This window comes from Telmatherina bonti, assembly GCF_933228915.1.
Source record: "Telmatherina bonti genome assembly, chromosome: 3".
NCBI lineage: Eukaryota > Metazoa > Chordata > Actinopteri > Atheriniformes > Telmatherinidae > Telmatherina > Telmatherina bonti.
In genome coordinates this window covers 9,960,779-10,032,867 of record NC_136621.1, presented here as the reverse complement: position 1 = coordinate 10,032,867, position 72,089 = coordinate 9,960,779, and the positions used below count along the sequence as shown (strand labels likewise).

At 40.0% G+C, this 72,089-nt stretch overlaps 1 protein-coding gene across 3 annotated transcripts; it reads right to left on the bottom strand.

Annotated features, from left to right (window-relative positions):
• Positions 1-34,133: 34,133 nt before the first annotated feature.
• On the bottom strand, positions 34,134-52,783 carry pcdh10a (protocadherin 10a; the record flags this gene model as incomplete). 3 transcript variants are annotated; one of them, XM_079238375.1, is made up of 5 exons in its annotated part: positions 34,134-34,981; positions 36,910-37,293; positions 48,404-48,510; positions 48,963-49,021; positions 50,237-52,783. In XM_079238375.1, the coding sequence occupies 5 exons, from the start codon at positions 52,781-52,783 to the stop codon at positions 34,962-34,964; spliced, it is 3,117 nt and encodes a 1,038-aa protein (XP_079094501.1). The 3 variants fall into 3 exon arrangements, with proteins under 3 accessions (XP_079094501.1, XP_079094502.1, XP_079094500.1); XM_079238376.1 differs by having other exon boundaries at positions 34,928-34,981; positions 37,133-37,293; XM_079238374.1 differs by lacking the exon at positions 34,134-34,981 and having other exon boundaries at positions 36,845-37,293.
• Between the last annotated feature and the right edge of the window lie 19,306 nt (positions 52,784-72,089).

Below are 72,089 nucleotides of genomic sequence, written 5' to 3'. Positions count from 1 at the left end.
CGAATCATGATGCTGAATAAAATAACTACAATCACGTTGATGTCAGATATATACATAAATGTTTATATTTCAGAAACCGAGCCGGTGAACCATCTTCAGAGGCCGTAGTAGAGCAAATGTTCAGTGATACAGCAGAATTCAGTGTTTTGGCCTTTCTAACATCAGACACCTTCTTTCTGGTGACCGAGCTGAAGCTGATCACATCTCATGGGCTCCAGCAGCCGTCTCTCCCAGGGGTCCCTCGCCTTCATTCAGAGTCACTCAGACGCTTTCGCTGCTGCTTATTCTCATGGTTGTGATGCAGAGTGTAGTGAAAGAGAGAGACTCCCATGCAAAGCCTCTTCACGTTGTCTCAACAAGCAAACGCCTTTCCATCTCTGCTGTGGTTGTCAGGGATGAGATCCTCATGTTTTACTGCTTCATAGCTCTCATCCATAGTTATTAACTTCAGCATAATGACATTTTTCATGGACTCTTGTCATGATGATGACGTGTTTAAGGGTGGTTTTGATGGTAAGTTTGGCTAAATGGAGCTGTCTGTCTATTCCCTGCTGTCAGTTGCTTATCCTGTGCACTATTCAGCATCCCTGATGTTGCCTTTAGGTGTTTTCAGCTCCAACTAAAACCAAGATGATGGTTTGCTTCTGGGCTTATTTTCTAAAGATGTTGGTAAAGGTGCTATCGATGAATGTCTCGAGCGCCTTGTGCTACCAATGGAAGTAGCCTATCAGCCTTTCCACAGAGCCTTTGGAAGGAGTTTGACAAGCCCGAGGGTCCCCGTTCTGGGGAGTGCCAGATAATAAAAGATATTTTCAATGACAGTGTTGACATGCTAATAATGTTGTCTAACTTGCAACCACATCATGACTGTTTAAGCACTTTATGAAAAACATGATCCCTAACTCAACCATTGTGTTGACTGTACAAGTCTTTTTTTTCTAGTTTTGTGATGAACAATGACTTTCTTTTCTTCTACCTGACCTGATAACCTGATGCATGTGATTGGCATTTTAAGCGTTTACCGACCACTTTAATGGAATAATAATTGGATGAACTGACTTGATTCTTTTGTATCATGTCAAAATAACTTTTAGTCAATAAAACAAATATACAAATACACAAAGTTTTGGAAACCATTAAATGGATTTTGGAGCAAATACTTCTGCAAAAACAAAATCTAAAACAACATTTTTCTTTTCAAACAATCAGATTAAGTCCTTCGAACAAACCCCGTTGTAGTTTTATCTGAAAAAGTCGTTGTCAAGGGAGACTGGGAAATTTGTAACAGAGAAAGCGACTTCCTTAGATATTCAATATTTTCATTAGAGTGAAAAAGTGCCAAGAGAAGTGAGCTGCAGAACTAAAGCAGCGAGGTGGAAGTGGCTGTAACAAATATGAAACTCAGCTGTGCTTGGTGTGAGAAAAGGCTCAGTCATTACTACCTCTTACTATTATGACTTTTGTAAAAGCTTTGATGTAATTTATTATCAGTTTAAAGCTGTACTATGAGAGTCCTTTGTCTTCATTTCTATTCAAAGAGTGCTTCAGCAAGGCAAACACAGCCGGGCTGAGAGAGTCTCTCCAGCCTCTCCTCATTTAGCTCCATATGACAGAGGGAGATGAGTTGCATTTTCGGGTGCATTCATTATTCCTCCTCTTTCTCACACACACATACTTCGTCCTTACTATTAAAGTCTGTGGGTATTTTTGTTCCCATTAAATGAATTATACCCATTACTCTCTCTGACAACTCTGCATTGAGTGTGTGAACCCCAATTTAACATTGTTCTAATTCCTCTCACTATTATTGCAATAAAACATTCATCATAATAATTAGCCGTTTTGACATCTAATTTAAGCTAATTAATTTGAGAGGACGAATGTTCGAGTTATGTGAGGAGGAAGGGATTACCGTGAACTTTCTGACAATCATGATGACAAAATAAGTCAAGTTTCCAATGCTTTAAAAGTGCAGTGAAACTCTGCATGGCAACACAAGTTGTGTTGTGATCTGTCTTGCTAATGACTGTAGTGGACGATGCAGGTGTGTATTTGTGAGTTTTCATTTTTCTTTGTGCAGTTTACAGGAATGATGGACACTGAGTAGTTTATTGAATCTTTGCGATCCAAACCAGTGGTTCTCACACCTTGTGAGTCACAATGACCGAGATAACATGCGTTACTGATCCTGACCCCCACCACTACGAGTGTCTGCGTGGATAATTGTGTGATATAAGGTCATCCTGCAGCCATCATCTTAATGTAAGGATGGGAAACTGTCAGAATCTTCATAAATTAGAAGGAATAATGTGTTTTTTGGTGGATCTCAAGCACCGACATGCATAAGATCAGCTGCTCTCAGAAATAATGTCAAATTCAGATTCCTAATATGCCACTTGTGTACTTTTTTCTTTTTTTATGTGTTAAAAATGAAGATGGTAATTTCACAAATTCATCTCTGCAGTAAAGGCTAAATTTTGACAACCATGATAAAAATCCCAAATTTATTTGATGAATGTAGCTCTGTAGTTTTTTTTTTACAATGATCTGGTGCGCCTGATATGATCCAGCCAACCCCCCATTGTTGTCCCAACCCCCAGTTTTACAACTATTGATCCAAACTACCTGGGCAGAGACAGCACAGCTGTTCAGCATAAATCCAGTGGTTTTCTAGTTATTCTTCTTCTGCTGCACATCCCTGCAGGCAGCAGATAGATGTGCAATAATTTGCGTGTCTTTATTTACTGCATTTGGCCAAAAGCTATTTTTGTTCAAAGAGCGTGCAGGCGCATACAACAGCAACAGACGCTGCTTTTGGTACTCTTTTGTGATGAGGCCGACTCTTTCTTGGGTGCTTTTTGATTTCATGTATTGATTGTGTTTTTGGAACTGAAGCCCAGAAATGTATTATTTTATTGTTATTTTTACATTTCATTTGCACGCCACAGCTTCCGTTTTTTCTATTTAAAATTCTGCTGCTTTATCTTCCATTTCAACTCTGTGAGCCAGTAAGTTCACAGATACGCTTTAGCTGCTGTAACATGGTCACACCCTGCAGCTTCCACCGCAGTGGCACTTTTGGTTTATGTTTAATACAAACTGTCTCCAGCAGCACAAGCAGGTATTTATCAGACATGCTAATAGAGTGTGGAAACACTCGTTTTGTCTTGCGTACTTCAAGACATTAATTAAACCCTCATCCAGTAATTTGTTAGCATAATCTACAGAAGGAAGCACAGAGTAATAAATAATTATGTCCTGTGAAGAATAGATTGGTCGACTGCAGATATAAATTCTTATTAAAAGTCGATGTGAGCGAGAGTTCGGGTAAGTGTTTTGTCACATCAGACTGTCATAGTTTGTTGCCGAGCATCCGAGGTGTAATAAATATTTGTAACCACACTTTTAAAATTGCTTGTCTCCAGCATGTTTTCATGAGTCTTAAAAAATAACTTTCTGCTGATACTTGACCAAAGATGACGGTAAAGTTTCGACATTCCCCTGCTTTTCATTCCAGTACCATGTGGTTCTCGTTTGCTGTTTGAGGAGATGAAGTAGCTCGCAGCAAGTAGTGGTGAGCAGCGTCACGGAGATGAATGTGCTCTTTTATCATCACTCTCTCTGGACAGCCTTTTTTTTTATAGATTACTTTTGAATATGTCGTCCACTTTGGTTTTGACTGTATATGCAGCCTATTTGTGTTTTGTATGTGACCTTTACATAAAAAAATGTTAGCTTGCTAGCATGCTAAGCTAAAATGGATGGCATGCTATTAGTTACTCAACTAACCATGTAGCCTTCTGAGTAACATGATATGTGCAAACAACTTATCACTTTATGCACATGTAATTCAAGTGCATTTTAAGTGTGTGATGTGTCATTTTGCATTGTTAAAATAATATGAATAGTGAAGGGTTAAGATAAAACTAGAGGGCAGTGTCGTCCTCTTATGACTAAATACTTTGAAAACCTAGAAACAGTCATGCTAGTAGTATGTAATATGACTTGCAGTACATTAATGACAGTTTTTAATGGGAACAGACTCACCTTACGTGTGCTTCCATCAAATTGTTAAAAAAAAAATCTTTATAGATTTTTTTTAATGATTCCATCACTTAGTGTGAAGGAAAAATGCTGAGTTGCAAATCATTCTGCACATTGCTTTTGTTCCTTTCTCCCATATGATCACTGTGAATGACATTAAATAGAAAGCTTTGTTATGTAATAATCGGGAATATATTGACCAAAACTACAAATGATAAAATAAACAACATCATTTCTTAACCAGTCGAATCTTGGTGTTCCAGATTAGTTCTAAATGTTGTAGGAAACCAGAACATATAAACTTGCAATATATATATATATATATATATATATATATATATATATATATATATATATATATATATATATATATATATATATGTATATATTTTTATATTGAGTAATTTTATTTTTCTGTGAATAATTTAAAAAAAAGTTTTGGTTGCAAGCTTGAACTCATGAGAAAAAAGCAAGTGGGTTGAAAATCATTTTTCTTACATTTTCCACCACAGTTAGCTAGAATAATAGTTTTTCCCTACAACACTTAAGAGCTTTTTGTACCCGTTAAATACAAATGTTACATAGTACAACATAAGATTTAGCGTGAGCAATGCAAAGCATGTTGTAAGTCAACAGATCCTTTTTTTTATTTTTAAATTAATACAACATGGGACAGTTGTTTCCCAGTGGTTTTCCCCAAGGCTTATATGAGTTATTATTTTTACTTAAACTTTGCCCTTCTAAGCAAATTAACCTGCGCTGCTGAAAATTCATCACATGATGAGATAAATCTGCTCTGCTTCTGTTCTTCAGAGCTGATGATGCTCTGAGAACAAACACAGTCTCCTGTTTGTTATCCGGTCCTAGAATATAACAAAAGAAAACCAGAGCAAATGTTCATCTTCCAGCATGCAGTCATGTTCTGTGGTTTTGTTTTCAGCAGTTTAATCACAGGAATCGTTACAAAGAGGGCTATGCAGTTTGGAAGCAGAAACAACTTTTGTTTCAATGACAAAATTTTGCCTTAAAAAAGAGAAAGCACTTTTCACAGCAACAGTCCACAACAACAAATAAAGAATATATAAATAAAAGCAACATAAACAGGGCTTTGGGCTTTTGTTTCCTGTCTGAGTGCCTTCCTCTTCTTGCTGAACTGGTCTTTTATTATCCAGGTTTCCTCATGGGTTGTTCTGACACCCTCCTCCCTTCCAGCTCCCACTTCTATTATTGGTTTTATCTTCTCCTGGGCATTGAAGTATTTGTAGAAACTTTTTCCTCCTGTGGTTTAATTTGATGCTGGTCTCCTTGGACCAAAACACTGGATTTTGAATATCGTTAAGTAAAGTGCTGATATTTTTTTCCTTCCTTTTCCTTTTTTTACTCAACTTTTCTTTTTTCTTACATTTTTTACATTTTTTAAAATATCTTTCAAGGGTTCAGATACAAAGGTCAGCTTCCTCCTCATCTGGAGCCTCATTTCCATGAAATCAGCTGAATGTTGTTGCTGTGGAAAAGGTCTCTAAAGTCAGTCAACCGGATGTCCAATTGTGTAAAAAAGTGTGTATGTAAATCTGTAACTAAATGCTCTGTGTGTATGAAGTTTCACTGATAGGGATGGAAAGTACAAGACAGATATGAGCAGAATCCAGACACCAGGAGCCAGTATGGCAGTATGGGTTGGTTTTGACCAGTACATGGTGTAAAAATTGTAAATCTTTCCCCAAAGGAGTGCTTTTCAACAGTCCACTTTAATTGCTATAAAAATAATTCTCTGTCCAGCAGGGGGTGGGGGTGGGGTGGTTGCCACTTTAAATTATGTTTTTTTTTGTTGTTTTTCCAAGAGCCAAATTGGTTTTCACCTAAAATGCTCATATATCAGAATGCGTATGTTCATTAAAGCTGTATTATTAGGTTACATTTGTGTTGATATCCCAGCAGATGGTGGAGGGGAACTTAGACGGGTCAGTATAACAGCTCTGAGGGGGCCCCTGTGATTGACCCAAATGCTCCTCCTGTTCAAGTGTGCTGACTGTGACTCATAGAGGTGAAGGGGGGGGGGGGGGGGGGGGGGGGGGGGCATAATCTTTCCCCAAGTCTTGCCCTGTCTCTGTGGATCTTCTTTTATTGAATTCTTTTCTCCAGGGTCTGTGCACATCTTTGCCCCCAAGCCAATGAGCTCTAATCATGCACATCCATGTTTGTTCAAAATCAACCATAAATATCTGCTGGGTTCTTGCAGTCGTGACCAAAGTAGAATTCACCACACATATCACAGGAAAAAATCTCTCATCATGTCATTTTCTATGTACTGTCCTGTTGCCATTTCCAGGCATGCTTATCCATTAGTGCCAAGGAAATTGATGGGATGCACGCAGAGTGTGTGTGTGTGTGTGTGTGTGTGTGTGTGTGGGGTGGGCACACACAGGTACAGCGCAGCGTTCATGAATCCGTCTGCCAGACTGCCATGGCTAACTGCATTAGTTCTGCTTCAGTCACTGTTGGAGACCCCACAGAGGAGGAGACTTAGTCGCATTGAGCCACCCAAGAGAATGTGAACGATCAACAATGTTTATTTCTGAGCAATGTTTGTGTGTTAGGAGAGGACTCCTGACACACTGAACACACATGTATGACTTGAAACATTGTTTACGAATGTGTTTCTGCTTTGATAAAACGCTTGTTAGTGTCTGTGTGTGTAACTGCGGGTGTATTCTTGGGAGGCATTTGCGATATGAAGGTAAGAGTGTGTCTGGACTAGTTTGCCATGGATACGCACTTCTTTCAGTGTCTCACTGTGAATGCTTTTCAAGCAGATGATTAAGGTTTATTAGAATGAGAGTGTAAAGCCCTTCTACCTGTTTGTCAGATGTTGCAGCGGCTGTTGCGTGAAATTCATTGACTTTATAAGGAGGACATGCTGGGGTTTGGCTGGCAGGGGGGCACTGACAGCTTTGCAAATGGTTGGTAGATAACAGCCTGTAAGCCTGTGTTTGTGTGTCTGTCTGTGTAAAAGAAATCTTTGCGTCTGGCTGGGGTATAAATAGTAGCTAAAGAAGTCCCGATAAAATGCCTCCAAAGCGTTTGACCTTGTTTGACAAATTAAGGAGCAAATAAATAAATCAGCTTGGATTGCATTACGGGGGGGGGGGTGTATAAGCACATACGTTCAGACACTCACACACACACACATACATACATAGAAGGAAGGAGGTAAGAACAAAGTAATCAAAGCATTAAACAATTTTAGGGTATTGTTTATCAGGCTTGGCTTAAACAGCCAGGTTGATAAAATACCTGGATTTGTGGCGCTTCCAGCCTGAAACTGTGTCTGCACAGGAGACGGAGTCCAGGGGCCTCAAAGCATCTGATCCAGCTTTAATCCTCAGTCTGTTTCTGCTCGCAACCTGTTCAGACAACACTCCTAATCGAAGCTTTTTGGCATTATTCTGAGAGCTGAAACAAACAAAAACAATTTGAATCATCTGATGAGACTGATGTTTAAGTGTAAATTATCAAGCTGCAAAATCCTTAACAGGCTTTGTTTTGCTGAAGGTCTAGTATTAATTATACCCATGTTGACAGCAGTTCCTCAAGCTCATCTGGACAGGTTTTAGAGGGAGAAGTGATGGTTTAGGTCAGTGTTCCTCATTGCACAGCTTGCGAGTTGCATGCGGCTCCCTGAGTCTTGACTTTGCGGCTCGTGAAGCAGCCACTGGCTGTCTGAAAATACTATCTAAACAAGTCATAATGATCCTAACGGTGCAGTACTTCCCACAAACAAGAGGTGCAGGTTGCTTACAGTAACTTTGCTGTCATAACGGCCCTAACTGACCCTGTCAGAGTTGCCTGTTTTGGCTGATTTCAGCTGCACCAAACTCCTCCAAAGAGCTGCTCCGACGGCAGCTCCATATATATATATGTTGAAAAAGAAACACCCACATTCCGGAGGCATTATTGTATTTTTCCATTATATACTATTGCATAAGAATGCCATTACCATATTTAGAATAATGATTACTTGCTAAAAAGATGAATGCTACTGATTTACATAGCAGGATACTTGGCAGGATATGTAGCATGCGAACGCTTTTTTTTTTTTTTTTTTGGGAAAAAGTGTCTCTCCTCTTGTCTTAGTACATTGAAATGTTGCTCTTGTTGAATGTAACAATGAGGATCACTGGTTTAGGTGTTCTTTTCTGACAACATGCACCGTTCTCATCTGGATTGTTGGCTTGACTCTCAAGGGGTTGCACGGAGCAACACACAAAGATGTGATTGGCAGATAAAAAGTAGAAATGTAAATAATAAATACCATTAAAAAAAAAATCTCAGAATTTACATGGACTGAATAGTTTTGCAGATGATTGTAATTAATCTTAGGCCCAAAGGGAAACGATGTTCAGAGAAAAGGTGTGAGACAATAACAATGACATGTTTGAGACACAAATTTACTCTAAAATTTCACATTTGAATATAACTTCAAAAATGACCAGTTGTTGGTTTTATAACTGTAAATTAATACATTTTAGTGACATGTGCGTTGTATTTCCTGTGTTTCCAGGAATAGGAATAAATCCATCTCCTGATCAGACCCACCAGTAAAATTTACCATGATGGTGAGGTTAGCAAAAAGAGACAGTGTGGAGACAAGGCGGAACCTGATTGGTCGAGCTGTCGGAAAACACTGAAAGGAACCTTTGTTCCTCTGGTTTTGTAAGAGGTGGCCAGTTCCAACCCTGGGTCATGCTGTTTCCTGTTTCTGAACATTTCTGAAAGAAAGAAAAAGGCTATGTTTTGCAGTTGAATTGTGCCAGTTTACACGCAGCTATAAGATCCTGTGAAATATCATTTCACCTTTTATGTGGCGTTGTGAGCCGACAGGTATACAATCTAGACATATTCTTTCTATTTTCTACTTGGTTGGCTGAGAGATTACTGTACATATTTAGCTTTCTTTACTCTATCTGGCATGTTGACAGCATGCTTTTATGTACTGATGTTCATTAGCCTGCGCTGTCCTAATAAAATGAGCAAACACATGTGAATAAATAAATAAATGAAAAAGAACGAATACATTTCAATGTGTAAACAGGTGGGTACACAGAAAAAAGCCGTGAGCAGCTGATGCGTTGGGAGAACTTGTAGACACAGATTCTGTTGCAGCATGCACGCTTTAGTTTAAATACAAAGTCTTCACATTGTGTCAGGACTCTCCAGGTAGCAGGTCACCTAATCACTGAGGCTTTTAAAAGGAAACTGCAATAATTTCTGAATTAATTCTCTTTGACTAAGTGAGGGCGCCCACTGGATTTGCACAACTGTAGAGAAAAATGTGACAAGTTAGACTGTGGTGACCCTGATTTGTGCTTTCATAGAGATTTAACTGTGATGAGTTCATTTTGTTTTTACCTCACACACTCTCATTCGCATGAATAAATGTGGGCTAATTGTAGTTTGCTCAGTTGTACAGATTATTTTAATGTGACATATTTCAACAAAGCTGCTTTCAACTGTCAAAAAAACAGCAGGTTTGAACTATGCTGCCATTCAGGACTGCTGGAAGCTGATGCTTCATTTATTTATCTAATCAAAAATATCCTTAACTCTCGTTAATGAGAACAGATGTGCTGTGATTTCTGAATTTTTTTTGGCCTGAAATGTGAATGAGACAAAGCTACAAAGATGTGTGAAGTTAAATGAACTATACCAGAGCTGAACAGTCAGTTAAAATCAAACAGTTTGGACCAATGTTTGCATGCTGGTACATCCTCCTCATCAGGTGGAATATCTTGTTGAAGTAGTTGATCCAGGAATCCAAAAAATAATAACAATTCCTTATCTTTGTTCCAGTTCTCAATCCTAGATGGAGTCATTTCTTGTCCCATGAGTGGAAGTTGGCCCGGAGGAGTGAAGGAAAAGCCAACCTGGTTGCATTAACCTTTAATGAAGTGAGCAGTCTGTCTTGCTTGCATGTTCATCTACTGTGCACTTATTTCTTCTTCTTCTCAGTCAAACTGAAGCTCGTTCTGCCAGTCCCGGTCTGCAAAGCTCTGCATCCTCAGTAGCTGTAATCTGCTGAGCTTTGCTCAGAGCATCCTTGGCAACCTGTCCTTGGCAATGCATTTCTCCAGGGAGATCGTACGCGCTCATCCAAGTTACATGCTGCCAGAGCATGCACTGGAGGGTGGGAAGGGGAATGAAAGGGATTTACACTATTACAGACCAGTGTGCCACTGAAGTATTTCTAAACCTGGACTTTTATCCCTTTAATAATCAGTATAATGATAGTTAATAAACATAATAGATTGGCGTTATTTAGCACATATAAGGGCATTTAAAGCACTTTGCATTGGATGTGTTATTTATTATTCATACTTAGTGATGGTAAGCTACACATGTAGCCACAGCTGCCCTGTGGCAGAATGGCAGAAACATGGCAGCCAATCCATACCATCAACCTCTCCAACTAACTTCAAACATTCATACATTTATACACCAGCAATCCAGACAATGGAGGCAAGCCTTTTGCATGCATGCTGCAGCAGATCTTTGAGTATTTGTGATGCAACTTTACATATTTAGTGAATTCCTTTTTATTTATTTATTTATTTGTGTGTGTGTGCCTATTTTCTATTCATGCTCATGAGGATAATTTGGTGGGAAGTTTGTAAGACTGGTTTAGGTTTGTCTTTATGGAAAAAAAGCGGTCTAATTTTATTTGTAGAATCTTATATATATGGACAGTCCAGATGCTGTTCAGTCCCATATGCCCAACTTGCTGTACAACATGAATCCATAACCAGGAAGAGAAAAAAGAAAAAAAAGAAAACAATTTTCCATCCAGCTTCCCTTCCTGGGGATTTACTGACTGTCAGTTTTAGCCTGTTGGCTGATGTAGTTTTAAAATGTACTTACAAAACTGTAAGCTTGTTACACATATTGGAACCAACGGGTTTTTATATAATATTTCATTTTAAAGTACAATCAAATTAATATTTATTTATAAAGATAAATTCAAACAGATATGATATTTTTCAGGGGGTGTGGGGCTAAATGTATCCAGCCAGACATGGGGAGTCCAAATGCAATCCTCAGCTGGGATTTGAACCAGCTTGAACTGAGGCACGTGAGGTAACACCACTGACTACTACACCACTCTGCAATATGTGGCATGAACTCAGTGTTTTTGGAGAACATGGATTTTCTCTGTCATTACAAACACTTGGGAATATTTAATCTTGATATTTTTGGTAGACAGCATGCTTTTATTTGGACAATTACAACACATAGACCATTCTGTGTGATGTTGCATTGTTACTCTGCCATGTTGAGTGGCAAAAAGGTAGCTGTCATTATCTAGCAACTCTTAACTTGCTATTAACTGATCTTACTCAAGGATGGTGCTAGCAGCCATAGTTTAAAAATAAATAAATAAATAAATAAACGTGTCCATGTTGGCGCTCAAGACTTGCATGATTTTCCAAAATGAAAACTGCTAAACTTGCAACTGATATATTCCTGCCTGATATATTTTACCATGACATTTACAACTAGTCGTGGCAGGTTTAGTATCAGACCACCAGCTGTTGAAAATGGCCTGAAGCAGTTCCAATTCATATCAAAGATGAAGACAAAAAGGAAAAAAAAGGAAAAACAGCAGACAAACAAAAACAATAACGCAATATAAAAATAAGCCATATATCAATGTTATATACACGAGTTAAAGTTACAATTATTGTGAAAAACATTGATATTGGCTGTTAATTACACTACGAAAAGACTTTTTTTTTTTTTTTTTTTTTTTTTTTTTTACATAAAGCGCTAGTAGCAGTACACCGATCTTTGTTTATCATTTTACCACCCACGAACATTGCCAACGTGCAAGTCACATGTTGAGCGATGAAGGCTGAGAACGGTTTACAATAAATATACTTATCAGCACAACAAAGTGGCTTGCATTCAATCCTACAAATGAAAATAACATGAAAGTGGCAGAAATGGCTATAGTCTAATCAGTTTTCTTTTCTCACATGAACAATAACAAGCTGCTCTCACAGACCTGAACATGTGAAACAAGCATTATATCCATAAATTGTGTACTCATACAAAGAATATCACATTAGTTCCTTTTCCTTTCCTATATCCAGTTTAAAAAGTGAGGTAAAGGAAATTAACTTTGGCTGCTTTGGGTTAGATGAATCGGAGTGATTACACACAGTTTCTATCCTGGTTTGAAGACACAGACATTTGAAAGAGAATGTCTAAAACTCAGTGTATACATTGATAGAATACTGTACGCTTTTGTGCACAGCCGTTCCTTTTAACCGTAAGGTTGGGGAATCAATTCTAGCTTCCCCTGACTACATCCTAAAGTATCATTGGGCAAAACACTGAACCCCAACCATAATAGCCTACAGCCTCTCATATCCAGTGCTGTCTACTTTGTGTTCCAGTAGTCCAGTTGTCATCACAGCACCATGGTTCCTCCATCACACAACTGGATGATGTTGCATTGGAGCTATGTAAAGACCTTGCACCATGCTACCTGCAGGATTTGAACTCATGTTCATCCACAGCTGTGGTAGATGCTCTACCAACTGAGCTGGAAATGGAACAATACTGGAAAGGCATATAGGAGAAGGAGGCATCACATAACAATGAAGCACAGTAGTCAAAAGACCTCAGAGCAGACCACAGCTCCCTCCATGAACAAGGTCCAGTTACCATCACGGTGGCAGACATCCAGTATAGACTCTCAGGTATGAAGAAACTGGTCAGCACCTGGCCCTGATATGATTCATGCCTACTGGCTAAAGTGGGAGACTTCACTCTATGAATGCCTAGCACCACAAATGAACCAACTCCTGAGGGATGGGACTCATCCTGAATGGTTGACCAAGGAACAAATGGTCCTGATACTGAAAGACCCCAACAAGGGATCTGTCCCATCCAACTCCTGGCCAATAACCTGCCTGTCCAAGACATGGAAGCTCTGTCAGGCATCATAGCGGATAAGGTAAGCAGGCACATGGATCAATACATGGCGGAGACACAGCGAGGCACTGGCAAAGGAACCAGAGGAGTCAAACACCAGCTGCTGGTTGACAGAACAGTCGCCTGAGAACAGTCGCCTGAGACTGCAAAACCAGACTGACAGACCAGAACGCCTACAACTCAATGTCACACACATGGATCATGGAATGTCTGAGGCGGTACAAGATCAACGGCAGCATAAGGACCTTCGTTGCAAACTCAATGAGGCTGTGGCAGACCACCCTGGAGGCCACCTTCAAGCCAATTGCACAAGTCTCCATCAAATGTGGCATATATCAAGGAGAGGTCATGTCCCTGCTGATGTTCTGTGTAGGCCTGAACCCCCTCAGCCAACTAATCAACAACAATGGCTATGGATACTCACTCCAGAATGGGGCCACCATCAGCCACCACCAGGGTGAAAACAACAGTAGTACCCATAGTTTTCTGAGTACTGGAGAAGTGGCTCCATCAGATTCTGGTGAAACATCAGACATTTCCGTTCAGAAGAGCGCAGTCCTAAGAACAGGTAAGATACTGCGTAGGACCCTCAAGCTCCCAGAACTTGGGTGGAGAACCCGAATTGAGAGATGAACAGCCACCACCTACCCTGGGGGAATGGGAGGGGTGGGTGAGGGAGGAGTTAATATATCCCTTGTACTATGTTGAAAAAAAATGATATTGATTATGTTGCGGGTCATTTTGACCCATTCTGTGTAAATCCACTCAAAACATTAAAAAAATCTAGTTCAACAAATAACAACTTTTTTCAGATTATGTAAACATTTAGAAATGAGACATTCAATCCAATCTTTTAACTCTTACTCCACATTTGGGAATTATTTTTGTTTTTCCCTCTTCACAAACAGTTTTAACTTGCCCCATTTTCTCTGATTTTCTCAGTTTGAACATTTTCAATGTCCTCCAGATGATGGACAGACAGTAACAGTGTTTTTTTGCAGATGTAATTCTTCTTTCTAACTGTTAGAAACATATAGCTTTCCCTTTAGAAGTTCATATCCAAGGCAGTAGGATGTAAAGAAGTCGTCACATGTGATAATATGCACCTCCAAGTGGCTTTCCAGTGTACACTTACATATTTTATGTATAGTTAGATTTTGAATCACAGGCTATCCATATTTTTAAGCCATACTTGACAGGATTGTTGGGCATGTACTGTCGGAAAGGACAGCACCTCCTTAATGAAATAAAGCTCTCATCGACAGTAACATGCAAACCAAGATTACACAACAAAGGTAGAATTTCAACCCATTTATCCCATACATCTGATCACAGCTAGGTTGTCTCTTTCATGTCAATGCACTCTGGTATCACGGTTGTCAAATCTGATGACTCAAGATTTTATGTCAAATGTCTCCAGAGACATTGTTGCTGGAAAAATCTTCATTCCACAGACTTACAGTAGAGGGTGGAGAAAGTTTATCCCCAAGACACACCTGAGTGTCTGTGTATGAATGTCTATTCTAAAGTAATAAAATATAAATAAGCAATCAAATTTAACTACATTAAAGAGACATTTTTTGACTCTAATCAGCGACTTACCCACACTAAAGTGCCTGGGTCAAAATGACCCCCAACATCATCTTTGTATACTTTACTTTATATATGTATATATATATATATATATATATATATATATATATATATATATATATATATATATATATATACATAAGGATTTTGGACATTAAAATTAATCTACATTCTGCATTCGTGGCTCAAGTCCTGCATTTATGTCCACACCAGCCCCTTATACTCAAGGCACTCTTAAAACACAAAAGCATCATGCTATAAACCATCTGGCAATAGACAAACTGAGTACAGCTTGTCTGCCTGAAGCATTTATCGATAAAGAAGGTTTAATTTTGTCTGCAGAAGGATTGACGTTGCAATATATCTCAATACATCTACCACAATGTGAAGGGAGATTTCCCATTAACTGTTTCTAATGTCATTTAAATTTATTATTGATATTTTGAGGAGTTTTTACTGTCATACCTACAGATTTAATACTGAGATACTTTGTAGAGTCCCAAATAAAAAGCACATAAGTTAAAAAAAAAAACTATTTTATGAAATTAAATATATATCCCCCTTATTATTTCAGAAAAGAGAAAATAAAAACATTGCATTGGTACAAACTGTCTAATATAACTGTGAACATTTTTCACCTTAGTGTTTGGTTTGTATAATTTAAATACAAATATTCATCACAAACCCCCTTAGCCATGTTCCCATATATACTGTCAAAGAATCTCTAAAATTATAGTGTTTTTTACCCCTAACCGCCTAAGTGCATTGGCAATTATATAAAAACAATGTAAATATGCCTAAGAAAATAAATAAATAAAAAAATACTCAACCAAAATAAAATACAATCAAACATTATATGATTTATTATCTACAGTTGAATTAAAAAAAAAAAAACACACAAAAGAAAACAAAGAAAGTGGATAAAATATCTAACTGAAGACCACATAAACTTCTGAGTGTGTGTGTAAACAGTAACTTCGTAAATTAACCTCCCTTTATTTAACAAAATGAAGCTAAAACAGTCAGAAGCCATCTCATTTATTTACATGACTCATTTTAAGACTATTTAAAGTGTGAATTAATGAAGAGTTTTTATCAAACATAATCAGTCATTTTCCAAACAGTCAGCTTAACTACACACACTACTACACACAATGGTGAGACCTTTTCGATTTTCTCCCTCCAGATTTTGTTGACTTAAAACAGTCTCAATTTAAACACATTATATAATGAAGGATTCTGTCAATCAAATAAAGGATTTACCAGCTATTATAAAGGTATTAGATGTAATGGCAGTCCCTTGTTGTTGCTCTTGAATAACAAGTTAAAATGTAGCTGAGCTGTTCTTTTTACCTGGATTCGCTGAGCAACAACAGCCGTATCTACATGTTCACTGTACTTTCATTTTTGTTCTTTCTTTCAACAAAGTAGGCTGCTGGCGTGTATTATCTACCCAGCTGCATAGTAATTCCTTCCCAAAAAAACGCCTCTGTCATGTTTTTGCAGTAAAATATCAAATATATGCAACATTTCTATCTACAAAGTCTATTGCTGAGCCTGCATCCCATCATTTGACCGAAAAGCTTTAACTTTTGACCATGATGCATTGTAAACCTGCAACATTCAGCAGGAAAATGTTCATCCAGGTCAAGTCTTCCTGCATCCTGCATGGATGTAAACAACCAATTTCACTTTCTAAGTTAAATAACTTACAAATAATTTACTGGCATCAAACAGGTAACCAACTGCCAAAACCTCAAATTAGTTTAAAATTGATTGGTTGCTGTAATTACTTCAGGTTGAGAACGTTAGGATGCTTGAGTGCAACTGAGCGGAAGAGCATAAGCACCGTTATTTCGACCATCTGTGGAGTAGCGGCCTCTTTGAAAACAACAGCGTGAATTATGCTCATCTTCTATCTTCTTCTCATCTTCCAAGTCCGTGATGAAATATGCTCAAATGCAGCTACTTTCACACAAATACACACTAACCCTCTCCTCCTTCCCAGAGCTTCTCTTCCTTTATCTAATCTGTGTTTTATTGAATATGGTAATTATAATGAAAGGCCTATCTTGCACTTGGTTTAATTTGTTTTTGTGCCTCTTTTTTTTTGTTCTTTTCTGCTCTCCTGCTCGTTCCCTCTGGTGTGTTTGTGTGTGCATGACGGAGACACAGCAGTGTGCTAATGAGAACGTGTGTGTTTGTGTAGGAGACTGTAGTCCCTGCTCTGACACACTGTGTTACAGTGGGACCTTTGTAATAGGGAAATAAGACATGGCTGCTCATGTCACTGGAGTTTAACTGTGGCTCGAGGGAAGAGAATACACGCACATACACACACAAAAACACACAATTTGAAGACAGCCAAAGACATCAACAAAATTCTTTTAAGATCAGGCCTATGGGGGGTTCAGGGGATTAAGTACAACATGTAACCTTGGAGGCCTGCGTCTGGTTGCCTGAAAGATTTTCACTCCGGTGCTCCTGTGGGGTTGTTTGCTGTTTGTTCTCCAGTTTTGTTGATAAAACCGAGAATGCTTGATTATGCTTAGCAAAGGGCTGAAGCATGCGGCTTCTATTCTGCCACCCAGGTATAGACAAATTTGACAGTCCCTTTTTGTTTCCATTTTTTCCTCCCTGTTATTCACTCATCAGGAACACAAAGGCAGAATGAAATTAAATAGCCTGAAACAGGGGGGAAAAGGGAAATTATTAGTATTTCTTTTCACTCTGGTACAAAACAGATTGTAGACTGGAGTACAAAGAAAGAAAAGAGGAAAAAACAGATTAAGTCAAAATGAATAAAATCCTCTATGAGGCCGTTTTCTCTTGGCTTTCATATGAATACAAGGAGAATCAATTCCTCCGTTCTGGCCCTTATTTTTGTTCCAAAACATGATTCCAATTAAAACAACCTCCTTTCAAAGAGTCTTATCAGGATCCAGACGCTGCCCGGACAGCCAAAAGGTTGTCTTCTTATCATACTCCCTGTTGCAAGATATTTTAAGTAGCAATTCACTGAGAAGAAACAGCAGGAGATGTATAGTGACTGTAATGGGGAGGCTTTTGATATACTGACTCCATTTGACTGGGGTCTAGGGAGCCTTGTTTGAAAGCACTACCTTTAATGTGGAGCTGCTTCCAGTCACTCCAATCATCTCTGATGCTAATAAGTGTTAATAAATATGAAGAAACCTCATCTTTTTTCATAGCATTTACACTTACTGCAAGTCACACTGAATATTTATGAATATGAAAGCTGTGAATTGTGTAACGGTGCATGTGTGAAAAAAGACTAACAACATGGTGAAGAAAATACAAGACAGCAATGGATTTTCTTCGAACCGTCAGGGTGCAATCAGCAGTTCGTTGCTGTATTTCCTTTGCAGATCCCTTTGAACTGAACCAAGCAGCTGAATTTGCACACATACCAACACATGCAAAGATTTTTAATTAATAAAAACTGTATTTAAGACTTCTATGTACAAGATGAGAGCTTGCAGATGAAATTTAGTCAGTGTATACTTGACTTAATGATAATAATAAAAATACATTTAATTTATAAGCACCATTCAGGTCATTCAGGTACACTGTACTCAGAGTAAACACAACAACACATAAATAAAGACACAGGAAACAAAATTCCGGCATAAAATATAGGATTGTGTAATTACAGAGAGGATACTATCTTGAACAATTGACCACAACAGAGGGAGAGATGATGTTATGAAATTCCACAGTTGAGGAGAAGAGCAGCTTAACGCTCCCCTCCCTGTGATCCTGAGACGGCTGGAAGGCACAGTGAGGTGGATGGAGGAGGCAGAGGGAGGCAGTGGGAGGAGGTGGCAACGTGCAGCACATCTGACAGATAAGGAGGAGCGAGGTTGTGAATGGCCCTTAATGTGTGCAGGAGAATTTTTTAATCCTTTTCATGATTTGACAGGAAGCCAGTGCAGCTGCTGTGTGATTGGAGGGGGGGGATGCGGTGGAAGGAGGGGGTCTAACCAACTGGATTCTGGACCATCTGAAAGCTTATGGGGGTATTTGTGAAGGAGACAAAGAGGAGATAGGTCGATGTGGGAGGTGATGAGGCTGTGAACAGGGACATGGGCAGTAGGGCGGTGCGGGAGGAGTGGACACGAAAAATGTTGCATAGATGGAAATACGAAGAGTGAGTGACATCACTGATGTGAACATGATGTAATAATGAGCTATCAAAGATGACACTCAGTCTCAACCAAGGAGAAAGATTTCAATTTTATCAACAAGTAAGTTTCCTTTGTGTACAAGTATACGAAACCTTTGTGCATGTTATATCTTCCAATGGATGGGGGGGGGGGGGGGGGGGGGGGGGGGGGGGGGTATGCTGAATATTAACTTACTAAAACAAGGCTGCTGTGTCAGCGTGAACTTGCCAGGTGCTTCTTATAAATGACCTCACAGGTCTTCCCAGGACAACTTTCTTCTTCTTATTCAGTTTCCATCCTGGTTTTATGCCAGATTATATCAGATACTGATCAGCCACATTAGAGCCACCTCCCTGATACGTTTGGGATCTGACTTACGTTACGAGCTCTGAATCGAGGAGGAATGAACTCAAAAGGGTGTGGTATAGCATCAGGTGCTACCCTGTTAACCCCTTGATGTTACAAATTTACCTGGATGGAAGCATAAATGTTCAATAAAGTAGAATAGAATAGAATCATGTCATTTGTGCTAAATTAGAATTATGAAATAATTCATTTTAGAGTATACCATGATCCTTCAATACTCCAAACCATGCAGTTTTGGGCCCCTAAATGAGTGTTTAAACCGAAAAGATAAATTATGTTGACATAATCAAGTGGTTTTTGCACCAACACCTAAATGTTAATGAAGTCAAAATTTACCAGCACAGAAAGGTAACTGGAAGGAAAAGCCAGTAAAACCATGCTTGTTCCAGTTGGACATTCCCTGCATTGGAAATTATATTTGTTACAGGGTGGGGACATTATGTCTTTGACTGTTTTCAGTCCTATGTATAATTTGATTTTGAAACAAGGGAAATTTGAGACAAGTGGACACATCTTTGCAAGAGGCGTTACATGCTGTGACAGTCTGGCGTCATGAGGAAATATGTCTGCCATGAAATAGAACGTGTTGATTGCAACAATGCTTTTGGGGAGCAGGATTCTTATTAATGTCTACCCAAATGCTATATTTGTAGGTTTCCAAGCAAAACTTTTGTCTAGGATATAATATCAGCTACACACACTTTCTTTTTTATGTAACCTTTGCAGTTTAGATATAAAAGATTTAAAAAAAAAAAAAAAAAATTCCTCAACTGCGGCGCTCAAGGACCACTGGTCTGTAAGATTTAGATGCTTTCCTCCGAAACACACATGATTCAGATTAAATTAATTAAATTAAAGGGAGTTCTGGGAAACTTGACAACATGATTGACTAATAAGTCTCTGTCAGATGTGAAGTATCAAAGAAACTTCTGAAACCTGGAGGACAGCGGCCCTCCTCTCTGTGTTTGGGTTTAGGTTTTCCTCCCTTCACACATCTCTGAAGATTTTATTTTTTTACCTTTCTGGATATCAACTAGTAAGTGCAGGTAGGTAGGTAGGTGCTGATGCTAATGTGACAACCTTCTTTTGCAGCCATCACAGTTCAATAGCTGTCAAAGTTGCTCAGGTCTGCTCGCCTACCGATTCACCGGCTTTTAACACACCAACTAAACAACTCACCGTCCACTTACTGCCCAATCTCAGATTCAAACAGGGATGTCAGTGGCTTTAATTTTGTCTCTGTTTGAGGAATAATATTCTAGCTTCAAATAGAAATGCGTTTAAGGTTTAAGTTAACAACATTTTATTTCTTTTGTTCTGTCATGTGTTGCCTGCTTCCAGTGTCATTTTGTGTTCACACATGCACATCACTTCAGTAACTAACCCTGCCAGCCTTGCTTATTTTCTATGGACGGATGTGACTCGTTTCCTCTTGTTGTCTCTTGCAGTGTGGGAGTGAAGTGCCACAGTGGTGTCACACAAGGGATTTTCCATCATGACTGGCAGTGTTAGGTTTCAATTTCTCTCTCCACTGCTACTGCCTCTTTCTTTTTATTCAGGAACGCCGTTTCAGAGGATGCATCTTTCCCCAATTTTCAAATATGCCACTTTTCGTCGGATACAGTTGTCAAGTTTATCTTCTTCACAACATAATTGCTAAGTAAACAAGACCTGAACAAATGTTTCGGAAGACAAAGAAACACAATGATCTCCTTGTGGCTTTTGTCCGAGTGACAATACTCGGTGGAAATGAAATCACAAATGCTCATTTGCTCCATTTCTATTATCCCACAATGTTTCTCCATCGAAATCCTTCTGACAGCACCTCGGGAACGACAGAAAGAAGCCAAAGCTAAAGGCCTAAAAGCACAAGAGAATACGTATTACTGTGGCATTCTGTGGCAGCTTTGTTGCTGGATGGTTCAGTCGGACTGGAAGCCTTTCAGAGCCACGGATGCATTACAGCCTGCTTCACAATGGAGCTTCTTTCTTAGCATAGGTGTAAGACTTTAAAGAAAGTATCTCACAGAAGAAGATGTCATGACAAGATTTGTGAAATGTAAAAGGTCCATACTGTCAAAATATGAACCTTTAAATATTACACTACACATGAAAATGTCAGCTTTTTAAGAATCTACTTAGTTATTAAGGATAAAAATACTGACATTTTCTTGATGGCAGCATGCAATTTAACATCCTTTTTTTGCCAACAAGAAAGACCAGTGTCAATATTCTGATGAAAAGAAAATGAAGTGTAACAGCAGTAATCATCAAAACAACACGTGGGACAAAAAAGAAGGTCCATCAAGCATGTGTCGGACAGCTTTTTTATACTTTGTCTATTTAAAAACCAATAGTCTGATATGACAATACCCCAAATATGTTATGATTAATGGAAAGTTACACATCGTGACAGTCAAATCAACAGCTTATACATAAAAGTGAGTATAAAATAACTTTCACTTTTAATTCTTTTGATCAGTTCACTCAGTATGTTGTGTTTGCGGTGCGCATGAAGACTTTGATCAGCCTTGATGCATATATTTTGGGCTTGGGGTTGCATCAGTTTTGACAGGGCCACGTTATCAGTAGCTCAGGCCCTGTGTGGTGATGATTGAGCAACAGTGAAGTAGTCTGGCTAACACATTGACTCTGAACTTTGACAACAAGGAGTCTGAAAACAGTTCAAAGTCAGTGTGTATGTTTTCTTTGATCTAGTCAGCATGTCAGGCTGTTAATGAAAGAGCTGTGGACTTATGGGTTAGGTTTTCCCATGTGATCTGATGAATCTGAGTCGATCACTTGGAATTCATAGGAAAAAAAACAGCCGCATGGTTTGTGGACAGGTTTAACATGCTTTTAGAAAGCTCCTATATGAGGCATTTCTTCAGACAGCTGAAGAAATGCAGTTAGATTGAAACTTCTTTGTTTTGATGTGCTAAATATGAAGCGCGTAATTAGCATAGCAACTAGAAGTAGGAACATCTGAAAAATGACAAGAAAAATATAACTTGTTTGCCAGCTGCCAAATGTAAAGAAAATGAATTAAAAAAAAAAGATTGCTTTTTCTTACAGGGTTTTCTGGTTTTTGCCACAAGAGGCAGTGGAGTTATTTTTCCTTTCAAGGCTTCTGAGGAAATGATTAACCTGTCTAGAGTAAAAGAGGTTTGTTAGGCAACATACTGGAAGTCCAAACAGCAGCTGGGTGTGCAGGTCTCTTCCTGTGATGGATGTGACGGTATATGATACAGTTACATTAGAAAAGAAGTGATACTACTTTGTTCATGCCAGTATTGTTACCCAGTTAGCTTTGGCCGAGTTAAGTCCCAAGTATGCTTTATGCAAAAGGTGGACATGGAGCATCTCATCATTCTTCTCCATCATTTACATGTGATTTGTTCGGTTTTCAGGATCTCTTCAGATGCGTTTTGCAGTGGAACAAAAAGAGCGGTATCACCACAAACTCTGGGGGGCAGTGTGGAAAGGTATAGCTGATTTGTGACACCCCCAAATGCAAGAAAGAAGTTATGATTCATTCCCCACACAGACCACCACTGCCTACATCATAACACCGAAGTGAATGCAGAATTCTCCACTGCTCTCTGGCTGATGTATTGGCTTACGACCGTGTCAAGGTAACAAATGGAAGGATGAGCGCAGTGAAAGGGACACACCTAATTACGCACATAAGAGAACATTAATACGTCTCAAGGCTAAACAACTGGTCGAAATGGTCAATTTTGTAAAGGAGAGACAGTGATAGGTAAAAGGAGAATGAAAAAAAGTCACTGAGAGAAGTAAAATTAGTAAGTATTCAGATAAAAAACATAGATTCATATGCTGGATTGGATTTTCTGCATGTCGCATTAGAATATCACATACAAATCCCAGAATACTCACAAGCAATATTGTGGCAACTGCCTGGAAAAGCTACTGATTAACGAGTTGGTGTTACGACAAAAATTGGATCCCCTGCAAAATCTGATAATTTTTGGCCCATTTATTGAAGCAAACCAATTGTAATACTTACAAATACATTAAACCGAAAGTTTATGCAGGGTGTTTTATCAAATGCCATGTTATTATTAGATATCTAAAATACTTGTGTAAAATAATGTCTTCATAACTTGGATAATATTTGTTCAGATGAACTAAGGCCAAACTTCAGCACCCTGATATGAGAATGAGTATTTACATACATTTTAACATCATAGCCAGCAAGAAAACTGTCATTAAATCAACATTTAATCTAAGTTAAAATCTAATCTTCTAAATTTATCTTTGACTCTGGAAACAACAAAACCATGATTTTAGAGTAATTTCCTTCCAGATTGGCTTCATAAAGATGTCTGTGTGAGGCCACATCCAGCTGTAAAAGTGAAAGATGCCACTCATCTCGCCTGAAATCAAGTGTTGACTTAAAAAAATGCTCATGTCAAAATATGGTACAGTTACACAACACAAGCTTTATACAGGTTGGCAGGTGCACACTGCACTTTACATGTGCATGTGTGTGCCTGGGACAGAGCGTGTGTCTGGAGCCCGCCATCCTCTCTTCCCCGTGTCCCTAGGCAGAAGACCCCTGTCTTGCCTGCCATTTTTCAGCCTGACAGCTGAGAGTTAGACAGCAGAGCAGCAGAGGAAGCAGGGCCAGAGGAGAGACAGGGCCTGAATTTGTAGCGGGTGGAAAAGGACGGGAGAAATTGTCAAAGAGGAATAGATAGAGAGGGTTTCGCTATCAGTAAATCTCCCCTCCCCTTCCCGTCTCCCCCTCTGAGGGGACCAGGTGTTCTCCTCCTGTGGGGGCATGACTGGAAAGAGAGAAAAGCTTACCCTCATGTTCATTTGGCATCTCTGCACCTGCATCTGCGGGGCTGCTAGGTGGGGAAGAGGGCAGAGACAAGGCGTCAGATAAGGTTGGTCTCTAGAGGTTACTAGCTTTGTTGTTACACCACCCTACACCAGACCTCTGTGCCCTCACGAACACCCGCTCCCTCCGTCTGACGCATCTCATTGAAATGAATGCCAGGCTTTGAGTCAGCAACTCAAGCGTTTCTCTTATCCTCAAACCAGCCTCTCTCTGTATGATTTTTTTCCCCCTTTTTTCCAGAGGATCAGGTGTTTTTTTTTCTCCCCCAGCTTTAAGTGGCACTATTTTGAGCTGTTTTAGAAACAATGGGGAAAAACTCCCACATTCTCCGTGGTTTCTGTTGTTGCTCGGTGCACGTGCATGTTTCCTGTTGGTTTCTTTAGGCTTTTTTTGTTTGTTTTTTGTCTTTCTTTTCAGCTGTCAGATATTTACGCCATTTGTTTTTTTTTGTTTTTTTTGTCTCCCCTTCCCCCATATCCACAATATGTCCTGCCCTGCTAACGTACAAGCATCAAACCAGTCTTCTTTTATGCCTGACTGCCTTGGAGGCAGGCTGCCGTTGCTCTCAGTGCTGTTTGTTCTTTTATAGTAGTCATCCATGCTCTGTGGTCTGCCTGTTTGTTTCTGTCAGCCATGTTGTGTCAGAGCTGGAGGCTGAAGGCCGTCCTCCAATGGGTTGCTCCCCCCTTTAGGTTGAGGCGTGAGTCAGAGTCCTGATTCAGTCACCCCAGGTTACCAACTCACCACTTCCTGTCCGGAATATGGAATGAGAAGGTGGCTGAAGGCAAAACGTTTTAGGTCCTGGTAATGTGCATCTATGATGTTACCAGAAAAGCACAGCAACTGTGATTCAGGCTTAATTTGTTTACATGCAACGATATAATATAAAACAATAACTTTCTGCTGTGGCCACAACAATGAACTGACAGGCCAAATAAATGTATACATCTATACAATTTATTTTCCTTTCCCGCCTACAGGCTGTTAGGAAGTGTTCATTCCCTTTTAGCTCTGCTTTGGTTCCTGAGTGAGGGGCATTTTCCAAATGTTTCAGTCTGCTGTCTACTTTCGTGATGGTTTTATTGTTGGAATATCATTTTGTTCAGGGAGCTTTAGAAGTGTTATAAACTGTGTCAAAATTTCACACCAATAAAAACATAAAACAAATGACAATTAAAGCTATTGATATGTCTAAACCCCCCCCCCCCAAAAAAAAACCTTTAATCTTGCACATGTTTCTTCGTTGTATTTTGTCTTTGTTTGAACTGTTGTGTGCAGCACAAGCCGTAGGGCAGCAGGAATGTTGTAGGGACCAATTTAATCTGATGTAAGGTCATGGGCTCCACAGTGGAACAAAGACAACCATTTGATGTTGTAATAATTTTGAATATATCAAAGCAGTATTTTCAAAAAGCATGAAAAGGCCTCAGTAAAAAAGAAAAAAGTTTGCACATTTGAATGTTATGTCCATGTAAACACTACAGCAAGTATGACATTCATTCATTTTTCTAACTGCTTCATCCAATGAAGGGTCACAGAGAAGCTGGAGCCTATCCCAGCAGTCTTAGGGTGAAAGGCAGGGTACACCCTGGACAGCTCGCCAGGGCCACACAGAGACAAACAACCACTCACACTAACTCCTAGGGGCAATTTAGAGTAACCAATTAACCTAACATGCATGTCTTTGGATGGTGGGAGGAAGCTGGAGTACCTGGAGAGAACCCACACATACACGGGGAGAACACGCAAACTCCACACAGAGAGGCCACTGACCAAATTGACCCTAACACTCTTGGTTGTGGGGTTGGTTTGGACACTTTACCATGTCTGAAATACTTGGAAGAAGGAACTAGTTAACCATGATTCACAGGATGTCATGCAACAGACCCGAGCTTTAATGTCAACCGAACCAGTATTTCTAGTAGTTCTTTCACTTAAGCGTTTAGCTTTTTGTTTAGCATAGGTTTAGCAATATATGCGTGATTATCTGGTGAGCTAAAACTTTCCTTTGTTACACAATTTTACAGTTTTATTGTGACACTTTTGGCACTGTCAGAAAAGTTTTATTGAGGTAGTGTGAACTGCAGTTTTATACATAAAGTAAGATGTGATTCAGAGACAGAACATATTTAGAAACAACATTTATACAGTCAGTTTTTTCTACCTCTGTCCAATTCTGGTTTACATGGAAGCTGGAACCTATCCCTGCAATTAGCAGGCGAGAGGCGGTGTAGAGGTTGGCGGTACCTCGCAAGGCTTAACAGAACAGTATGATCCCATTCAGTGCTATCATATTTCTAATATTTGTTTCCCTCCACCTTCTTTGTAAATGAGTTGTTAAATCATTTAGTTGTGCTTGATGGAATTACAGCCACTGTACTCTGTGTATTCTGTGAATATTTAATTAAAGAACAGGGAAAAGCACTATTTTTAGTACGTCTTAGTGCCATAGAAAATGCACGTGGTATCTCTTGTTTGATTTAGTTCTTTGCTTGAACACTAAAAATGCTCCATTATGTTTATTTAACAATGCCTTTAATGTGCACTCTTTAACCAACAAAGCACTGACAGGCCCATTGTGAGAGAAAATAATCATGTAGCAATAAACTTAGCAATAGGTGCTTTACTTGCTCTTGACATTGCAGAGTTGTGGCTAAGTTGTGTGTGCTGTCACGGTGCAGCAGTTGCCTGGGTAATTTGTTTTAAACACAGGGATGCCCAGTAGCTTCGGAGCAGTCATGTGACACTACCAGCATTGATCGAAAATCCTTTTTTCATCTTAACCGGTGAAGTTTTTTTGTTTTTTTTTATGTCTAGAATACTTTGTCTTTATACTAAAAGTATGGTGAAAGGTAGAATATTGCTGATATGAGGTCCATATGTTTCGCTAAAAACTGTTTTTCTCACACGAGGAGCTTTGGAGGAAAATGTCAAGGATGACATGGGATGATGTTTTTCTCTCATTTATTTATTTATGTATTTATTTATATGGTATTATACCTAAATAATGCTTAATAAGGCGACATTTTAGCTTGGATGAACATAGACAATGGAGAATATCTCTGGTTTTATTTTACCCTTTTGGGAAATCAAATTAAAACTTTTTTGTCTTATTTGAATTTTCAACCAAAAACAATGAAATAAAAACAAACACAAATAACTTTCAAGAAGTGCTGGTTAGTTTAAACTGTTTTTGTAAAAGTGCAAGGTTTCACATGGTGAATTATCCTTAATTTGCTGTTAATAAAATTAAGCAGCATTGAGTGGGAACGCCACCGTCTCTTTTTTCTCTGTCCTCTTCTGGATTACATTGATTCAATTTTGCTACATTAATTAATCAAGCATCTAGCCCACCAAAGTGCTTATGACTGCTTTCAAAGTGGTATTACTAACATTTACATTTAAAATAAGTCACTCAATATATTGGAACTAGGGGTGGGATTTGATTAAAAATCCCACCCCTAGTAACAACTCCAGGCTTTGTAACAATATTTCCCTCCCAAAGCAACTTTTTTTTTAAATTTAAATGGAGTTTGATTGATGACTAAATAGTGCATCGATTGAATGTTTTAATGTTTTAAACGCATTATTAAAAAAAAAAAAAAAATCAGAATTAACGCGTTAAAGTTCCACCTGATTGTTTAGACACAGACCTACAAATGGTGTCATTTCTCAGCCAAGTCTGGTGAAAATTGAATGACTTTGTAACCAATACTATCAAGACAACGGTCATCTTTTCAGAAAAACAAACCATTATGTCGTCTGGAAATGGCTTTTAAATGACTGAAATCAATTTCTAGTTTTACGTGAGACTGCATAAAGAGAAAGAACAGATTGATCAGCCGTGTTATGTTTGCCATAAATAATTTATATGTTCTGGTTTCTCATTACCTTCTTTCTCTGGTGATTTAACAAAAATAAATTATAAATTTTAACTAACAACCAAAACTTTATGTAAACTTGTTTCATCCCACTTTGCTGCTGTTTGTTTTTGTCTTGTTACTTATTTTTCATTAGTTTAGTGTGAAACACCACAGTGATGTGAGGGAAATCGATTGGTTCTGAAAAGTCCCTGCTCTTCTGTAACTTCCTGACATAATGACATAATTCAGGCAGTTATTCGGCCCAGGTGGCAGACGCAATGTCAACCCTGTCTTACCTAAGGTGAAATGAATTAAATGAACACCTGCTGGATGGAGTTTTGCAGGTGAGAGATAGCAAGCGTTAAATGCTCACAGACTATGTCCAGGTCAGCGGGCGGTGAGGCTACATCTCAGGTCAATAGGTTGCTGCAGATAGGAAAAAAAATAAATAAAAAAGAGGAGAAATGGGCATCGGTGTGGAATCTGTAATAGCCGTCTGCTCTAGCCTGACGAGGTGGTTTGGAAATGATGCCCAAGGATGAATGTTGTGTTGTGTGAAAGTGCAGCAGGTTCATATTTACTGATGGGACAGGCAGCGATAAGAAGACAAAGGGGTGAGTCTGCCGGGGTGTGCAATGTATAGCACGTGTCAATAGGAGGATGTCTAACGAGGTGGCATTGGTGAAAGGTGATAGAGGCGACCCGTGTGGCTAATGGGGTCTCTTGAAAGTCTATTTAGCCAGAGTAATAAAGTGTGTGTCTAAGAGGAAGAATATGAAGGACGGGCTGAGAGGTGCAAACAGACAGCTAGGTCACCTCACTCAACCTGTGTGGAGGAAAGACATGGACAGGATGATTCAGTTTTAATGACTCATTCTCTTTTTCTTTGTGCTGCGAAGAAACCTTCAAGAATAACCAGATCAGGTCAACTCAGTGCCATCGATCAAATGTCAATATCCACCTGCACGTTGTCCTACTTTCTTTCTGAGATAAAAGTGTCTGTTATTTTTTAACTGCAATCTCTTGTTGATCTCAAATGAAGTTAATTCAGGAAGTGTTTATAATGTTGAACCGGAGTGCATTTTAGTTGGCAAAGAACATTAGCAGTGAGAATACTAACGTTCCTTAAGAGGAACTTAACTTAGAACAAAACCAAACATTTAAAGTGTAAGCATACACTCAGAAGTGGCAAAAAAGCAATGAACTCAAAACTGGACGATAATTATCTCCTGAATTTTTCAGATTAGCAAGCATACATGGTGTCCATTCCAAGGCACAACGTTTCATCTTCTTGCATCTTGTTTCATTTCATGTTGCCTTTATCAGCATTTTAGCCAGCTGATAAACTGACTGAAATGCAGCCTGTTAAGGCTACCTCTAAAATTAAGGTCTAAAGTGTTTTCTGATGGTTTTGTTGCTCAAAAAAGTTAAAATTCTGAGCTTATCTATCCCCTCACATAATTTTCTTATTATTTTTTTCTTTATCTTTCCTGGCATCCAAACTAAAAATTTTTTGGGAAAAACATAAATTTCCCCATTTTGGCTGTCTGTCTGTAATGTGTGTGAAAAGCTGCATTTATACCTTCACGTCAGCCACTACTAAGGTTAGTTATGTCATCACCAGTATAGGCTCTGTATGTAGAGACTTGATTTGCACATCGTTAAGATCTGACGTGCACCACAGGTTGCAGTGTGGTTACACAGGTACTACCATGTGACTAAATCCTGTAAGTACGCTCAAAACCAACATCAGCCTGGCAGCCCTACCATATACTGTACTCCCATATACCGTATATGCAGTATAAATCCAGTGTAACTCAGTTGAACAGACCTGTGCGGGAATAGATACCCATGTTTCACAGTGACCACTAAAGAAAGGATTAGAAAATTTAAAATAAAATTTAAAATTTAAATTTAAATTTAAAATAAAACATATATATATATATATATATATATATATATATATATATATATATATATATATATATATATATATATATATATATATATATATATATATATATATACATGTATATATATACATATATATATGTACATGTGTATATATATATATATATATATATATATATATATATATATATATATATATATATATATACATGTATATATATACATATATATATATATGTACATGTATATATATATATATATATATGTATATATATATATATATATATATATATATATATATATATATATATATATATATATATATATATATAACAGTTATTACCATTTAATAAAAACCATGTAATAACAGTTATTACCATTTAAAATGGTAATAACTGTTGTTATTTTATAACAAAATGAAAGATATTGTGTTGAACAAGAAATATTAATTATTAAAGTCAATAATTTTGTAATTATTCAGTTATTAAGATACTGGTACTCACAGTATTATGATTGTATCACATCATGTTTTTTCCTTTCAGTAGTCTTTAATGTTATCGTGCTCTATAGTGGTAGTGGGAACCTTTCTTTTACCAGGAAGAAATGTTTGAACCCCAGTTTTTTCCTAACATTTTTCTACCAAAACAACACCAAGGTGAACTAAATTCACACCTTTTTCCTCTTCTTTGAATGCTAGTGTCTGCTAAACGAACAGATCTTGGACAGGTATGGTTTCATTGAAAACCCAAAGGGTGTATTCATTTTCCAAGGCAACCATTGGTCCAGTTACAGTGCTGGTCACACATATTCCAGCTATTTAAGAAAGAGCTATCTTGTGATTGATGCAAACTCAAATCTATTTTTAGGACATCAAGTGTGGAATAGTGGTCATGGAATATCCCCCATGACCATAAACTCCATTTGCAGCCAACTTCACTACTCTTCTTTTTCTATTTCTCCCCCTTTTAAATGCCTGTGTGCTCATGCCAGATCACGTGAAGATCACACTGGAGCAAAGGGGCGTAAGCATGATCCTTTTTTTAAGAGTTATCGAGGTCAGGGAATGAGGAAAGTAGAACGAAGCCGTGAATACTGCGTCTTGAAAATCCATGACATTCTTATGGGATAGCTGAACATCTTCATGACAATGAATATGCTAAAAAGAAAAATAAAACCAACAGGAGTGAAGTGGAACTATTTCAAGGAACTTCTTTGCCTTGATCGCACACATATTCACAGTCTTCTGCTGCCAACATTTATCCAGCATTTCTCTCTTCTGACTTTAACAAAGGAGTGATTATAGTTAGTTTCAGCAGGAACCGTTTGAGCTTCCAGTGTTGAAGTCAGAGCTGTTTTTATCATTTGTTTGGGCTTATTCCATTTCCTTTATAAGGGTCCCACGTTTGCCCATCTATAATATAGAGATGCCCAATCCCCAAGATGATGCAAACAAGCCACAACTTTTCACAATTCAGTCTAAACAGCCTTTAATCGGAGAAATGAGCCACTGTCACAGTAGTTAAAGGTCATAAACTGTGGCCATAATATTTATTAGTCACTTAAAAAAAATGTATTTTTTCCTCTTTTAAATAAAGCAGTAAAAGGCTTCTGATTAGAGACCTATGAAAAAAAAACAAAAAACAAAAAACAGTTACCAAACAAACCGATTCCAAGTGATCCTGAAGTAATGTTAACAGTCTCTAAGTCCATCTGAAAGTAAAACTTTGTACTTTTTATTTAACGTTCATGAAGCAAACACATTGTAGCTAGCTAATTAGCATCACTTCAAAGCTAGCTGACAAGTTAGCAGGACAGATAACAAACAAACTCAGTAAAAATTACTGTTACACCCCAATCCTCATCATGACAACTGCATCACCATATTATTCACCTAATTCTTTGTCTTCACATTTTTTTCCTGCCACACTAAGATAACTTCATCTTGAAGTAATGACAGCAGTTACCATCCATATCCTCACCAACAGGAATGACGGCCACCTGCCAATCCTTCTGGTCAGCCGACAACACTCCCCCTTTGACAGTGGCGCCCACAACTTTAACTTAACAATGCCATGAAAATATCAGCCGTGATTGTTCATTGCATCTTATTTTAAACCAATATCCCGTATCTATTTTTTAAAAATCTAAGAAATAAAGATGAGCCATTTTGAATCTCGGCCCCTGAATGGGGCTCTGTGTATTTGCTTAGTCCACTTACAATATCAAGAAACAGCTGTAGCCCATACTTAAACATTTCAGCGAGTGTCAAACTGACTGTTTTGATTATTTTTCTTTTTTCTTAAGAAATTGTGGTTCTTAATTAAACTATTAAGACCCATTTGTGTTTCCTTAAGTACAGAAATGAGGACGTCTGTTTCAAACATTGTCATATGTCAGCAAACTCATACTTCATACTTCGTTTATAATGCCAAGTTGTCAAGGGCTCATCCACTAGTAGGTAGTGTTGAGTTCAGAGTTTACTTCCACGTTTTGACCGTTCCAAAACACCAGAAGAGCAAGAAGAATAAAATCCCCAAGTTTTTTTTTTTTAGATTTTCGCATCATCTTCTCCCTGCTTCACTTCTTTGTTGTACAACTCAGTATTGCCCCATGATTTCCAATAGTTATGCTCTGCATCAAGTGATATAGACAGGCCCCTTGAAAATGGACCAAATTACGTGCGTGTCCAATGCAGGAGACAGATCAAAATGTCTGTCTCCATTTCAATCTTCTTCCTTGAGCATAAATGGACATTTAATCTGTTGCTTTTAGTTTGAGCTAAGCTAAATGTGCTAAATATTTCAACAACAGTTTAGAGCAAGGGTAGGCAACTCCGGTCCTTGGGTGCCACAGTCCTGCAAATGTAAGGAGTTTCTCTGCTGCGACACACCTGGCACACATCTAATTAGCAAACTTGTGCAAAGCTTCACATCAAACTCTGCACAAGTCTGCTAATTAGCCATAGATTTGAATCAGGTGTGTTGCAGCAGGGAAACTCCTAACATTTGCAGGACTGTGGCACCCGAGGACCGGAGCTACCTACCCCTGGTTTAGAGGATTTCTAATTAATTATGTAAGGCAGGGGTGTCCAAAGTGGGCCCTCGATGGCCGCTTTCCTGCAGGTTTTTTATGTATCCCTGTTCCAACTCACCTGGCTTACTCTAAATGGATCCAACAGCCAATGAAGTTCTACACAATGACTGATTCATTTGAGTCAGGAGTTTTGTACCAGGGAAACCCTGCAGGATTGCAGGACTGAAGCTGAACACCCCTGATGTAAAGGCATCATTTTCCCTTTGAATCCCCTAACTTAAGACATTTGGATCCCTTCATTCATACAATGATTTCAAGATGAATACACCAAACACACTTCACAGAACTTCAATGACACTGTTTATTTATCACCACTTGACCTGTGTGTGTGTGTGTGTGTGTGTGTGTGTGTGTGTGTGCGCGTGCGTGCGCAGGTGTGTTTTTGAGATATACTCCTGAACACGTGTTTCTTGTTTAAGCCGTTATGAACCGTCTCTATGTATGCCTCTCTGGTGTGACTGTAAGATCTTTATCTCTTGCTGGATTGTAATAGTCCCCCATCCTGTACATGATCAAACACCCTGCTAGTAAAAAATATACAACAGGCTGAAACAACTCAAGTGGTTTCTTTGCTGCACTCAACTAGGCCCAGCGTTTGTAAAAGGTGAAAAGTAACAATCAAAAAGGAACATCAACTTAAATCTTAGCTGGCATGAAGGCCCACATTTCCGGCTGAAGCACACCTCCTCCAAATTAATCAACACAAGTCTTGATTTTTGTAGCACTTGGTAGTATTAGACTGAATGACATGATGAGGTGTAAAAACTAACCAATGGTTACACAGTTTTCAGAAAAAGGATATTGTATATATATATATATATTCATATATATATAGTAATATATATATAGATTTATATTCATTTATAAGCTTTTAAAATAGCACAGTAAACACTTTGCACATATGATAAAAACCACGGAGTGTCTGATTGTTTATATGTATAGGCCAGTGGCATCAAGGGAACCATTTCTGTGTAATGGGTCGTATCACTTTCTGTGCAGTCAGATCAGGAAGGATCTTAAGAACTATTAGTAAGTACTTATAAAATGACAACATTCAGTTTTGTGTTTTTTTATCTATAAACTCAACGTGTGATTGATGAGCTTGTTTTACACAGTGTGTTTGTTCAAATCTCCTTCCTGAGGTGGCGAAACCAGAAAGAGGACTGAACCCGGCTCTGGACAACATGTTTCTGTCTGTGACTGTGAGTTGGAATATTTCAGAGTCTGCACACTTTAACCACACAGAAAGAACAACAGAAACAAAAAAGAGAAGTTATATAAAGACAGTCAAGTCAAAAAACCAGATACAGAATTTATAGTACTGCACATCATCTCTGCGCGTCCTTGCTTTCTTCCATTAAAAAAAAAAAAAGTCCTGTACATCACCTTTTCTGCCTTTCCTCTTTTCTCTCCATCTAAATGTCTCTTTGCTTCGGTTTCTATTCACCACCCCCCCAAACCCAAACAGTCTCTGTACAGCTGGCTTATTGGTGACCATAGAAATAGCTAAAGGGTTCCGTGTGACGTTGGCTGAAGTTTGTACAGAAACATTAGGTCTTTTTTTCTCTTTATGTAAACAGGCACACACAGATTTCTAGAGGCTAACTCCTCAATCAGAAAACAAAAAAAACAAAAAAAGAAACAGAAACACCTTTGTGAGTTAAACTGTCCCACTTCATATCACTTGTGTTGTATTCCACAGATTTTTCAGTTCCTTCCTGCTGTCATTTGATAACATTATAATCTTCGCATGGTTGACAGTTTCAGCCCCAGTCTCAGTCCTGCTGAGAGAAATAAGGCCTTGGATTGCTCCTTAGGTATCTAGAGGTTTACAGCTACTCAGTATTTTTTTCCCCTTTCCCACTCAGCAGCCGCTGCCAAGACTCCGTTACAGTTTGCCAGCCGAGACAATTTAGTTTAACCAAGGTTGCTGTTGTCCAGGTTGCTGTTTGTTTAGTTTTATTTTGCTGTCTTTAGCATCAGTGTTGGTGGTCTAGTACAGAAATTCACGCTGTCTCCGACAGGTCCACGTGGAATGAGCTAGCAAATCCTTTTGCGTGCTGAAAAGACAGAGAACATCTCGTTAAGACAATTCCCACCTTGTCCCTTGAGGATTTTTAGTGATGAAATTAGCTCAAAATATCATCTCTTAAAGGATATGTGCCACAAAGGATTCTGTGTGAAGTTATTTATATACCAAAAACTCCAGTCCTCGTAGAGTAATTGTAGAACTAATTCGAGACCTGGGTAAAGGCATGTCCATCAGTGAGGATGAATGGTAAAGATCTGGTGGCTACTTAATGCATAATAAACACACATGCTCTAATCGCCTCATTAATGATCTATAAATAGGTTATTAAACATTTTATAAATTCTTTTTTCAAGGCAACCCTGATGAACAGAGCATTGCCATAGTAGCTTTCAATTCTATTTCTAAAAGTGGAACATGATGCCAACTGGTTAATGGAGTCGCAGCTTCTGGGACTCTTCTCATATTTTTTACAGACTGATGAGCAGAGAAAGAGCAGGACCCATTTATTTCAAAAGAGCCAAAAAAAAACGAAGAAATTGTACGTCAGGAAAAGCAAATTGAAATAAAATAAAGTTGTGAATTTTGGGCTGAGTGAATGTAGAGAGCATTTATTCCAACCCTGCAAGGCAGACGAGATGAGCAGACGCGCAGGCAGCTATATTTGGAGCAAAACAGGCTCTAGCACCTAAAGGCTAAATACCAATTATTTTTCACACAGACCCGATGTGCAAAAAGAAGATTGCTTGGCTCTGTAAAGTCGCAAACAAGGAAAAAAAAAAGCAGGTTATTGTGCTCATAGTTTACCTGAGAGACAACGTACAGCCAGCATGCAGGATCATGGAGGATGGTGGTTAACATGCTGGTGTCTTTACTGGAAATGACTTCTCTACTGAATGTGTGCATCAAATCCAGATGATCAAGGCAACAAAATGGTTTCTTTAGATTTCCTAAGAATTGTATTTACCTTCTTTAGAAATGTAAGGTGGAAACGTCATCCTGATGAAAATGAATGTTGTTCATTTGTCAAATTAAACTTCATACTTTACATTTTCAGTTTTCCAAACAACTTATGCGGACGGCTTTTCCAAATGGAGAATCACGACCTCATGGTTGAAAACCCACCTCAGCAGCCTTCTCTGCGTATGGTATTGATTGGTAAGCAAGCAAGTAAAGATGCTCAAGAGTTCCTTTTCCAGCAAAATGGACTTCAGTCCTTGTGAGGAAGAAGAAGCGTGGGCTGTGTGCTTCACCTTTTGAGCTATTCAGTAGAGAAGTCATTGAGCTTGAGAGACATTGCTGGTGAGCAAATGGAAAAAGATGTCCTTTATGTCATGAGATGATCTATGTTTTACTTCCTCCCTGCGTGTTCCAGTTCTGTTTTAACAACATGTCAAATTGCTGGTATGTGAAAATGGTTTTATTACAACATGAGGTGTGTTTGTGTTGATGACCTTTACAAATATGAGCATCAGATTGGAAGGATTTTGAAGTTGGGAGGGAAATGAAAAGGAAAAAAAAAAAAAAACAAGGAAAAGAAAAGTGGCCACAGCAGATTCAAATGAGTCCAATTCAGATTTAGTTTATTCTGGATTAAGTAACATGGTTACAAGCAGCATTTAGGGTCATGGTTGAGGGTTAGATTAAAAATTTTAAGTGGGTTTTGGGGAAGGGGGATTAGCAAATAAACAAAACAAAACAAAAACCATTTTACATTCAACAAAAGAAATCATAATTTACAAAAAAAAAAAAAAAAAAGAAAAAAAGAAAAAGAAAAATACAACAGAATTTAAAGCCATATTTTCAAACGCCTTGGAAATAGAAGGAATAAAAGTTGATAAATAACATTAAAAGTCCAGATCAGAATGAAGAGGCAGATTCATCGTCTCCTCCTTTAGTATTTGTACTGGACCAGACCAAAGTCATAGGGTCCCAATGAAGTTTCATACTGATACTCACAGAGAAAGGTGGGTTTGTATGGTAGGGTCCCCCTGTCATACTCTTTCCTCTCTAGCGTGCTGGAGCTGTACTGCTGCTGTTGCTGATGAAGGTGATGGTGAAGGCTGTGGTGTGACTGTGATCTTTGGCCGTCCTTGCCAAAAGTGGAGAATGACCTATCGTTGGACGAGGCGGTGGAGGAGGTCATGGTGAGTTGGTCGGAGAGGTTGACGGAGGAGGGTACCTCAGTGTCGGGCAGTGTGGCGTCCATGCCGGGGACGTGCAGGTTACTGCGGTAGTCTGGCCCCTGACGTCCATCTGATGGCACAAAGGAAGGCATCCAGCAGCGGTCGGAGTGACCCAGGGCCTTGCACTCTTCTGTGCAATTGGAGAAAAGGTCAGCACCTGCATAGAGGATTCAGCCAGATGACGGAGATTGGAAGCAAGGTAGGTAGAGATGGAATGTGCAAAGGCAATGGAGTGGGATCATGAGAGCAGGGGGTGGAGAGTTATTTGGAAGGGAAACACCAGACACAGAGGGAAATGAAAAGAGGAGAACACAAGAGAGAATAACACAAGTTAGCAATCATTTGCCAATGTTCTAGGAAGAAGAAACAAATGCAGCAAGAGGCGTTTATCAAAGGGACAAGGCCGAAACTGATGAAGGGAATTGTTTGTTTTCTTCCTCACCTCATTCATTCAGAATGAAATGTGCAATCAAAGTGATGGGATATTACAAAAACTCTCCAACCCTCCTCCCACCCCCAACCTGAACCCTCAATTTCAATTCAAATGAAACACCAAGAGACAAAATGTGAGTCCCTGTTCCATCAACCTGCTGAAAATGGAGACCCCCCTCTGAAAAATGGCACAAAAAAATCAACAGAAAAAAAACAAAACAAAACATTGATTGGCTGCTTAATCCAGTCAAGCGTCAATCATCCGTATACAAACTGACTGAGTGTGTAATTGACATCAAGCGACTGCCAAAAACAAAAGATCAAATTAACATCTGAAATGATATAATAGAATATCAGACATGTACACACATGACAACCATGAAAGAGGTACCGGCTTTGTTAATTACACTCCAAGAGGGCACAAAGAGATGGGGACGGGTGTGAAAGACAAGCATAAGAGACATAAACCGAGTGATCATCATGAAGACGCCCTGCAGCTAATTTCGGCTCATGCACAGATTGAATTAGTAGCTTTCCTGGTTTTAGAGGAATCAGAAAACTGTGTAATTAAATAAGTTTAGTTCTTTCTTTCTTTCTTTTGCCTGCGAAGTAAAAAGAATATAAAACAAACAGGGCGAGATAGATCATAAAGGAATGAAAGTGGAAAAGCTGAAATGCCCTGAAGCCGTTTAAGTTCAAAAGGTTTGCATTACAAATCTATTCTAATGATTTTTTCTACTGATAACGCCACTGTTTCTCTCTTACAAGACACACACGGACACAGATTAGCAATCTGAACAGACATTGGGTTAAAAAAGGATAAATCAGTGGGAAGGACATAAATATTGTTGAGGGGAGATGGAGAAATACTTTAAATCCCTTTTAATGATCACAACAGATCGATACATGTCAGTAAAAAATGGAAAGAAGGTGTCTGACTTCCTTTATCTCATTTCTTTGCAATGAGGAACATTCTATAAAAAAAAGCATCGGTCTGTCATGGATTTGGATAATCTGAAGCAAGAGTGAAAGAAACAAGTGTACAAGAAAATGTCACCGTTCATAGAGAAAGATGGTGCACACTGTCTCATTTTTCGGCTTTGTTTTGTTTATCCTGTCAAATTTGAGCTCTACTGGTCTGTGCATTTCAGACATATTCCTTCAGTCTGACGCCAATTTAACAAACCAAACCAGGGGAGAGTTTCTTCATCACCATGCACTCAGAACAAGAAGCTTATCCAGCAGCAGCAAGCGGCGCAACGAACACTGCAATTGTGATTTTATTATTATTATTTTTTTTATCTTTTTCTTGTTTTCAACCCTATAGTTTCCTCCCAGACTACAAGCAGATGTCAAGATGGGCTGAAAAAAATCATCTCCACCCCCTCTGCATGTTTGCTTGGTTTTTTGTTTAACATTCCAGCAGTGTTCTTATATAAAGATATTTAATTACTACATTTGTGTAAAATAGGAAAGTGAAATATTGATTAGATATGCTCATATAGCATTGTTTATTTCTGAAAAAAAACAAACAAAAAAAAAAACAAAAAAAACTTATTTTTTCTATACTAGCACATCCTCTATGAAACATTCAAGACAGAAATAGTCAGAAATTGTTACAAAAAACAAGAAACCAATTTAAATGTCATGCTTTTCATGCTCACCACCTCTTCAAAGCAACACTTCTGTAACTGATGTGATTTGTCTGAATTCTGTGCTTTGCATGGATCTAATGTTGCTGCTAATTGAGGCCCCACAGGGAGCGAGGAAGCCAGCAGGACTGTGCAGTGGCCAGAGAACCGGAGGACACACAAGGCTAGCAGACAGCGGGGGCCTAAACAGGCTGGGGGAGTCGCAGATCTCTCAGACAGACAGCAGGCGGGAAAAGTGGCACGACTGCAGGAATCATACGGAAGGAGAGGGAGGACCTCGGCAGTCACAGATGGAGGCAGCAATTGCCAGAATAACAACCAACCATTAATAAAAAAAAATCTAAACTGAGGGGGGACCCCAGCTTTACGAGGGGGCGTGACAGACGTGGGTACAGAAGTGGAAGACTTTGTTTCAGATGATAAAAATTTGAAAATATCCAGATGAATATTTACTTTTGGGTACTTTAAAACATCTTTTTGCCTGAGGCCGCTTCCTGTGCAAGGAAAATGTAAGAGATATGCCGATATTAAAATTTCAAAGAGATGAACAGCTTCTTTCTCACTAGACGTATGGAAATAACTGCAACACCAAATACCTGCTTTTTGTTTCTTTGAGAAAAACTGCAGGAAAAGGGAGAAACACAAGCGTACATTGGAACTGACAGCTACTTTCTTTCCCATTCCACCCAACATATAGAGTTTGATTCAGCAATTTTTTTAAGACCTCATATGTCTGTTCGGTTTGTTTACCCCTGTCTGGTCTGAGAGGCCCACAGAATAAGCGCCAGTCAGGGTTTTTGCTGCCAAAGGGGGTGCGATTGTTTTTATCGCCACGTTGCATGCGAGAGACGAGGCTCAGCGGATGCAGAGGAAGTGATGAGGGGGATAATGTACTGAACGATCTGTAAGATCCCAACAGTGCAGGAAAACGGCCCCGCGAGATCTGTTTAAATGCTGATCCAGAATTTGAGTGACATTTGCTAGAATTTACCCTCAGATTCACCTTCAGAGACGATGTATATTTATGGCATCTTTAAAGGGTGAGTGCATATAAATTGTGCCATTTCTTATGATGCCCACGCTGTAGTTAGCCTTTAGCCTTTTATTAATGGGCTTTTCCACAAATAAACCCCCCCCACACACACACTTCTTTTGACATTTAGGGTGTTCACCTCAAGCCTTCCTATCTACTCTTCGCTGCCGTGTGGATGAAGTTTTTTGGTAACCACAGTGCATTTGCTCAGAAACGTACAAACAAATCCTCCAAAAGATTTAAGCACAGGTGCAAACATTCATGCGTCTCCGCGGGAGGCCCGCGTACAAGCAGCTGCAGACAAATAGTTTATGCCAAAAGATTAAGAGAAAAGTCTGTTGTGTGTTTCTCACATCAAATGAGATCATTACGCAGACACACGGGCACGTTGCACCGAGGAGATGATGTGTAAATATAGTCTTCAGCCGTCACTGATTACTCTGTCTGATTACCAGGTTGGGAGAAAGTCTTGCTTCAGCTTCCTGACTTCTTAGGGAAACTTTGACAGCAACAGTATTTACACGTATGCTTTCCAACACACACACATACACACACACACACACACACACACACACACACACACACACACGTTTGCATAAAAATATTCCCTAAATGTGAAGATATGTAAATATACACGGGTAAACAGACAGACAGGCCACAAACACCTGACACCAAGTGGCTGTTGATCCCCAGGATGCACCTTTTCTTCCTCAGGCAGGAAGCAAAACAACAACCAAAATGGTGAGTGGCATTGACAAGCCCTGCCAGCAGCTCCTCTCATCATGACCTCAACAGGCAGAGGGGAACGCTCACATTTCTGTGCTTATTCTCTGCGCACCCCCCCACTACACACACACACAGAAGCAGAGATGTAAACGAAGCTGCACAATACAAACACAATCTACGTGCTAATAAGCAATCAGCGCTCCTCTTCTGTTTCTCTACTTTGCTTTTTTCCATTACATCTCTGCATGTTTCTGAAATCCCATGTTGGTGTAATTTGACTAATTGCGCTGTCTGACATACATCCAGCTACTGGGAGCAGGGAAACGAGGGAAAACAAATTCTGGGAAAACATGCGCTCCATCTTTGGATTGGCTTTGTGGGTGCGCCGGGTGCATCCGCTGTGCACAGGTTTGCAGCCGCTACTTCACGGCGCTCATCGCTCTGTTTATCTCCATCTGCTGAGTCTCTTTCTCTCTGTCTCCTATTGTTTTCACATTTAATCCTCTCTGCACATTTCTTCCTCCCTCTTTAAGATTTTTCTCCCCTCCCTGAAAAGAGCACTCCTCATCCCCCAGGTTGAGGGTGTCTTCCACCCTTACCTCTGTTTTTCATCTTGTCCTCCACAGCTCCGGAGAGAACACTGACACAAAATGTCAATATTTGGACAGCAGCACAGGACAATGGGGGAGCAGCATTGCTTCCTTACATGAGTTGGTCAGTGAGGCTGTGATGAGTAAACCAGAAACCTCCCAGGGCCAAAACATAGCAAGATGGCTCCCACCGTATTCAGCAGCAACGGACACACGGACAGTTTCCACCCGTGATGTCTGACGCAGTAACTGAACTGGGAAGGACACCAAACATGGCTCCATTCCCTAACTGTGTCTGCTTGATTAATAACACCCCTTATATATTGTTGGAGCAAACAATCAGGGTAACCATTGATTATTGATCGCTGGCTTGTATGCTTTGCAGCCGTACCCTGTAAATTTAAAGAGCTGCAGAACATTGATAGAAGTACGGATGTATGGAGGCATCTCCTGCATAATGCTGGGTTAATTCTAGTTTACTACAATGCACACCCTCCCTCCTCTTCTATTTTTATTTCATAGCTCTTGTAATCAGAACAATAAGTAACAGAGAAAAAAAAAAAAACCAAGAAGCGCGGGTGCCAAACGGAGGGAAAAGCCATTTAAGCAGCCAAATGCGATCGCTTTAGTCTTGTTTTGGATTGAATAAAGTGCATATATTAAGTCTTTTCTTTCCCTTTCTCTCTGGCTTGTTCATAATAGCTTGCAGGATGGTTGAATGCAGATTTTGTATCTAAAGTTGTTAAATTGTGAGGAGATCTGGCTGCATGTGTTTCTGTGTAAAACATTTACTCCTGCACACTTTGATTTGACAGTTGTTGACAGGAGTGGAAGGTAGCCATTACTCATCATCATGCATACTGAGCTGCGAGCGCTGATTGCTGCACTGGGACGCTACCCGTCCAGGCTTTGTAAAGCAATGCAGGAGTTTGGATAAACAAAAGATGAACTGCAGTCTGCATTGGAGGAAGTTTGAACCAAGGATCTTAATGAAACTAAATCTCTGTTTAAAGCTGAACTGAAGGGAAACAAGGAGGGACATCGTGGGTTACAACATGCACACCTGACAAGCAACCAAACTGATGCACTTTCTTCATTATTTTTAACATGTAAACAGATCAATAGATGAATTGTGTTTTTGTTTGTGGGGGTGGGATCTGATGATCCTTGAATATATAGATACCTACATCCTAACTAATTAACTTAAGTATGATTTGCAGTAAATGTCAGAAGAGGTGCTTCTGCTTACTATTTTTCTGAGCAAATATAAAATGTATCTTCTGCATTTTAATGCAGATAAATATAAATCTCATCACAGATCAGATTACAAAGACATATCCTGATGTTTGACTCTTGTTGGGTCTTATGGGCTCATGGAGGCATATGTTCGCTGACAATAATCCTCTGGACAAAAAGGGTGATGTCTGTTTAAAGCAGCAAAAATGTTTATTTTTATTTTCACTACTGTGCTTCAGATTCAAGCCACACACAGATGTGCTTTACTGAAAGCAACAAACATTTGTGTCCTCCTTCTCTTCTTTTTCACGGCTCAGATCACATTCAGTTCATTTAGAAAGCCCTGCCTATTATATCCAAGCAGGCATTCATCATGACGCTCAACGTTATGTTTCACTACACTGGTACTTATTAAAGCACAGATGCTTCCACAAAAGATTCAACTCAACCAATGAGGTCATGCAAAGAAAAGCATTATTTAACGACTTGAATACACAGCAAATAATCGTTTGTGTCAACCAAACTGAGTTCCAGATTTCTTTTGCTTTTGTCTTCATCTTTTGCTGCCTTTATTAAACAAACAAGTCAAGTTTAGTCAAGTTGTTTCTTGAGGTGAAATCTGCCACTGGAAAAGCCTAAATACTGTTTTCTTTTTAAATTAGCAAAATTTTAGGCATAAACTGACACTAAAATATCTAAACTTCAACATCCTTATTCCTTTTAGAGCTTGTAAATTTCAGACAACATTATGCTTTCATTTATTAAACATTGTATACTGAATATCCTTGGGTCAGTCAAGCAAAACGAGACAATTTGAGACAACATTATTCGGTCTAAGAAGTTCTACTCCATAATCTTTCAATCAAATATGAAGGAAAACAATTACCTGAGAAAATAATAACCAGTTACACTGAGGAATAAATCTGTTAATTCTACCCTTAATGTGAAAAGGTTCGAATCCACTCAACTGGCTCAACATTTACTAAATCACCACACTTCCCGGACCATTAAATTATTCTAAGACAACGTCTTCATTTCTAAATGTTGCCATGACAACATTTCACTGTGATGCTGCATATTGTGTAATTATACTGGAAAATAGTTGCATTTTCAAGAATCCACAAGTTTATTCTATTCTATTCTATTCTATTCTATTCTATTCTACAGTCATTTAGCAGACGCTTTTATCCAAAGCGACTTACATATGAGTGAGAACAACACATGCACAAAATCAAACAGTAGAGGACATCGTAGAAAGATGCTAGTGGACTGTCCACTTGGATGCAGATCCTTTCATGAAGTGCTACAGGCTTTGTTTTTTTTTTTTTTGGTTTTTGTTTTTTTTTTGGTTTGTTTCCTCCCTTCCCACCATATAATATCACCTATGTTACAATGCAAAGAATTAATATGATAAAGTTTGTTGCAAAGAACTGGGCTAAGTTCACCAACTTTCCGTTTAACATGGTGTATTGTCATAAATGTAATTTTTCAGAATATCTGGATGTTTATAAATATTTTTAAGAGGTAGGAGGGGCCGATGGTGGCAACACACTTAGGACTGTTGGCAAAAGAACCAAGTTTGATTTCCGTCTGACAACTTTTCTCCTTTTAACTTGTGGTTTGTCTAAATTAAAGAAAAAATATCCATATTGGTGCATCCATATATATATATATATATATATATATATATATATATATATATATATATATATATATATATATATATATATATATATATATATATATATATATATCACATCTTGAAGTTCCAGAGAGCTTCAAGATGTGTAACTGGACATAATACACAGAGCAGCACCACCTGACACCATGGGGGGCAGTGTGTACACAGTGTAGCTCACATTCAAAGAGCAAAAGCAACACAGGAGAAGAAGCTGGGGAGTATTTATTGGCAGAAGAGGCTGATCAGCTTCTTTTTAGGTCTTCTTTTTCTGAGAATGTATAATAATATGATCCTATTCACTGTCTTTGCTGTTGTCTGAAAGTGAGATTAGGTTCGTGACAACCTCGTTTGTGTAAACCAAACTGAGTTCCAGATTTCTTTTGCTTTTGTTTTCATCTTTTGCTGCCTTTATTAAACAAACAAGTCAAGTTTAGTCAAGTTGTTTCTTTACCTCACCTTTCACCCAACTTTCAGACTGCTGGGATAGGCTCGAGCTTCCCCGCGGCCCTTCATCGGACTAAGCAGATAGGATAATGACTGAATGAATGAATGAGTTTGAGCTTTTAAACCTAAGATTCTCACTGACTGCACAATATTTTTTTTATAATTCATCACAAATATTTGATATAAATCTGTAACCTTGTTGTGGCAGCTCTTAGTTTTGTTGGTGTTTAAGGCTTATACAAAGTGTGTATCAAAACCCTGCTTGTTAAATTCTTTTGACAGCTTACTGACATGAGAAACTGCAACACGGTGCACGCCACTAATTCATAATCAGCCAACTAATACACCGTTACCACAGTGATTTAATTGTCCCATTTGTCACGGCTGTTGTTCCAACCAAAACAAACGTCGTGATAATGATCGTTTCCAGTCTCCCACTCGTCACACAGCCTTCCACAGCTGGTTGAACGTTACTGAGGTGCCAATTTCTTCCCTTGAGGAATGCTTTATCCACTTTTATCAGTATCCTATTTTTTCTTACCATTTTGTAGGGATACTTTGTGCCATTTTCTTCAAGCAGAAGCTAGACAAAGAACTGAGAGTACTTTATAAAAGAAGGTGTGGGTCTGTAAAAGGTGTGGCACTTGAACAGAAGCATTTTGGCTCCTGACGCAGTGGAGCCTCACTCCAGGCACACTGCTTTCATGAAAGCCATTTGTCCACTTTTTCAAGGTATCCCAGCTTCACAGACAGTGTCCCTTTGATTTAAAACGACGTCAGGAGACTTATTTTCTAAAGTGTCAGCCGAGCGGCCGAGCAGGACGCTACGGCAGGTGTAGTTGATGATATGCCAACTGGAAATGGTTTCGGCTTGATTTGAAATATTCCGAGGTGCACCAAAGGGGGGAATGCGCCACTTGTTCTTGTGTGGAATCCTTGCCTGTAACCCCCCCTTTGATAATTGCTATGCAAAGGATCTGCAAATGAATTACTGATCAGCCAAGTGTTACAGGGAGCCAACGTGTGGGGGAGAGAATGAAGGATGAGACCCTGACACAAACGCAGGAGGAGAATGTGTGTGTGTGTGTGTGTGTGTGTGTGTCAGACAAAGGCATGAGCATCCTCATAAAGCATGCAAACATACATATATTCATGACAAATGTATGTTAGCATATGCATGTGCTGCATTTTCACACAGACATGGCAGGAATGCCTAAAAATACACGCAGTCTATGGATGGTCTTGGCTCCCACTTTAGCATTTTGTCTGTCTGCTTTACCTACAGAACATTCACTCAGCACAAAGCTACATACAGTGATACACACACACATTGCATATTAAACCAAAAACACTCCAATTTCTGTATATTAAGAAGTCACGTGGACACAAATGTGCAATGAGGATGCCTGTGCAGAGGAAATCCTGTATATACCTGGCAAATTTCCAAACACCAGCTACCACTCTCTCCTCTTACACTGAATCTCATTTAAGCTTCTCCGAGCACTGTCTCAGAGGAAAATACCTTTTCAATGCAGACATCATCACTTAGCCTTGTTTGCCTCCAGACATAACATGCACTCACACAAGCAGGTTGCATATAGGTATCATGTATACACCTACATACTAAATCAGACAGTGGTATACCTTTACACCCACACACACACACACACACACACACACACACACAGACAGACACATTGCGTCTGGTTTTGTTTACAGAAGTCTGTGGAACTCAAGTGTCCGTCTTTCCAAAATACCAGCCGTGTGATATTACCTCCCATGGTGTGGTAAGCTGTTCCTTTCTAAATCCAACATGAGGAACAAATGTTGGTTTCCTCTTGTATGAAATACACAGTGAAGCACCAACTGTGTACACTCCCAGACCAATGCCAAATGAGCAAACTCTGAGCCAAAGAAGCTGAAGAAATGTGTTATTGGTTCAGAAATATAAGCCTGTCACAGTGAGAGAAAAGCCTGCAAAATGAAATTCAAGACAATTTTCCATCTAAAATAAGTGTTGAAACACAGACTGGGGCATGCCAGGGAACATCGTGTCAGGACTGATTCCTGGGTTACGTCTGAGGATACCTACCAGCTGGGTAAGTTAAGGCACCTCACACTCAGCCTCTGCACACTGTTATCCCTTTTGTGTGTGATGTCTTGTGTGTGTGTATATCCAGCCTGGTGCAGAGCTGCTATGCTGCTGCAGATATTCACAGATCACATCCATCACTAAAATATATGTTCAAGTATTTGTTCTGATATTTATTCTGTTGAACAATAACCGAGTGATAAAGAAAGTAAAGGAAGACTTGGAGTTGTTCCAATGATGCATTTGACTCGGGCACAGTTTGACCTTCCTGGGCGAGTTCACCAGCGAGGGCAGAGAGTGACACGACTGCGGCATACTGCCTCTCTATTTTGGCTCAGTTCATTAATAATGTCAAACACTGCAGAGCCTAATGAGGGCCAATTCACTATCCTACAACACCTATCTGATCTTTGCTATTTGTATTCCCTGCACTCATATGATATTTGGCAAGCTCTGGTCTAGACGAGGGTCTTACATGCGCCTTGTGGAGCGATCCCTCAGAAGAAAAGGGCAGTTCAATATGAAATTAGATTTTGTATTGCTCCACTTTTTGCCTGACTCCACTTTGATCAATAAACAGGTACTAACTAAATAGAATTTTGGTGAGAACAAGGAGAGGCTTATGATAAGATCCACTAAACCCTTTCACAAAAGAAATCCATTGCGCTGTAAAGTGCAGAAAAGAAATCAGGGACCGTAAATAAACCTGAGCAGAGCGTGCGTGTGGGGAAAACTTAGCTAATTCTGACATTTTACCTTTGCTTCAACTCCTGCCAAACCCACAAAGAGTTGGCTTACAAACAAGAGAGAATGCAAAAGCCGGTAACTGTGTTTGATCAGATGAATCTATAAGCAACAAAGACAGTACAACACACTGCCTCTGAGGCTGATTGAAACACTTCTCATTACATCAATTTAGCTTTCATGCCGTTCCCCTTTACTTGAGTGAACCTATTGATTTGTACCAGTAAAGCTCTTTGGGTATGAGACCGCCTCGCTGCGAGTCGCTGTCCTTTCAGCACCGCTTGGTGCTGATGAAACAGCAGCGGAGTTAGAGAGAGAGAGAAGGGAAAAGATGCAAGAGGCAAGGAGGACATTTCTGCTAAATATCTCCCCTCCCCACCATATTCACCCGGTTGTGAAATACAATCAACACCTCTGGGGCCCCTTCATACCAGCCAGCACCCTCCGAGCATGCGCCTTGTACGCACTCTCAAATTAAGGAAATGAAAATTCAGCGATCCGCACCAACAGTTCCGCATTATTCCGTTCACAGGCGCAAAACCCAGCTTTTGATGCAGATCAGAGATAGTGTGTGTGTGTGTCCAAGTGTGTGTGTAGGAGAGATATTGGTCTATACATGTGATGTGGAGAAACTCACCGGCTGAATGGCCCCTGTTTGTGGCGTCGTGGTCACTGTCACCCTGTTCGCTGTCGCCATGACCGCTGTCTTTGGAGCTGACGATGTCTGCTTCTTGAAATGCCGAGCTGAAGAGGTGCAGAGAGAGGAAGCGTGAATAGAGTGAAGGAGGCGTTGGGAAGTAAAAGACAAGCGGGATAAAGAGGGGATTAAATAAAAAGCGAGCAGAAAGAAGAACCAGAAGACAACACCACATTAATGCGGTCACGGTGGCCGTCAGGAGTCTAAATTGGATGTTACACATGGCGAGTAATGACTTCCAGCATTAGAGCTTTAATGGATGCCGCTCTGCCAGTTATGAGACTGATGCTAAATGAAAGATTAACGTTATAGATTCACTGGGAACTATGTAGGCTCTTAAAGCCACAGCAAACCATGCGAAACATACAATACACTGATGAGTACCATGTTCACGTTTATAGGTATGAGAAGAGCGGATCCACGAGGCCTGTTAGATGCTACTGGTCCCATGGCCTACTGGTTCCCATTACAAAGTGAGTGAGTGTGTGGTTTTCTCTACCTGTTGACACGTCTGGGTCTGTCCACCAGATAGCTGAGTTCTGCTCGTTGGTGTTTTGTCTGGAAAGCCCACAGAAACACACAGTTAATGCCACACAGAGAGATGACACAAATGCAACAAAAGCTGACTCATAAATCAGAGCAACACAATTAAAGCATGTAGGCATGCGCTTGTTGCAGAAAAGGGAGTTAAACAGGAAGCTGTGGCACCACCAGGTGGGTTACCAGCGGTGTGTGCATCCACTTGGTGAGCGAGTGGGCGAGAGGAGATGAGAGCAGGGGGGAGAGTAGGTTAGAGAGGCGACTGAATGCGTAAATGATTGAGCCGCCCGATGCTGAAACTGAACAACCTTTGTTCACGCTGCTGCCGTGCTGGATCGTGCACAGAATACTTAACGCACGGAAAAAGGCAAAGCAGTGGCTGGATATCTGGCTCCTCTCCAGCCACACCGCAATCAACAGAAAAGCCTCAACGCCACAGCTCCACGAGCACAACAGGCTGGGCACATTAGGGCCGTTAATTCACTTGTCTCCTCCGTTCTGCTGCTGATATTTGCCAAACCCAAACCTAACCTGCTGCTGCAAAACTACACGGATATTTGCATAATAAGTGTTCCATTTTTTTTTTTTTTGACATGCAAATTTAAAGTAACTTGAAATGGACTGCTTAAATATAATGGACAGCTTTAAAATATAATTGTCCATCACACCTGCATAACTATGCACACACACATTATATATATATATATATATATATATATATATATATATATATATATATATATATATATATATATATATATATATATATACATATATATATATATATGTGTGTATGTGTGTGTGTGTGTGTGTGTGTGTGTGTGTGTAGAGAGAGAGAGAGAGAGAGAGAGAGAGAGAGAGAGAGAGACCTTTTTCACCTCCATCTTCTTAAATTAATAACTTTACTCAAAGTAAAATGTTCTGTTAGTTTCAGGTTCTTACCAACAGCACAAAGGTTGATCTAACTAGATCTAAATGCCACGTGAGCTTTAACAGTCCTGTCACCATTAGGCATGGTGATGATTAAAGGCCGCTGAGCAGAAGAGCCAAGTCAACAGCAGATTCCTTTCTGAGACGTTTTCTGTGCGTGACCTGAATGGGGACACTTTGACATGAAGCAGACAGCTGCTGAATTCCAATAAAGCAAAAAATCACTTTAACCTGTGAAACTGGGAGTTTGGACACTTTTACTATGTTTAAGGGGGACCTTAAACTGATTCAGTCCTGTCTTACCTCACTGGAGAGGATGCTGCCGTTAGATATGATGTCTGGCTGCTGGTCACTGTAACCTGTGACTATGGCGCCGCAGGGGTTGCTGTGGTCCGTTTCAGTGCTGCGGGAGGGGCTGCACGGCTTGAGGAACATCAAATCCGTTTTGGCAGACTCCGGTGTCAGACACACCTGGTAGCAGTACGAGTTCTGGTTCTGGTGGTGATGGGAGCCAAACCCGCCTCCCACGCTCCCCACTCCAGACTCTTCCACTGGCACCTGCCCAACGGGCCCGACTCCTGACGTCACGTTGGTGCTCTGAACTAACATGATGTCGGATTTACTTAACTTCTTCTGTTTCCTCCCACGAGACTGCCTGCTGCAGCACGAGCCGCAGCACAGGCAGCAGTCACCTGCAAACAGGCACGTGTACAGGTTGAGTTTTTTGTCCTTCTGGCAACGCACAGCCAGCACGATCATGGCCAGTAAGAAGATGAAGGAAACGGAGCCCAAGGCGATGATGAGAATCAGGGTGAGGTCAAGGGAGGTTTCCTTAGCCTTGGAGGCCGGACCACGTTCTCCTCTGTTGCCCTCCACCACACTGTCCACTAATATTACACTCACACTCGCGGAGGAGGAGAGAGGAGGCTGTCCGTGGTCCCTCACTTCGATCAGCAGGTCGTAGAAGCCCTGAGGGTCGCGCTTTGGAGAGATTCTGCGCGCTGTCCTCAGCTCTCCAGTCCTCCAGTCCATCCTGAACATTCCCATCTCGTTGCCCCGCAGGATGCTGTAGGACAGGCGCGCGTTCTCGCCATCATCTGCATCTATGGCCATAATCCGCGTCACCAAGTAGCCTGGTTCTGCAGAGCGCGGCAAGTGCTCTTTGGCTGTGCCGTTTTTCCCAACAGGGGCGATGACGGCTGGAGCGTTGTCATTTTGGTCAACTATGATCACATTTACGGTGGCATTAGAGAACAGTTCAGCAGCACCAGAGTCCTTAGCCTGCACCATGAAGCTAAACTCCTTCAGCTGCTCGTAGTCAAAAGAGCGCAACGCGTAAAGGTAGCCGGTGTCTTGGTTTATGGACACATACGTGTCCACCGACATGCCCTGGATGTCGCACTCCAATATGGAGTATGTAATTAGAGCATTCTGTCCTATATCAGGGTCTGAGGCGCTCACAGCGTGGATGAAAGCGCCTGGCACGTTGTTCTCTGTCACATACACATCATACACCGCCTGCGTAAAGCGGGGCGCGTTGTCGTTCTCATCGGAGACGTGCACTTTGATGGACTTGCTGGTCGCCAGAGAAGGCTGACCTTTGTCTTTGGCCACCACGGTGATGGTGTATGAGTCTGTGTTCTCTCTGTCCAGCGGGCCGTCTGTCACGATGGTGTAGTAGTTCTTAAAGGAGGATTTGAGTTTGAAGGGAACGTCGCCGAGTATCTCGCAGCTCATTTGGCCGTTCTCACCAGAGTCCCGGTCTGAGACGCTGAAAAGTGCGATGACGGTGCCGGGAGCGTCCTGCTCGCTTACAGATTCCGTCACAGTGCTGAAACCGATCTCTGGCGTGTTGTCGTTCACGTCCAGGAGTTTAACCAGCACTTTGCAGTGCGCGGGCACGGCGTTGGCGCCGAGATCTTTAGCCTGGACATAAATCTGGTGCGTATTGCTCTCTTCGTAGTCCACCTCCCCCGCCACCTCGATCCTTCCCGTTCTGCCATCTATATTGAAAATGTCCTTTATCCTCGGGCTGTTATGGCTGCTGAAAGAATAAACTATTTCCCCATTTTGCCCCTCGTCCACATCCGTGGCGTTGAGTTGAATGACAAGAGTGCCCACGGGGGAATTTTCCCGCAGGTTAACTGTGTACACAGACTGGTCAAACGTGGGGGCGTTGTCGTTCGAGTCCAGAACTTTAACGACCAGGAGAGCTGTCCCAGTCCGCTGCGGGATGCCCCCATCCACGGCCGTCAGCACGTAGCGGTGCACCGCCTGCTGCTCTCTGTCCAGCGGCTTCTCCAACACCAGCTCCGCGAACTTGTTCCCGTCGCTCTGTGTCTGCACATCAAGGTAAAAGTAGTTATTATTGGTGATGGCATACGTGTTCAGCGCGTTGGTGCCAACGTCGGGGTCGAAGGCGTTTTCCACCGGGAAACGCGTCCCGGGAATTGCGCTCTCGGATATTTCCACGGAAATGTCTGTCTCTGGAAAGCTGGGTGGATTGTCGTTGATATCCATCACCTCAATCTCCACGCGAAAAAGCTCCAGCGGGTTTTCCAGAAACACCTCCAGGTGCAGTAGGCACGGGATGGTCTGCTTACAGATTTCTTCCCGGTCAATTTTCTCCTTCACCACCAGTGCGCCGTTCTCTAAGTTTACCTCCAGATAAGGTGTCCGTGAACTAGGCACTGTCTGGAAGCGGCGAGCCGAAAGTTTGGTGATGTCCAGCCCCAAATCCTCTGCAATATTCCCAACCACAGTTCCAGGCTCCTGCTCCTCTGGCACGGAGTAGTGCAGCTGAGAGAAAGCTCCATCCACAATGGAGAGCAGTAATATTAACCAAATCATGTCCTCTGTCAATGTCCAAGTGCACTTTAAAACAGGGGAAAAAAAAGTGTTATTCCTTTTTATTACTAGAAATGAGCATCTCCCATTTGCTCTGTCCGTAAAAAGGCAGTGAAATAAAGGGCAACAAGGCTGCCCGACTCTGAAGATCCTCTTCTTTGCCTCAGGTCAGTGGAACATTGTGTCGCTTCAGCTGTGAGAAGCACAGCCATTTGATCCGAGCCTCTCTGTTTTAATCAATTCTGCACCGGTCTGTGAGTTTTGGCGTCAGCGCAAACATTGCAAGCTGGAGCCAGGACGCATCGCCAAGACTCCCTGCGCACAGAACAGACTGGCCCTTTCTTCACAGAAAAGTCACAAACAGAGAAGGGAAATCCACATGAGATGAAAAAGAAAGCTAAATCTCACATTCGCCCAACAGCCAAAATAAAATTAAAAAAAAAAAAAAAAAACAGAAACCAAATGTGTTGTGAAGAAAGACTTTCCTATCTGCCTCCGTGAGGATGTAATCACTGCGCCTAAGCGCGCAAAGCGGATGATGTTCTCAGCTCGGCTTCTGTAAGGCGAGTGTGAGCGGCGGGGTTGGTTTTGTGCACAGCTCCTTTCCCCACCAGCCAATCACATTCTCAAACACCGGGTGTAATGGCACCTGATTGGGGCTCTGCAACGCCAGCCAGAGCGCGCACCGGACCCTCACAACAAAACCAGCCAAGCGCCGCTGCGCTCCTCTCCTCTCTTTCACTCCCTCCTCCAGGCCCAGTCGCAGATGCAGCAGGGAAATTAAATGTCTTACACATCCCATGAATTAAGAAAGTTGGATATCAGCTGTTGGTGTTGCTCATATATTCGGAGAGCTTCCGTCCTGAAACAAGACTTTAGAAAGAATGTTTCCGTTTAATATGATCAGGATGCTTTCCTTTCCCTCCCCATGTGATGAATTGCTCCCAGTTTGCTAAATATAGGACTGTGGAAGCAGAAGTTTGCCCTTGACGCATATCTCAACAGTTTGCTGACAAAATGTTGCTTTGATTCCAATGCATGAGTCAGACTGTCATAAGGATGCCCTCAGCCAAAAGACCACCATGGAAAATGCCTGCGCAAGGAAAGGCAGCTTGTGACGCAATACCCCACGGTGCCACGGCCATCCTCTACCCCTCTCCCTCCCTTTCTCTCTCTCTCTCTCCCTGACAAGCGCCCATTTGGCAGAATAGGAAGACTAATAAAAACATGTAGAATAAAGTAATAACTCCTGTTCAGTTTGATTATCAGAAAGGTGGCAAAATTCAGGGAGCTTAATTCAGAATCTCTTAATTCAGGGAACTGGAGCGTTTATACTTTAGTCCTGCCGTTTTACTAATAGCCTGGAGCCTATTAGTTCCCCTATCTTCCCATTCTTACCATTAACCTCTTCACATGCTGCCCTCAGCTCCAAGATAACACAGTTGCATCATGTACTAATGTAATTCATAAAGAATAATTTAAATATGCAAATGTGATGCTTGTGCAGAGTACAACATAGTGGGTGTCTAACTACTCTCACACTACTGGGAGGATGATGAAAAAAAATGAGGGGGAAAACTGTAATTGGGAGTAATTAGCATAAGTCTCTAATTCCAAATGTAAAAGACAGAGAACAACAAAATCCACGGTAATGCAAGGCGACGTGTCCATTGTGCTGTGGATTAAACTGCGCGTGATTCTCCATTCTGCATCTTGCCATACAAGTCAGAAGAAACAAAGAGGAGACGTTAGATGAATTTCCACCCATGTCTGAGCCGGAGCTGTGTGACTGAATCAAGCTGACACGGAGTCGGATCTCTGAGCCGCGCGCACACCAGCTTCCCCATGCTCTCTCTCTCTCTCTCTCTCTCCCTCTCCCAGCAGCGCGCGCTCTCTCCACGGCACCATCAGAGTGTTACAGAGACCGACGTCGCCCCCTGGCGGTTGCTCTCTTTCTTCAGAACTTCCTGCAGACCAAAGGGAGGTGCACCTGAACCGAGTCCGCTTTGAACCCCAAACTGCTTCTGGTTTTGTTTCCATTGAAAGGCTGCGGCTAAAAAAAAAAAAAAAAAAAAGGATTTTAAATGATTAAACTCTATTAAAAACCGTTTTTTTGCTGCTTATTTTTCTGCTATGTGCTGCTGATTTCTCACCACTCAGAGATGGAAGAAGTATTGATCTGAGTGAATTAAAAGTCGTGTTTTCACCCTCAGTCTGACTAAAATCCTCATATGGCCTTTAAAGAGCAGGTTTCATTCTGCATTGTATGGGTCTGAGTTGGATCTGCTTATTTGAAACAATACATTGTGTGTTATGGGATGTAGGGTCTTCTGAACTTGAAGTGCTGGCACAAGAATTTCCCCACAAATTAGAATTAAAAAGGCTAAATTATAGTCAGATGGAAACACATTAATGAAGATGGCTTTTTAATATGATTGCTGGTGACATTAATTCATTATTTAACATAAATGTTGCACTGAAACCTGTTCCCTTTCACTCATATTCAAGATGGCAGCCGAATAAGTTGCAGAAATAGTCTGAGGAATTGATATACAGTTTGACCTGTTCTACAAATTGAGTCCTTGAGAGCGTTATCTTCAGATGGTTATTGATCATGAGAACCAACTGACCTGTTGTACAGGATAAAATGTGTGTTTTTGTAGGTTCTGCTTAATTAATTCAGATGTTGTCAGTGGTTTGACATCACCTGCTACCGGACTTTCAATTAAATAAAGTTTTATATTTTAATGTTTTATTTATTTATAGATTTTTTTTCTTTTCTTTTTTGCTTAAAAAAGGAAAATTTGTACCAAATAATGACCAAGTACTAAAAGGAAATCATGTGATACAACAAATGTTTTTTCTAGTTCAGCTCAATTCAGGTTATTAGTACCACACCGATCTTCAACAAATTCATAATAATGCACTTTAATGAGATAGTAAACAAGATTGTTGTAAACCCATTTAGGCACTGTACAATTTAATCCAATTAAACTTAGTAAACAATCATATAAATCAACCTAATTAAGTATTATAATGGAAGATGATAAAAGTTATTTAACTAAGAAACTAACTCAATTGAATCTTAATTTTGATTTAACCACCTGTTCTGAACATAAACAGAGTGAAGAAAAATTGTCATCAGTGTTGAAACGGTGCAGCAGCTTGTCAATCCTTTACCAGCTCTGCACAGTCCTGATGGGACATTTAATGCAATTTAATATGTGAAACTCTTGCAGCAGTAGCGCAGGAACAATCCAATGTTTCCACACAGAAAAAGTCATTCAGAGATCCAGGTTATGTGGTGGCTTTGGGTCAGTAGAGCAGGCAGAACACAAGCAGAGGGTCAGAAGGTGGTGAATCCCCACCACCTGAGGAAGGCATATAAAACTTTTCTTGGGAAAATACTGAGACCATGGCTCCAAATTCAGTCCCAGAGATCTACTATCCTGCATCTTTCAGACGAATCCCTTTTCCAGCACAGCTGAATGAAATGAAGGCCCCTGCAGAGCTGAATGACACGTAGATGCTGGAATTCATCCATTTGTTTCATATGTCTTGGCCACCACTGCAATACTGGAGCGTCCATTATTAGTATATAAACATGGAAATCACCGGAAATAATTTTGTATGAGAAGTCCTATCTTGTAGGTGATAGATGCTAGCAAACCATGTGGACTATGAAGTTTTATTCCTATTTTTTACTTGCTTTAGTGCAGCTAAACTGGTGTTTTGGGACACCATTGAATGGTTTGGATTGAAGGAGACCTTTCATTATGATTAATCACAAGTGGGTGGTCTGTGTTACCATCTTGGTGACAAGTCATGGTTGAACAAAGCACCCAAAAGTTGAAAACAGTTTTGCAGTTTGTTACAAAACTGCTGAACACAAGGCTCTACCGTACGTATGAGAGGAAGAATCAGCTTTTTGTTCCACAGAACCTGGCAATAATGTGGTCAATATAAAGAACTCTGAAGCTGCACAACTGAACAACGGCTAATTCGACATCTATCTTGCATCCTGCTTGTACACTGAGCTCTCTCCACCGATAAATGTTGACTCTCGTCTTATCTCTCTCACTTTCCCTATTTATCCCTTCTCTTTTTCCAGTAAAGTCATCTTGTGTTCCCTTGATGACTCAGCCATGGTGTGTGTTCAGAAAGGCCAGTGTGTTGTTTACCAGTTGCTCGTGGTGATGTAAGGGAAAATGCTGCTGTAAAGCGGTGCAGCATGCTAAGAAAAACAACAGAACAATCATAAACAAAAGTTTGTGAAGTGCAGTTTTTCAGCATCAGGATGCTTCTGGGCAACAACGGCTCTGGGAATGTACATAATACATGTCACTGTGCCATAAAAACAGATTAAAAAAATCATATATTTTTTAAAGGCAGAAAGTTACATAGTTTCACTTTAAGGGTATCCATGAAAATAAAATGAAAGTGGCTTTACTACTGTAACAAGGCCGAATAAGGACGGCATGTTGTTTTTATAATACAGATTTAATATTCATTTAGCCAACATCCATTCTCAAAGCCAACTCATTTTTCTGATATGAGAGGAAATCATTTCAAATCTTCAAGTTTCTGAAGGACATTTATGTTTTACATCCCCTAATTTTCTCAGCTTAGAAAATTACCATTCGGGAAAGACTCAGAGGAGAATGCCACTCTGTTAAAGGTGCTTTGAATTTCAGAGGTCACTGAAGGTATGTGAATTTATTCTCTCTTTGGCAAGACCAGAACATTTCTCGTATTGCTGCTAACACAGTTGTGATTGGTTTCCTGTTTAAGGTAAAGTCACAGAAGAAGTATTGGTCCTTTTATCTTTATGTCTGTGTCCCTGAGATTCAAACAAATTCTTTAAAACTACAGCAAAGATCTATGAGACAACCACATTGTATAAACCGTGTTATAATATGGTTGAATGTCTTTACGAAGAGAAACATGTTTTTATTACCTTTGAAGCATGTATATTAATATTTATGTTTACGCTGTGGCTCCTTCTGCATAGTGAAAAGGGTATTTTGATACAATGAGAGGGACGCAGGAGAAGAGTTGTGTTAGAAAGATAACAATCACTGTGGAAGAGGAGTTAGCTGTAGTTTACCTCACTGATATTGTTTTGTGAAAACATTTGCAGGAACACATTTGACAAATAGAAGGTAGATGATATAAAATATTGCAAGATTGGGAAATGGTGCATCATTCAATCTCATCACAGCGACCAAAATCATGAAGACAGAAAGCAAATGCATGGACAAAAAATAAGAATAAACACTGCAATGACTTTTTCAGATGAAAATTACTGATGAAATACAAGATTTTCAGAGTGACACAGCTGTTTGCTGTTGTTTATTATGGCTGATATGCATTTAGCTTTTTTTTTTTTTGCTTTTTATGTAAGATGTAAAAAATGTAACCATTTGTTTGATCGTTCGTTTGAACATAAAACTTATATGAATTAGTTATCTATTCTATTCTATTCTATTCTATTCTATTCTATTCTATTCTATTCTATTCTATTCTATTCTAGTCTAGTCTAGTCTATTTTAGTCTAGTATAGTATAGTCTGTTCTATTCTACAGTTATTTAGCAGATGTATGTTTCCAAAGCAACTTACATATGAGAGTGAGAACAACACAAGGAAGAAATCATCATATTTCATAGGTATGGGCCAGTTTGACTACTGCTTTTTTTTTTGTGGATTGTTTTTCCTCTCGCCACAATTTTTCTGATGTTAAAATACAAAAAAAAATAAATAAATCCCACAATATTTGTTGCAAAGAACTGGGCCAAGTTCTCCAACTCCTCTGACTAATAGAGTTCAACTAAATGCGGAACCTGAGTCTTCAGGTTCCTCGTCAAAGTAGATAAAACTCTGAAGATAGGACATTCATTCATTCATTTGTTAGGGCTAGGGGAAGGCAGGCTGGAGCCAGGACGAAATAGACAACAGATTGGTAAAAAAAAAAAAAAAAAAAAAAAATCATAATAATGTGTATTTAGTGAACCAGGAATGGTGAAATGGTTGAGGCAGATGTGGTGACAGTGGTGTACCGCTTAGTAATGCAGGGTTACTCATTCCAGTCCTCGTGTTGCAGTTCAGTAGATTTTCAATGTATTCCTTCTCCAACACACCTAAATCAAATGAAATAGATCTCACAGCCGAACAAGTTCTTCAGAATGATGCTATAGTTTCAGTCAGTTTGTGTTGGAGCAGGGATACAAAGAAAACTGTTCCACTGAAACTCCTGTAGGACTGGGTCGAGTAACCCTGAGACAGCAACCTGGTGATGCGTCGACTGTAGACAGGCAGGCTGAACAGCAGGAGGTCAGTCAAATTTTCCATTAGCACTACCAACGCCACACCCAGCAGGAAGTCTGAGCCACAGGAGACTTAACAAAATAAAAGCTACATTCATTCATTAACATATAGCCTGAGAATATAACTGCAATTTGTTGCTATATTGTTAGTGAACTATATTTGTGCTAGTTATGTCCTACATTTGGGAGTCAGTAATTGTTATACTAAATGACATTTGTTTCATACCTCTTTCTATGAAGAATCCACAAAGTAAATTAAAACAGTCTATGTTAACGTGAACAAAATGCATTGAAAACAAAGACTTTGTTAAACTGGCGCCATTGCAGTCCCATTTGATTTCATGAGCAGGAACAACAGGAGTGGTCGTTCCTGTTTGACTCTTGGTGCATTCATAATTTAGTAGCTCTCACATGACAAATGGGACATAATTTTTGACAAATGATATCATAGCCAGCCACGATATGAGGGGCTAACAGACTAAACCCAGTCTGTAGGTAAAAGCTCAGCAGGCCATTAAAATTTCATAATATGAACAAAAAAGCAATTAAGATATCATTAAGGGGGTAAGCACCCAAAGGCGGCTCCTCAAGCCTTGCACAATGCCCTTTGATGGGCCTGGACCCAACCACTTTTTGAAAAGAGCACTTGTGAGACTGCGATGGAGATGAGTTGTAGCCCAATGACAAACTGTTAAATGGAAGGTATATATTGTGAGTCTGGTGTTAGTCTCAACCTGGTATAATCACACTCTTGGTGATCAGTACGGAAAAAGAAGAACCTTGTTCAGTTTTTGGGAAGCTAATTCCTTTTCTTATTGAAGCTCTGCAGTCATAAAAGCCGAAGTAACAGTAAAAGCAAGGAGAAGAGGTTGATAAACATGCCATGTGAAATCTGTTGACCATAACTGGTTCTTCTTATTTTTCAAATAATTAAAGCTGGGATAAACACACACACAAATACAGTGAGCTGTTTGCAACTGTTGAACTCAGAAGGTTTAAATATTGAAACTCTTCGGGCTCCGAGGTGAAATACACAAACACTGATGTGTGATTTTAATCCAGTTTTGAATATTAAAAGCACAATATATTTATCCTTTAACCCCAGATGAGTGTGAAAAACTTCATTAATACCATTTGAGCTTCTGCTTTGAAATTGCAGAGTGCGGCAGGCTTGGCGAGACCATGCAAATGGACAGTTATGCACTCAACTCAAAGCAAATGTGCATGTGTGTGAGATCTGTGCATGCCCCAGACAGCTGCAGGGTGACTCCCTGCCCTGATGGCCATTACTCAGTCTGATGGATGGAGATAGTGGAGAGTGTTGGGGAGGAAAAAAAAGGAAGGGGTGTGATTAGAAGGATAGGAGGCTCAAAGGAGGAAAGAGCACAGTACATTACTGCAGGAAGAGTGAGGAAGCATGTGGGAACAGAGGTATGGAGGAACAGGGGCCTCAGGAGGGTGAGGTGTTAAAGTGAGATGAAGGGAGTGAATGAAACAGGAGGGGAACGGCGATGGTGATCTCAGATCTGTGTTAGATCTTGATGTGACGGCTGTGAATGCTGCTGATAAGGAATGGAAGGGTAGGATGCTACTTTAGGTAATTGGTTTATTTTTGTTTATTTTAAATGGAAAATGCATTACCATTCCCGTAAAAAACATTTTGTAACCGTCAGTAATCGTTTTCAGCTCTTGCATCTTTGTCTGAAAATGGAACAAGAAGGAAAAATGTATTAATAAATCAATAAAATGTCACAGGAGGCTGCAGTCATTGCAACAAAGAGTTCTGCATTCATTCTGCATAAAGAAACCATCACACATTGTATGCAAGTACAAAATGAAAATAAAACATAAACATATGATATGCTTGAAAGAACAATTCATTTTATTTGCAGATTTCAGACAAAAGTTGCAACTTGCACCCAAAGTAACAGTTGCAGATTTCTTTGTTGTAAAAATAAAACACTGCTCTTATACAAGCCATAGCCATTCCTCCTGGTAAAAGTTTTAAAATATGGTATCTTAAAAATACAACAGTAAACAGCTTTCTGCAATACAGTGGTTTGGTGGTGGACTGGGCTTCACTGGGAGAAGAGCAGCCTCTGTGTTTTTACAGGAAAGCTGTGAATGTGAAACAGTGCTTTATCAGCTGTTTTCATAGGCAAGAAAGCAGTTATGGCACAATGAATATAATAAATCAAACAATTTGAAGTTCAGTTTCCTAAAAGTCAAAAAGTAAAAAAAAAAGAAAAAAAAAAGACAAATTAATGAAATCTTAAAGATTCATATTTTTTCTCAGCAGTTACGATATAGTAGTTTCTGTCTTTCTTTCCCTTTCACTAAAGAGCAATAATGATAATTAATGAGAATATCTTTCTTTCTTGCAGTGAACTTGATAAAGCCTCACACTGAACACACTCTGCTATTTCTTCACCTTGTTGTGTAGAGGATTCAGAGAATCATCCAGTTTTTCCAGCATCATCTTCAGCAGCTTGTGCAATATTCTTTTCTGGACAATCAGTTTTATTTGATCGGTTTGTTCAGTCTCTTTAAGACTGGTTTTGATGGTGTTGCACCAACAGATGCTGCACAGCTGACTGCACATTCCACAACAGAAAGTGGAATGTGGAAAGTGCAATCAGCTGTGCAGCATAACGGTGCAGACACTGAGTGACACTGAATGATCTCAGCTTCCTGCAGAAGCAGACTCCTCTCTGTTCCTTCTTGTGGATGCTTTTGTGTTACAGTTCCAGTCCAGTTGTTCATCTCTGAGCTACTTCTATTCCTCCACCACCTCCACCTCTTCTCTACAGATGGAAACAATATTTTGTCCTTTTTCCCCTGAAGTCGACAATCATCTCTTTTGTTTTGTTTGTGTTCAAGATGACAATATTGTTACCACTGTCTCACAAACTGATCAGTTGTTTATATTCAGCTTCTTGTTCATCACTGATACTCCACATAGCTGCAGAGTATTCAGAGTATTTCTGCAGATGAGTTGAACTGGAAGTCTGAGGTGTACAATGTGAAGAGAAATGGTGAGAGTACAGTTCCTTGTGGTGCTCCAGTGCTGCTCACCACCATCTCAGACACACAGCCTGTCAGTCTCACAAACTGTGGGCTGTTTGTGAAGTAATCATTAATCCAGGTGGTTGTGTAGGAATCCACCTGGTATTTGTGAAACTTCTCACATAAGAGAGCAGGCTCGATTTTCTTAAAACCAGTTAGAAATCAAAGAACGTGACCCTCAAAGTGCTGGCTGATTTGTCCAGATGAGAGTGAACTCTTTTAAAAAGGTATATGGTGTTATCTTGTACTGAAGTCTTTTGGCCATAAGACCCATTTAAATAAAGTTGAATTATGCTTTTATAAAAAAGACAACAGAGAGGTTCATGGAAAAGGTTTTATTACAAATATGCTATGGAACTACTACAAACAAGCACTATATAATTATTATCAACTACCTTTAACACCTCTTCATCCTCACACACACACACACACAGTCACACATTCTTGGGCATGAAAGCCAAGATTCTGAGCGGTTTGCAGAGAAATATTTCTCTTCAGCCACGTGCTGTTAATACCGTCATTCTAAAAACAATTCAGTAAGTAATCCGTATCTGTCTCAGCTTGGCCCTTTGCTGTGATGCGCTCTGCTTGGGGTCTGTTTGGTTATGCTGTTATTGTCTCCTTTCCTGCCCCGCTTACTTGCTGCCTCCGAGCCTTGAAACTTCGGCGTACACAAAACTGCATTTCTGAGTCTCCCCAGACAGAAGACCAATCTATATGCTCATATTCATTTTAGCTGGAACTTATCTCTTTGCTGTCTAATGCACTGGCCTTTCCCCAGAGGTTAGGTGAGCGCATATTATATATATATATATATATATATATATATATATATATATATATATATGGTACATGCACACACTACACCTCTGGGCTAAAAGTGACATGTGAGATTGATTGACACTAAGGTTGTGAGGGAGGTTCTGCTCATAGTCAGGGGCAATGGTTGGAAGGTTCACAAAGGGACATTGGGTTCTATCAAATCCCTTTTAAAAATGGATGAATCCTCTAAATTACTCAAGCGGCTGCCTTCCCTACCCCAAAGCCCCAGTCAAAAAATAGATGTTTATGTTCAATATCTTTGCTTCATTTTTTCCCCCTTGCAATCCAACTTCATCTCATCCCCCACCTCAGCCTCATTCAATTCTGAAATTGTTTTGTTATGTGGCTGGCATAATGAGTTATGATCAATCTCTATTGAGTGTGTGTTTATGTGTGGGGAGGTGAAGGCCTGTAAGGAGTATTTTTATCGGCTGCCCATATAATATCAGCTAAGCACTCCATTTTAGCTTCAAGACAAGAAAATAAGACAACGAATGTAACCTGATACTCTTACTGTTGTGATAATTGAAGGATTCAAAGTGCAATTCATGTATAAACAGCAGCGATGAAGTATCAAAGCTAGCTGAAGGTCCGTGTGTTTGTGTTTGCATTCAGAGCATCTGCCAAAACACAAGTGCCTTTAGCTTCAGACTGCAATAAAGAATGTTTTGGCCTTCCTTTGGGTTTTTCAGTGAATGTTTGAGCACATCTTTGTTTATTCAAACAGTGTTACATTCGAACTTCGTGACATTGGATTGGTTCTGCAAGAATGTGCTGTATGGAAGGTAGTATATCCCCAAAACTCATAATCACCAAGGTACAGCTTGCTTCTTTGCTGTATTAAAGCCTCAAAACTCCTGGCAGTCAATTAGGGGCTGTTGTGTGTGTCAACCAAGCGAGGAGAGTTTGCTTGCTGATATTATGGCTAATTAGCTCAACTCGGCTCCCCCAAGACGGAGAGGGAGACAACGAGGTATTGTTGTGGTTTCGCTGACGTTCCAGGCAGAATCTCTTAAGTCTTTACTGCATAATCCTCTCCTCAACATTTCTTCAGCTGAAAAAGTGAAGATTGTTTTCACAGTTGAGACTAGAAGGTTCTGCTGGAAACACAGCCAAGCTGATAAGATTGGAATTCAATAATTACCCAGTATATTTCATCACTTTCCGTATTTGTAAGCAGAAAATTCAGAAGAAGGCCAAACCTTAGCACTGACTACTCTGGTGTTGTTATTGGTCTATTGAAAAGTCTGATGGTACATTCAGATCACGTTCAAAGCATTGAAATATCTTGATTACTTTCTGATATGTAGAAGAAAATCAGTTCATTCAACTGAATGCCAAAAAGTAACCTTGTTTTAACAAAAAAGAAACAACTTAATACATCCGTGAAAATGAAAAGACTTCAGGCACACATCAAAATAGTTTCGTAGTGGTTAATTTTACTTGGTAAATGGACCACACTCTTAGTCCTGTGGCTCTGTCAAAGTGCTTTTACACTCCAAACCACATTCATCCATTTCAGGACAGATTCAGTCATTCAGCCAGCATTTCTTAGCCAACACAATTTTTTGTCAGCTCATGCAGCACGTTTTCTCTATCATCTATTCACTTACAAATCAGTGAATACAAGAGGGTAATTGTGGGGTTCAGTGTTGCCCAAGGACAAAGACTTGGGTATGATTGAACCACTGACCTTCACATGGGCAAAGTTCTACAATCAAAGCGGCTAAATTAGTTTTTCATTTTCTTAAAAATGAAAAACTAAAGATTGAAAGAAAAAAATCTCATAGACGTGTTTCCACACTGGTGTAAAAAATCTTGTTATATGTTTTTAAAATCTGGGAAGAACCTTTAAAGACCTCTTATTTGACAAGCAACAGCTAATTTAACATGTCACCACCAGGCTCCATGAGGCTCATTAGTCATTCTCATTTTTTAATAAGCACCACTATAACAAGAAAATGATCATGTTTAGTAAAAAAAAAAAAAAAAAAAACTTAAACGGCTGATGTGAGACATGACATGTTTTTGACATGAGTGGAAAATTACAAAGAATGCTGCTTTAGTTACAATTTTTAATGTACTTTTTTAATCATCTACATGGGCTGATTCTCCAGCTTCCTCCTACAGTCATTCATGTCTAGGTTAACTGGTCACTCTGAATTCTCCGTAACAGTGAGGGGCTGTTTGTCTCGTGTACAAGAAGAAGTTGTGTCTTGAAGTGTGTGTGTTGTTAGAAAAGAAACCCTGTGGCCTCCAATAGCAGAATCTGCAATTAGATGTCAGGCCACATTCTACACACATACCAGTCTATATGTTGGAGTTTCATACATCACTAAATGGGTTTAAGAAACAGTCATATTGAATGTTAAATTGGTCATCATTGCTTTAAACATGCAGAAAGGTGTGTCACTGAAATCTGATAACAGGCTGTGTGTAAAATGGGTTTCTGAAGGGATCTGGTTAAAAGACGTCTTGAGCAAAAGATTCAGACAGTTGAAGTAAACTGATGTTGCTTTCTAAAATATTTTTTTCTGTTCCTATTTATGTGGTATTTGTGTGACCACCACTTTTCCTTAAAGGCAGCACCTGCTTGGTAGACTGTTCAGTTATTCAAAAATTACTATTTACCTCTCAAAAACCTTGTCGGGCATGAAGTAAAATATAGCTTTTTAGTTTCTAGTTTGATTACCAACAGGAAAAGAGAGCTAAACTCAAATCAAACATTTCACAAATCAGCTATATAAATGCTTCCAGCTAATATTCATGCTTTCCCCATGCACAACCCTCTGCTTAAAAAAAATGTTGTAAAAAATAATTGTGACCCTTATTTCTGCTTCATTATGTTGTTGCCAGGTAAATCATTTCTAGACTCAACCCCTTCCTCCTTCAACTGTGTTCTCATAGACAACAATCTGTTGCTATTTTGTTTAATAACTGATTGCAAAGATGATACAACCTTAGAATATGTTGTCATCAGTGTTACTACATTATCCCAGATAATACTTCAAAATGTTTGTAAGCCACATAAATTACATCAGAATTGCAAACTTAGGATTGCTTGAACTAAAAGCCAGTGTGTAAAAAGCACCAGAATCCACAGAGATCTGTAGAACATACTTTCTGAAATATCTGAATTTGGACCATTTCTGGTGCATATCCAGACAGGTTGCACATCTGGTAATATATGGACAGAACACTGTCCAGACACCGCATGTGTCATGTGATTTCTGATTATGACCTGAGGTCATTTCTGGAAATATCTGAGGTCATGAAAGTAAAAAGTGCCAGAATCATGAAAGATCTGTGGGATGTATTTCTCTAAGTCTTAAAAATTCTAGACCATTTAAGATGCATGTGGTTAATATGTGCCATGTATTCTGATATACAGGCATAAGATTCTGCACGAGGACATGTATTGTGTCTGGATACAAGATTTGTTGTATTTATGTCACATAAAATGTTCTTTTGTGAATTTGCTTAATTACTGCCCATAATGATTCTGGCAGCTATAACAAACACGTTGACCTCTACCTTAACTATGGGATGAAAGAATTCTTTAATATTCAGGATAACTATTTGTTGAGTCAACATTTGACAGAGCCAACACACAATAATGGGCACACGCTTGACTTAATCATCTCAAAGGGGTTTTAACATGCCTAGAAGTGAGTGATGTGGCTCTTTCTGACCATGTCTTTGTGTTCCTAAATGCTCCAGCACACACAAATGTTCAGAGATAATCACTAGCCAGTGTATTAATGAAACTACCAGGGGATTTTGGTGCAGGACCATCTCCAATATGCCTCCACCTTCTTTGGAGAGCCCGGCCACCCTGTGGAGGAAACTCATTTCAGCCGCCTGTATACGACATCTCGTTCTTTCGGTCACGACCCACAGCTCATGATCATAGGTGAGGGTAGGAACGTAGATCGACTGGTAAATCGAGAGCTTCGCCTTCTGGCTCAGCTCCTTCTTCACCATGACAGACCGGCGCAGAGTCCGCATTACTGCAGACGCCGCACCGATCCGTCTGTCGATTTTGCACGCCATCCTTCCCTCACACGTGAACAAGACCCCGAGATATTTAAACACCTCCACTTGAGGCAGGACCTCACTCCCGACCCGGAGAGGGCAAACCACCCGATTCCGGCTGAGGACCATGGCCTCAGATTTGGAGGTGCTGATTCTCATCTCAGCCGCTTCACACTCGACCGCGAATCGCTCAAGTGACAGGATGGATAGATAAGTTTAATAATGGTCCTTGGTTTTATTTCTGTACTTAATACACTCTTTATATATATATATGCTGTTTCACTTTGGTCAGTGTGTAAATAATAGAGCAGTTTTGGTTCATGAAGAGAAAAAAGTAAACTGAAAATAGGTGCCAAAAAACATATCTGTATTTTGACTATGAGGTTGGATGGATCAATCCAAATATCAAAAGCTCACTCAATACCATTGGGATGGGCAATAAGTTTTTCTTGCAGAAGGCTTTGGGGACAAAAATCCAGTAAATGTGAATGAAAGCCAACCAATAGAAGGTTTGCTTTGGTTTGGTTATTTTACACTGTTAACTTTATTTTCCTAAACAATTGTGTAATAAAAGGGGATAACAAAGTTTTTATTATTCTGTTACATTGTTGCTATTGTTATTATATAACTTAAAACCAAATAATGTAAAATTTAAATTTCTCCATCCTTACATTCCGTTTGTTAATAAAAAAAAACAAAAAAAAAAAATGGTCTTTTGACAAACATCTTGGCATTGTGTTTTATTATAATCATTATCATGAACAATAATTAAAGACAAAATCATTAAAAGATTGTGAAATTTCAAGCAGAAGTATCTGTGTCTGCAATATGCAGGATCACCCAACCCTAAAACACTAACACATTTGGCCTTTAATAATTGACATGAGTTTAAATGTTTTTTAATCAATCCAACAACTGGTATTTCTTAATTCTATTACAAACTTGAAGACTTGTCGCTTTGTTGTACTCATGGAAACATTTTGAGTTCTATCTATCTATCTATCTATCTAATATATATATATATATATATATATATATATATATATATATATATATGTGTGTGTGTGTGTGTGTGTGTGTGTGTGTGTGTGTGTGTGTATTATATTAGGTAAAATTGAGTAACATTGTAGATAAAAATGAATGAAATATTCTTATGAAATGCTTCTTTCCATAGTTGAATATGCTGACAATACAAAATCCCATGTATCACCCCATGGAGGTCAGGATTTGGGGTTATACTCAAAAGATGAAAGTGGAAAAACACACTACAGGCTGATCCAACTTTGATTTAATGTCCTTGAAACAAGTCAAAATGAGTCTCAGTAGTGTGTGCCCTCCGTGTGCCTGTACGACCTCCCTACAATGCCTGGGCATGCTCCTGATGAGGCAGCGGATAATCTCCTGAGAGATCTCCTCCCAGACCTGGACTAAAGCATCCACCAACTCCTGGACAGTCTGTGGTGCAACTTGGCGTTGGTGGATGGAGCGAGACATGATGTCCCAGATGTGCGCAACTGGATTCAGGTCTGGGGAATGAGCTGGCCAGTCCATAACATCAATGCCTTCATGTTGCAGGAACTGCTGACACACTCCAGCCACATTATCTTGCATTAAGTGGTACCCAAGGCCAACTGCACCAGCATATGGTCTCACAAGGGTCTGAGGATCTCATCTTGGTACCTAATGGCAGTCAGGCTACCTCTGGCAAGCACATGGAGGGCTATGCGGCCCTCCAAGGAAATGCTACCCCACACCATTACTGACCCACTGCCAAACTGGTCATGCTGGAGGATGTTGCAGGCAGCAGAACGTTCTCTAAAGCGTCTCCAGACTCTGACACATCTGTCACATCTGCTCAGTGCGACCCTGTTTTCATCTGCAAAGAGCACAGGGCGCCAGTGGCACATTCGTGGCCTGTTGGAGCTCATTTTGCAGGGCTCTGGCAGTGCTCCTCCTGTTTCTTCTTGCACTGAGAAGGAGGTAGTGGTCCTGCTTTCTGGGTTGTTTTCCTCCCACGACCTCCTCCACGTCTCCTGATGTACTGGCCTGTCTCCTGGTAGCGCCTCCATGCTCTGGACACTACGCTGACAGACACAGCAAAGCTTCTTGCCACAGCTCGCATTGATGTGCCATCCTGGATGAGCTGCACAACCTGAGCCACTTGTGTGGGTTGTGGACTCCGTCTCATGCTACTATTGGAGTGAAAGCACTGCCAGCACTCAAAAATGACCAAAACATCAGCCAGAAAGCATCAGAACTGAGAAGTGGTCTGTGGTCACCACCTGCAGAACCACTCCTTTATTGGGTGTGTCTTGCCAGTTGCCTATAATCTCCACCTGTTGTCTATTCCATTTGCAAAACAGCATGTGAAATTGATTTTCAATCAGTGTTACTTCCTAAGTGGACAGTTCGATTTCACAGAAGTGTGGTTGGCTTGAAGTTACATTGTGTTGTTCCCTTTATTCTTTTGAGCAGTCTACATATTATATATTATATATATATATATATATACATATATGTATATATACACACACACACATTCTTTTTTATAAAAACTTAATATTGTATAGAAAACCACGTTAAGAGCGGTATTAACACTAACATCCACAAAAACAGCAACAAAAATCAATTACATCTCTGCATCTTATCAAACTCTATGTCCCTCCTGAGAGAAAATCAGTAGAGATCCATTACTATCATCTGCATCACAACGTCTCACTTATAATAGTGTTGGTAAATCTGTAAAGACTAACAATAGTCTGGCTTCTAGTCTTCTAAGTTCATGTCTAAAGCACAGGCAGTCAATTTGCCTAGAGATTGTGAATAAATTGACTAAAATTTAAGCTGCCATACAACTGCACCACTCTTCTTAAAGTGGAACTATTATGTGCATTTCAGGCTAATTTATTTTTATTTCTGAAACCAGAAGGGCTGGGATTGATTGAGTTATTGTCACAAATTGCTTTATTTACTTCAGACCGACTCTCTCCGTAGGCTGTCAGATCAGCCTGTGGGCAAAACGAGGGGTTTGAGACTCTTCCGCATTAAGCCCCGCCTCCCGCCACTGCGCTACATCGGGAGCGCGCACCGCACCTGCTTTCGCCGTCATTGTAACATCTCATAAACAGAAGGATTAGGCTCATATGAACTCAATAAAAAACACAAAATACAATGTCAACACATAGCATACAGCCCTACATGTTGGAACCTGAATCAGACCCTGAAAGCGAACTGGAAAACAGCAACCCACAGCAACGAATGCAGCAGGATGTCTCTCTTTGGTAAACTCTCCAGCCATCGTTGGAAATAACTTTATCCCATGTTTTCCACCCGCCTGATGTATTTGTACATGCCCTTGTTAACCAGTAGAAGGTAACCAATCACCGAACCTTATCCCCCGGGACGTCACAAGGATTTCCAAGTAGAAAAAAACTCTCTAAAACGATGCATTTTTCATCGCCATGGAAACCGAACCGAGAGAGTGCTGGAACTCAAACTCAAAACTCAAACATGCGTTTAGGTGATAAAAAACAGTGCAGTTCACATGTCTGATGAGGATTCAATACTGTAACACTGTAGAAAGCTCAGAAAACTCGAAATACCATCATAGCACCCCTTTAAGCTACTTCTCCACGAGTACCAACAACTTTGTTCTTGCTCTCGAGACTGCAAGAACAAGAAAAAACATATTTTTTATCAGGTCCATTCATACTTCACGAGAAGCTTTAACTGTGGCGAGGAGGGATCACTGCAGGTGGCGATGTTTGCTTTTATGTGCAATGAACCCTGTTATGTAATATTTAACAAGCAACTTTGTTCACGGCAGGGCAGGTTATGCATGTAGCTGCATCCGTGTGTTTTAATGCCACGTTGTAAAAGTCTTTGTACTTTTTTTTACCACCTTGATCAGCTGTTTTATCAAAACAATCCGTTTTACATGCAACAAGAAAAAATGCAGCTTTCCTTTTCATGCTTTTCCTTCTTAGCCACGCCCACCTCAAATGTCTGACCAATCAAACAATACTTCTCGGAGCCCCGTAAGAAAAAACTTCTGCCTGCCTGATATGTCGAGAAAGGTCTTCAAACACCTCTGCGAGAACAAAATGACGTCATTTTCTTCTTGGGGCCTCGAGAACAAGAACAAAGTTCTTGCTTCCCATGGAGTATGTAACAAGCTTTACTGTTTATCCTTTTCCAATTCTTTCTTCTTTTGAAAGCAGCGCTGTATGAGAAAGTTGTTCTGAAAGAAGTGCCTTTTTCACTCAAGTTAGATCTAATAAAAAGAGACATGAAAAAGGAACAAACAGAAGGTTTCACAAACCGATAGTGAAAATCGCACCCAGCTCTGGATTGCTGAAGACTGTTGTTAAATGCATCATCTGCAACAGGGATCCTAAATCCTAGTCCTCAAGGTCCAGCATCCTGCAGGTTTACCTTGGGTCCCTGCTGGAACACTCCAGACTCAGACAAACCCTGCAGGCGTCTTCTAAATGCACATAGATTTTAATCAGTTGTATTGCAGCTGGGATTTTTGGAAAACCTGCAGGACACCGGTCCTCGAGGACCAGGATTTAGGATCCTTGGTCTGCAATATTAATCTAAAGGCTCAAATTCTATATAGGGCGATATCGGATCAGTGTTTCTGCAAATGACCTCAGTGTAGCTCGAAGGAGTGAGCATAAGGGTGAGGAGTAAAAAGACAAAAAACAACATCTTGCTTTGAAAGGGAGACGAAAAAATGATGAAATGAGGCTGACACACTGTAGTTTTGGTTGGCTGAGTGAGATGAAGGGAGGGTAAGGGCTGGAGTACAAAGCTGCAGGTAGACAGATGGCCGATATGTGCATTAATATCCACTTCTTTCTCCTTCTCACACATATTTAGCAATATATGGATAAGGATGTCACACAAGCAGTGAGTAGGTCTTATTTTAATTGACGGTGCAATTACCACACCTCACACACACACACACACACACACAGACACACACACACACACACACACAGACACACACACACACACACACACACAGACACACATACAAACCACTCTGAACATTTGA